The sequence below is a fragment of the Furipterus horrens genome, unplaced genomic scaffold (assembly GCF_987537825.1).
Source record: "Furipterus horrens unplaced genomic scaffold, mFurHor1.1.pri manual_scaffold_8, whole genome shotgun sequence".
NCBI lineage: Eukaryota > Metazoa > Chordata > Mammalia > Chiroptera > Furipteridae > Furipterus > Furipterus horrens.
Window position 1 is genome coordinate 108,362,472 of NW_028327178.1, and position 69,743 is coordinate 108,432,214.

Here is a 69,743-nt window from a genome sequence, read left to right on the forward strand (position 1 = left end):
CGTGTACGGTTCCTCCGTGTGTCCCATGTGATGTGAGGTCCCCTGCCCTGGTGACGTGTGCAGGTGGCCTTGTCTTTGAAACCTTCCTCAGACTGATCTGCTGAGATAGGATCTTCTAGAGAAAGTGTCTGTGCGACTCCCTCCCCACCCTGTGCGTTTCCCGTACATTCGCTCGTGACCTTCATCCTCACGATGACGGTGGCCAAGGGGACAGGCCTCGGTCTGTTTGCAAAGTAGGAAAAGACACCTCCAGGAGATTAAGTTCGGCATCTTTTTCGAACCCCTGGTTTGGAATGAGACCTGTCTCTGGGAAGCCTGCTGCGGGCCCTGAGTCCCTGACGAAGACACTGTTTCGACCTCAGGACCACTCGGGGGGGCCGGGGGAAAGGCCGGGGTGGCTCCTTGGTGCGTGTGCCCCCCTCACCCCTGCCATGGGTATTATAAAGTGGCTTGAATCAGGACTCTCCTTCCGATGCTTTCTGTTCTTGGCCCTGAACACACTTCAGACCGTGAAAAAATGTGCTTCCCATTTTCCCACCGCCTGTAGTCTCTGCCCTGTGCTCCTGGGCAATGACTTTGGGGGCTTTGGATTCAAACCCACAGTCTGTCTGAGGAGGTGGTGAAGGGTGCTGGCCACGGGGGAGCGAGGGCAGCTCGTTGGAACGGGGGTCACAGAGTGGCCTGCCAGGGTTGGGAAATGGGGGGCAGGGTGCTGGTCTCAGGCCCCTCCCGAATCAGGTTGCATTGCTCCACGAAACCATCGAAATGAGCCAACAATAGCAGACCCCGATCGGGAGCGTGGTCAGAGAACCGGACTTGGGAGGGTGGGAAAGGGACTCTCCAGCCTGATTCCCGAACCCGCCTCCTCATCGGCGTCCCATGGGCCAGGGCCCCGGGCTCAGCCTCCAGGCCCATTAGTTCGGGCACGTGAGGCCACACCCCCACTCCCCCACCCGGTGTCGAGGGACCCAGACCTCCCCCGGAGAGGCGTCTTTATCTCCACCACTAACAAATTAGCTTTTGTTTCATTTATGTTCATTACAGAGTTATTTTGAAAAATTTAGAAGACGTGCGCACACGTACAAGGCTGTGCATGATAGCTAATAGGGAACCCGGTGCAGGTGGAAAAGAGTTTGTCCTGATTAATACAATTACTTCGGATATTTTTCTTAATGGAATTAATTCATTAGAAAATGTCAGCCTCCGATCTTTAGGAAAGGAAGAAAAAGCTCACCACAAAAATACAGCTATTATCTAACTTGCGATAAATATTTGCAATTATGATACCTTGGAATCCTGCCACGATATGGATTGCTTTGATTAAAAGATGTCAGTTGAATAAAGCAGTACCGGGTGTAATAGTTCCTGCTGCTGGATAAATGCTGATGTTTATTTTGAAACCCGGAAACATTGATCCTGTGACAATGCCCTGTTCCAATTACTTTATTATCCCACAGGGCTGATGTATATTTAATCATTGGGCTAATGGAAGTGGGTGCAGTCCCCAGGCTGGCTCCCTGTCCCCCGCGCCTGCTCGCATTTTGATGAGCGGCAGGACCGCCCCGGGCGGCTGCAGGTGCGGCTGCTGCCCAGAGCTTCCTGTCACGGGTACCCAAAGCCGGGTCTGGTGGAAACCAAACAGGGCCCCCTTTAGTTTTGGTTTCACGTCAGTAAACACCAACCAGGAGAGAGAAGTCAGTTACCCTAACGCAAGGTCATGAAGGCGTCGCGCTAACGAGGACGCGTGTCTTTTTCCGATGGAAGCCGATGATGAATGAGCCTGTGTGTCCCTCCCCTTGACTCGGAGGCATTCCGCGCGGTGCCCAGAGCTCTGGCTCTTGTCACGAAGCGCGTGCCTTCATTTCCCGTCTGTCTTTCGGATTTTAGACGTAAGCTAAATTCAGCGGTTACCCTCTGGCCCAGCATTTGTTTAGAACTTGGTGTTTTTTCCCGTTGACCCTCTTCCTGGGAACCAAAGAGCAGAACGCATTGTCTGATCCCGAGACCACGTGCTTTTCCTCATTCCCTCACTCACTTGGCAAACATGTATCACGTTACCTTTTCTGTTAGTGACGGAGAAATTCATCAGCTCGAGGGATTGTTTCTGTGGTTCTCATTCATCAGCAGTAAGGGGGTTCAGCTGAGCTTCTACGTGGAGAGGAAAATACAAAATACATGTGACGCTCATTCCTGTTCCCCGAGTTTCCCTTTTAAAGACAATTGACAAACAGCTGCCATTTGGAACTTCCTATAAGAAACTCAGAACAATCTCTTTCAACGTCCCTTTCACCTCCGCTCTCCTCTTTTTGAGCGAACAAGTATTTCCGTGCGTCTTGCTGCTCTTTCCTCCCCTGTTTTACGTCTTTCTGGCCGTCTGGAAAAAGACCTGCCCGGCCTGTTTCTGTCGCCACTTCAGTGCGCATGAACCTTTGGAAACGGAGGGTTTTAAGAGCTGTCTCAGAGTGCTTTCGTTTGCATAATTTTTCTTTGATGTATTTTAAGTGTATTTCCTGTTTGGACGCGGAATTCATTTGAAAAGGTGGTGCAGGAAAGGACTCCCCCGTTGTACGTTGTGATGATCTGGTATACAATCACTTCGTGGTGCTCTGGCCGGGTTTCCGTTTGCCGGGCGGAAGGAGATGAACTCCCGCGGCGTCCAGGTGGAGAGAGCCCTTCTTAGAATGTGCTCGCGTGTTTCGCGGCGGCCTGATGAAACCCCGCCCGCCGAGGCAGGAACTGCTGTCCTGGCCGACTCCACATTATGTTCAATACACCGGGCTCCGACTCTATTTAAAGGATGCTTCGGGATAAAATTATTGGGGATGGATGGCGTAAGAGCCTTGAGATGTGCTTTACAGAACATTCTAGAGCACATCACTACCCTTTCACTGCGGCTTCGGAACAGAAAATTGGTTTAAATGAAAAATTATAGATATTTTACACCAGAAAACAGACACTTAGGTCAGTGTCCTCGTTTTTCTGATGAGAAAATTTCTGCCCAGAGAGCGTCAGCCAGGGCCGGGCCTGCCCCACGTTTTCCTGTTGGGCAACCATGTGGCATTGATTGACCGGTGCTCACTGGTGTCACTTGCTTCTGAGTCTGCGATGTGCGTGGTTCCTGTCCCAGGCAACGGGTGACAGTTCTCCATGCCACACTGTTGTCTTGTTAACAGGTTAATCAAGAAAATTTTAGCTGCTTTTAGGAACGTACTACATGCACACACATTAAGATGTCATGGGAGACCAAGAAGCACACAGGACAGACAGATTTCGAAGCTCAAAATCCCTTCCCTTCCCCAGAAGCTCCTGGTTTTCCTGTTTCTTGACTCCAGAGACCTGCTGTGCACGTGTGTGTGAGTGTGTGTGCACGTGTGTGTGAGTGTGTGTGCACGTGTGTGTGAGTGTGTGCGCATGTGCCTAGCCTGTGTTTTCTTACCAGCGGCGGCTTGCCCTTCCCGCCCCGCTGTGTGTGCTGCGTTTTGACTTTGTGATGGATGTTGGGGATCATTTCACATCCACGTATTTTCTTAATGGCGCTGTAGTTTCCCTCTGTGCGATGGGCCCAGAGGTCACTGAATCAGAGGTGCACGTGTGTAGTTGCTGGTCTTGCTGCTACAGACACAGCTGCCGCAAACACCCCCGTGGATGAGCAGAAGTGTCAGGACAGCTCCTAGAAATGGTAGTGTTAGGTGGGAGGCAGGGGCTGGGGGTGGGGGTGGGGGTGGGGCGCTGCCGTTAGTGTGTCTCCCAGGGAGGGTGTCCCCACTCCAGGCCCCAGCTCCGGCTGCGTCCCACTCCCTCGCGCAGGCCTGAGGGTCTGACCCCGGCCCCTCTGCCCCTCTGGGGGTGCTTCGCTTTGGTTCGCCTTTCTTTGCATGAGGTCCAGCGGCTCTTCCAATGAGTCAAGGCCGCTTGAACACCCAGGAAGTCTGGGAGGGAATTAGGTCAAAGGAACCGGGCTCACCACACCCAGGGCTGATGGCGGAACAGCAGGAAGGAAGAATCGAAGGCCACATCGTTAAGGTGTGGACGCGGGGGTCTGTATTATTTCACTAATAGGAACTCACAGCAAAGGAGATAGAAATGGACTGAGCGGGGTGGTGGGGGGAGGGGTGGATAAATAACTCCCCGTGGCCATGCCCTGGAGCTCGGTCCCCGCCCTGTCCTGGCCACCTCCTCCTCTAGGTGCCTGCGTCACACTCAAATGCTCAGGGGTTCTCTGTTCACAGAGGACATACGAGCCGGCACCCCAGGTCGGGGGAGCGTCTCTAAGGGGGCTGGAAACGGTGGTGGTCTTGAAAGGGTTAGGGTTGGACCTGGGAGATACCGGTGTTTTCTGAACAGGAAAAGAAGGAGTTGTTTCAAAGAAGTAACTGCCCTCATTGGCCATGTCTTTGGTTAGTGCGTTTGTTCGAGGACAGATCTGCCCCCGAGAGGTCGCCGGGGTCTGTGATCGGTGCCACGTGCCCCACTAGAGACCGAAGATGCCCTCAGAGGCAACACTCAGAGCCTGGATTTCCTTTTTTTTTTTTTTTTTCTGTTTCAGCTTCCTTAGCAATGTTTGCTCAGATCACTTCAGGAAAGAAAAGGAAGAGTAAAAATTTGGAGGAACACGAAATTAGTGTTCGGGACTTTGGGAAAAATGTGCCTCTGATGCTACTTCGAAGACGTTAGTTAGGGAAGTGGGGGGACGGCCAAGCTGAGGCCGGCTCTTTCCGTGTGTCCCTTCCTCGGGGCCACGTTGCTTGTCCTCTGTGTGGCTCCAGAGATGTTGAGCCATCACGGAGTGTCCAGCTGGTGAGGAAGGGCTGCGGCCCACAGCGGTGGCCCCGTCATTGTCGCTCTCGGGGTATTCATTCCCCCCGCGCTTTCCTCGGTCTCAGACGCTGACAGTGAGCCCAGTTTGCCCAGACCCTCGGGTGCAGCCTTGTCCCCTTAGCTGGCACCACCCGCTCCCTGGCACGGGCCCCGCCCCGCACTCTCGGCCCTGCTCCCCAAAGCATTTGAACCCTCCCACCACGGTTTGGCGGTGGTTGGATTTGGTTTTATATTTTTAATTTAATTTTTACCAAAGCATTTCATGTGCGTAGTATAAAAAGCCAAACGCAGCTGACCCTTGAACAACATGGTTAGAGGCAGCAACCACCCCATGGAGCGAAAAATCTGCACAAAACTTAACTACTGCAGCCATAGTCTTACTGGTAACGCAGTCAGTTGACACGTACTTTGTATGTCGTATGTGTTATAGACTGTATTCTTACAATGGAGTAAGCTAGCGGAAAGGAAGTTAAGAGAATCACGACGTAGAGAAAATAAAAAATTCACGTACACGTGGACGCAAGCATGTTCCGGGGGCGACTGTCGTTCTAACGGCTCCTGATGGAAACCAGCATCCGGTCGTCCCCTTGCGGGGGGGCAGCCATTTAGCGCCATGTCTCCTGGTGTTAGAATCTCTCTGTTTCTGAATAATGTCGCTCTGTTACTTTTCCTTGGTTTTTCACTTCTAGGTGTGTATCTGTTGGCTTCCTTCTGAGGAAGACAAGGATTCAGCTCTAAGAACCTTTCTTTCCACCCACCCGGAAGCACATTCTGCCTCTCCCTCTCATGGTGTAATTTTTGGCTACATCAGTGGTGAAGGCTCCTTACGGTATTGTTCCCGGATGCGTTCTGGCCTGGGATCGTACGTTTCCCTCCCCGACACAACCGTTTCCCCTCGTGGGCTGGCAGATCTCAGTCGTAAATTCAGCTCCACACCCAGGCTGTAAGTCTCCTCAGTGCATTCACACACAGGGCATCTGTGATTTTGATGTTTGTGTTTTTCCTAGAAAGGTCACTCCCAGGGCTCTTCATTCTCTTGTCAACTGGTTGCTCTCTAGACCCTTCATTCACTGTCATCGGTGGGGGGGGGACCTTCTGTTCCCTTCTGGGTTGGATCCCCCGTTTTCTGGACCTCTGGCTTCCTCTTGTTTTACTGCCTCATGCGGGTGGAGCACAACCTTTAAACAGGTTTCTGAGAAAGGGTGACGTGGGGGTAATTTTTCTGAGAACTTTACATGCCTGAAAGCGTTTCGTTCTGGCTCTCCCACGGGGTGGATAGTTATACTGGGTATGAAAATCAAGACTGGAAGTTATTCTGAGACCTTTGGGAGTGTTATTCACTGACTGCCAGCTGCCCTTGGGAACTCTGATGACATTTTTAATTCCTAATCCTTTTAAAAAATTATTTCTAGGGGAAATTCTTCAACTTTAATTTTTCTCATTTTATTTATAATGTTTGAGGATTGTTGCCAGTTACTATTATTTATTTACAGCTACCTGCTCTTGGTAGAGGTATAGTATTTTCTTTTCATTGCAGAAGGTGCAGTTCTTTGTTGTTCTGTAAGAGGGACTGGGAAACGGTGGTGGCCTTTAAAAGGCTAACGTTCATTGTCGATCTGTTGCCTGCATTGTCTTCCACTTGCTAGTCCCTTTGGACGAGGTTGGTGTCTCTGTCATTTTGGAGGCTTCCCTCCAATGCCTGGTGGTCCTTGAATATCCTTATGTATTTACGAGGGACACGCTGACACGCAGATGGGCCGCCACATGTATGCAGGCGGGGTACGAACAGTGGGTGTCTGTGAGTGCCAGCTGGGTCAGGACCCAGTACGCCTCGCAGGGGCCTTCTGTCCCTCAGGGTCTGTAGTTTTTACTCGGGCTCACTTCTCGGCAGAGGAGGCTTGGCCACCCTCTCTCAAGGCAGAAGAGACCACGCAGCTTTCCAGGTTCCAGAATTTTACTGACATCTCTTGTTGGCTGTGTTCTCTGCTCCTTCTGTGTTTAGCCGCGTGATTTGTGCCTTTTTAGTCTCAGCCCATAGCTTATTGAGGTTTCAGAAGGAAGCAGAGGTGCACGCTCCACCGGCCATTTCGGCCAGCAGTCGGAGGCCTGCCTCCCAAGGTACCCAGTCAGTGCTTTCTGTATGTGAGGGTCTCACATGTGGCTCAGTACATATATGTGGGCCTTGTTAACCCGACGTGGTGGATTTTAACAGAAGTAACGACCACCCAAGGGGTTTTCTTTGTTAATTTTTTTGTTTTTGAGGGATTGAAAATTACCCAGTGTAGGAATGGGAGTAGTGGGTTACTAATTAACCCCCGGGAAACAAACACAGCATCGTTGGCAGAGACCTGTGCTGTCGGAGAGTTTCTTTGTTTCAAGTTTAAAGCCCCCGCTCTTAGAATACACCATTGATTCCTCTCGGGTCGGTCACCAGTGACGGTCTTTCCAGGGGTTGGGGCTGATGGTCCCAGGAGTCACCAGGTCCCAGAAGCCAGAGGCCCCATGGGCAGGCTGGGAAGTCCTAGATGTCTGCCTCAGGCCGAGGGTCTCCCCGTCCTCGCCCACCCCCCAGGTCCGAGAAATCTGAGACAGACTCTCGGGGGACCTCACATCAGGCCCTGTGGCCCTCTGTTCTAGGACAGCGGTTGTCCCCAGTGCCCTCCCTAAGGAGCCTGGCTAGCGGCACACAGGTATGCTCAGGTTCATGGTTGCAGGTTCTGCTCTGTCCATCTTATTTAAAAAAAAAAAGGAACACCTACATTCGAGCCACTGCTTAGAGTATGTGGTTGTCCTGTTGATGCCTGAGTTCCGAACCTCCAGCCAGTCCATACTCAGCATCTATTCATTCAGGGCTTACTGAGCTCCTACTGTGTGCCTTCCACACACTGGGGGCGCAGTGGGAAAAGGAGCTCATTCTAGGGGGGAGAGACCGAGGAGAAATAAGGACCTTCAGATGCTGATGAGGGCGCCGGGGCTGGGGCTGCAGAGGGCACTGCCCTGCAAAGATCCCAGGAGGCTCCAGGCTCCAGGGGATTTTCGAATAGTGGGGAGGCCCCTTGGCTGGGGTGGAGGGTCGGGGTGGACCCAGACTCTCCAGTCCCGGGAGGTCACCCAGAGGGGGTGCAGGTCGAGATTGCTGCCCACCTTCAGCCCGGAAGTGGGAGCAGCCCCGCCCCCCGGGGCTGCGCCAATGGCCCTGAGGTGGCCCTCAGGAGCCCCCTCCCCTGTGCTGGCCGGAAGCTGCCACCCCCCCCACCCCCAGCCTCTGTCCTGTCTGAGTCACCAGCCCCCCGGGGGCCAGGGCCAGGCGGCAGAGCCGCGTCACCAGGCCCTGCGCTCTGCTCCTGGGGCCAGCGGCGCTGCTGGGAGATTAAACACGTTCGCTTAGAGAAAGCAAAGAAATAACTTCTTTTGATAACCAGCATCTGTTAGTTAATGGGCCTCTGAGAGCTGTCTACAATTTAAACTTTTTATTAAAAAAGAAAAAAAGCTCGTTTACTCTCCTGGAAGCTTACGCTGTGAAATTATCAACCGCTCCGGTTTTCCCTTTAAACGTGACTGAACCTACAATGGAGAACATTAATTTTGTTGTGTTTTGTTTGAATGAGAACTGTGGGTTTTACTTTCCCCGCTTTTGATTAAAGCCACCTCGGTTTGTACGTGTGGGGGGACCAGACGCAAGGTGGGGAGCCAAGAAAGGCCCCCCGGGGCCCCCAAAGCCACCCCCCTGTTTCAGCCCCGAGCCTGGAGCCGCCCCCTGGCCTTTCTCCAACCGAGATGGGATGTTTTCCTGCCCGCGGCAAGGGCTCCGGAACCAAGACGCCCAGGAGGGGGGCGGCAAGGGGGCCTCGGCGCAGGCTGCTAATCAGAGGAGGTTCACGCTGCTCCCCCGCCCCACAAAGCAGCCCCAAATTGCTTCCCCCCAAACAGTTAAGGAATCCCACCCCTGTTAGGGATGGCCACCCTAGAGGAGGCTCTGAGGCCCGGCTGCCGGTGTCCTCGGGTGCTGGTGACCTCAGGCACTGCCGAACCCACTGGAAAAGGTCACGAGGACTGACCTGGCCCTTCCCTTTTACGTTTGCTGTGGAGGAAGCAGCGTCCACGGGGGGTCATCGCTTCCGACAGTGATCAGGCAGGTTCATACAAAGCATAAAACGGGTGGGATGGCTAGAAGATAAGGGAGAAAAGGAGGCTGCTTTTTGGGGGTGCTGATGGTGGGTGTCCCCTGAGGAGGTAACATGGGGTCTAAGACGTGAATGACAAGAGACAGGCTTCTAAGGATCTGGGGGAAGAGGTGTTGAGCGGGAACAAAAGGACATGTGCAAAGGCCCTGGGGCAGGAAGCAGCTCGCTGAGATCAAGAGAAAGGAGGACTGGGGGTGCGGCCTGGGCCAGGGCGGTGCAGGGGGACAATGCAGACATCGGGGGGCTGGAGGCTGGGGCTTCACGCACAGCGTCCTGGAAGCCCCCGCTGCACTCCGCGCAAGGCCTGGTCGCAGCTCAACTCAAGGCGAGTCACAGAGAGCGCGTCGGTCTCACTGGCTTTATTTTCTAGGGAAGACACTTCCCTTCCTTTCCTTTGAGTCATAATCCCCTCGGTTGACTCTAATAACTGGCAAGAACATTTTTCAGGCTGTTTAATTTTATTAAAAGATTCAAATTTGATGATAAATAGTGGCATGATTGCCTCAAGCCGCAGACACAAGCCGTGTTCCGCCATGGACACAGTACTGCCGCCCCCCCTTCTCCCCACAAGGGCCCCCCTCCCGCCCCCCGCGGAGCTGCCGCCCTGATGTAGGCTGGGGCCGCAGGTAATCATTCCTTGTGCTTTGGTAAATATGCCGGGAACGCTCTCGCTCTCTCAGACCCACAGACAACATTAACTTGGTGTTTTTCTTTTTTTAAGAAGAATGGGTAGATAAGTTAGAGCAATTCCAGCAGGCTGATTGAACCCTACACAATCTAACAGAAGCACAGGGCTTCCTTCTGAAAGCGTCATTAGCCTCACAGACAATTGTTGTTTGAGATCCGTGACAAGAGCCAGAGATGGGGATCCGGCGGAGGAAGGAGGGGCCCTCCGTCTGCCTGAGTCCCGGAAATCCTTGTGCCCACCGGGATGCCAGTTAATTTCACAAAGCAGGGCCGGTCCCAGCGCTGGGCACACAGGCCCAGCCCGTCCCCACCAGGCAGAGGAGGCCACCGGTGTCACGGGAGCAGGCTGCCTGTCCTCCGATGCCTCCGTGCGCCCCCGTGCCCCTGACCTCTCCCTGGAGTGGTCCCCAAGACACATCTGGCTCGTTTTTCTCCCTCCTTGTCAGTCAAGCACAGGGAGTCTTGAAAACAGAGGACACCTGTGCAGGGCTCATTACCGAGCGCATTGGTTAGACCAGGATCGTTAGCGTTAATTACCTGCCAAAGGCTGAAAACCCCACTCTCCTCTAAAGACCTGCCCCAGCAGCCGGCCCAGCCCGGCGGCATTTGGGGGGGGCGGCGGCGGCCACGCTCCTAGGCTTGGACGGGAACATAGTCAGTCACACGTGGTGGGGGCAGCTCAAGGCCTGCCTCGCGGACGCGCCCGTGGGTGCACGCAGGTGCTGGCGGGCAGAACTCGAGGAAGCGGTTTTCTCCGAAGCGACGAGCCCGCTGCCAGAGAGCGCGCGCCGGAAGCCCTGAGCGGCACCTTTAATTCGTGGCTCTGGTCTGAGTGTGTGTTGCTAAATTTGAATTAACGATCTTTAAACACCCACCTGCGCCAGGCAGGCCAGCGGCAGCACCCACCCCCCCGCCTGCCCTCCCCCTGCAGGGCCTCACCCCCCACCGCACAAATCCCAGGGGTGCAGGCGGGAAGGGACTGTGGTCCAGTCCCTGCCCACGAAAATTGGGAGTGAACATTCAAAACCCAAAGCGGCTGACGGACATCACCGGGACGCCGAGACTCGTGGGGACGGCTCGGGGATCGGCCGCCGTGTAGACGCCGCAGGTGCCGTTGAGGTCCGGGGCTGAGCCACCCCAGGACACGGGCTGAGCTGACAGTGGCAGGGCCACTAACTGTCCGTGACCCAGCACGGGGACCAGGGGGGCCTCCTCACGGATAGGTGGCGGGGTCTGGGCCCGGTGGGAGTCCCCGGGGCCGGACGGCGCACCCTGGTCTCACAGTCCCCAGAGGAAGGCCAGGCCGAGAACTAGGAGCAGAAGCAGAGGGGCGCCCCGGGGACAGCGCCCCCCACGGCTGAGGGCCGTCTGCAGCAGAGGCCTGTGCTGCGGGGGGACGTCCTGGGCCGCCCCACCGCAGAGCACCAGGGGCGCTTGGTAGGACGTGGGGCGCTTCTCGGGGCTGTCGGGACTGGACCCGTCGGTGGGCCTCTGCCCAATGAAGAGCAGGCTTTGCCCGAGGGGGTCTCGCTCCATCCGGAAAAGCTCGTACTCCACGTGGGGGAGCCTGATGCCCAGAGGCAGGCAGCCATTGGTGACCGTGACATCCCGCTCGGTCCCCAGGGACCAGGCCCCTGGGCCCCCGCAGCTGCCGGGCTCGGAGAAGTTGAGCAGGGCCGTGGTGACCTGGTCCATGGGGGTCACGCGAGCCTCTGTGACCTGGAACACCAGCTCTGTGCCCCCGAGGACCTTGGTGGACGGCGTGCCCCCGGAGTAGCGGCCGGCTGCGTAGACGGTGAAGGTGGGCTGCCGGCAGGCGGGGTCCGAGAAGTGGCGGTAGTACCCTTCCCAGGAGCGGTTGTGCCCGTGGAAGGTGAAGAGCCTGGTGAGGAAGAGGACGGCGGGGCGCGCCTCGCACCCGGGGCTGACCCACCGGCCGCCGAGGCGCAGCCCCAGGGCCGCCTGCGCGGGCAGCACGGGCGGGTGGTGCTCGTCGGAGCGCGCGATGAGGCCGCAGGCCGGGCAGGGCCGCGCGTGGTGCTGGGGAGACAAACAGACGGCAGTGACTGTCCCAGGGGGAGAGGGATGGGGCGTTGTGGGGGCCTGCCCAGTGGTCCCCGCCACCGACCTCACTCCCTGCCTCCGCCCGACGGCTGCTTTGCTTTCCTTGGGCCTCAGTGAGCTCCTCTCTCCTCTGGGCCTGCGCCCTGGGGTGCCCCCGGAAGGTCGCCTGCTGGGCTCCTGCTTGTCCTCCAGCACTCGGCTCCAAGAGGGGCCTCTGGGAGACATTCCCTGGCTGCCCCCCGCGCCCGGCCATCCTCGGGTCCTCTCTGGCACTCAGACCTGTCACTTGCCCTTCTCTCCACGCTCCACTTCATGGGATCGTAAGCTCCAGGAAGCCAGGACTCTCTCTCTCTGGGGCTACTCTGTCCCCAAGGCCTGGTGTGGTGCCTGGCTCAAAGCAGGAACAAAGCTGCTGAACGATGAAGGAATGAGAAACGGCGTGGAGGTGCCTTATGTCCTGGGCTTTGACAGACGTCACCCTCTGCCATAGCCTGTGTGCTTGGTCCTGAAGTCTAGCCGTCCAGGTTTGTTGTCTCCCTGCCCGCGGAGACTCCTGCTGCCCTCCATACTGTTAAGTGCTCCCTAAGGGCTGGGAACCCTCTAGCACATCTCCTGCCACTGTGTCATGCTGGAGCAGCAGAAGCTACACCCAGTGGGCCAGCGGCCGGCCAAGGACGAGGCAGAGACAGGCTGCCCCCTGCCCATCGGACCTCATCGCCTTTCCAGGAAGAAAGCCTCATGCGCCTCCCAGGAGTCCGTGTCTCCACTGCCGGGTGGAGAAGCGACACTTTGTGACTTCAGAAGTCTCACCTCGGAAGGTGAGCATCCCCCCTACCGCTGCCTCGGATGGTGACCACGGCACCGAGGATGAAGGTGCTCACGCCCGTGGAGCCCCGTCGCTTGGAGCCTGTGCTGAGGCGGCGGCTATGACTTTGCAAAGAGATGGGACCCAAAGATGGCCATCGCGGTGTCATTCACGGTGGGGACAGCCAGCCGCCCCCGCGGGTCGGGCACAGCCACCGTGCTCTGTGGCCCGGGCCGCGACCTCGTCCCCTCCCGAGTTGGCCTTATCTGCAGTCGGCCCTGCCTTACAGGGTCTCACGGGCTGGGCTTACAGTAAACCGCGTCAAGAGGCAGATGCTCCCCCAAATCACGTGGGAGCAGTCAGCCTGCGTGCTGGAGTGAAAAAGCTCCTCAGAGGCCAGAACGGAACCAGATACAGACATCTCGGTGTTTGTTTGTTTGTTTGTTTGCTTTTTAAAGGAGAGCTGGTGCCCAGGGCTTCCTCCAGAGCATCGCTCTGGAAGGTGCATCTCCTTGGAACAGGCACCTGTCAGAGCGAGGCTGGCATGGGGACCAGCAAACATCTGTGTTCGCTTGGCAGGCCAGGGAGAGGGCTTTTCGGGGACCCAGCTGGGAAATCAGCTTCTATTTTGTTTTTTCTTGCAAAAACAAAAGATTTCCACAGATTGCTCCTGGGTGACTTTCATGCCAAACAAGGGCACTGGGGAGTTCTGGTTTGGGAAGAAAATACTGGATGATAAGAGAACTCCCCCCCCCCCCTTTCAGATGGCCACATTATACAAGTCAGCTTCTCATTTATTTCTGCAATGAAGCTCAACTTGCCTTGATTTCCATACTGTAGGGAAGTCTACTGCTTTTGATTTAGGGGATTTTGACCCAAAGTACTTGAAGGCTCTTTGAAATACAAATAACCGGTGGCAGAGATGTTTGTGATGGAAATAAGCGGCAAGTGGGTGGTTAGCGTGAGGGAGGGGATCGGAGCATGGGCTGGGAAGAGCGTCGGACACAGGCATCCTAACCCACATCCCGACCGTGGTCACAATGCCATGCGCTACACCAGATCCATCCCGGGCCGCCCTTCTCCCGAGAACAGTACTGTCTTCTGTAGACAGGACATGGGCGGACGCTGGTGGGTGAGTTGGGGCAGGTGTTTTTTCTGGAGCGCAGAAAACAACTGAGAACCTATACAGCTTGTAGGGCGAGAGAAGGGGGAGAAAAGGCGTGTCCTTCTCAGAGGCTTTCGAAGGGGGCGAAGGAAGGGGACCTCTGTCACCCGTCTCCAGGCGCCCTTCCGCAGAGGCCCGGCATTGCAGGTGTTAATAAGCGAGGCCCCAGCCAGAGGAATGCATGTCTGTGTGGGAGCCAGACTCGTCCTGGTGTGAGCCTGTTACATAAAGTTCCTTCCGCAGCAGCACATACACTTTCTAATTAACCCCCGGAGGTGACACCAGGCTTAAATGATTTTGGTTGAGTGCTGGCTGATTGATTAGGATGCTCTATCCAGGCAATGAATTTGGGGATCGAATTGGTTTTAAATTAACTTCTAGAAACGTTCGTGTTTACCATGTGGTCGGGGCCGCGGGCACGGCTTGGGCCCCGCAGAGCGTACGGTACCGGCTGATTCGTCCCTCGGGGGTTTATGGGCAGCATTTCCTTTGAAATTATCTTCCTCCCCTTTTTTATTTTTTTTCCAGAGAGAGGACATTGAAGTTAATGTCCATACATCTGGCACTCCCGTCTGTGCAAACGACCCTGTGTATTCCGCTTCTAAGTCACGTGGCAGGTGGCATTGGCCACCCAGCTGGTCAGGCGGCCACAGGGCAGGCGGCCACTGCCCAGAGCCCAGCCCGAGGAGATGTGAAAGTGTCTCTTCCTCTGTGCCAGGGGGGGTCCATCCTAAAGAGGTGGTGGGCCCCAGTTATCCCCACCCTCCCCCTACACCCCCGCCAGCACCTTCTCCTAAACAAGAGTGACGTCACACCAGACTAGAACACTGGCTGCCGAAGAGGGAATACTTTTGAGGTCAGGAAAAGAACGCAGGCTGGTTTCCTGATTAGGAGAGTGTGTGGTGCTTCTTCTCTGCTCCCCAGATCCTGCCTCGGGAGGAGAGGGGTGGCCTCTCCCCAGCCCTCACCTTGGGGTGCTTTGACAAGTGGTTACTCCCAGGGGTGAGAAGTTGCCCCATCTGGTTTAGTTCCTAGAGCGCCCAGTACATAGTAGGCCCTCAATATATGCTGAACGCTGAGGTGACAGTTGCCTATGGGCTCAAGGAGCGCTTAGTAGGGATACCTGACCTCATCAGTCCCTCCCTCCATCCATTTGTTTTCCCTTTCAAAGAATATTCCTTGGGTGCCAAGTTCTGATGTTCTTAACCTGGAGCCCTAACCTCGACTTCCTATTTACTAACCTCTAATAATAAAGTTACAGTTTCTTACACAACACAGATGAAGTTCAGTTTCTTCCTGCCTCAAATCGGGGCAGAAAGTTTGTGACGACTTCATTTAAAGTCCAGGTTAATCGGCTCCTGTGATACTCACTTTGGAGTCCACGGGGTGCTTCTCAAAGAGAGGGCAGCTCCCTTTACATTGTAGCCCCCTGCCCAGCGGGTGGTCCACGGACCACCTGGGAGCCTGTGAGAAGTGCATGGTCTCAGGCCCTGCCCCTGACCTGCGGAGCCCGGCTCCGCGTTCTGCCAAGACCCCCAAGTGAGGCGTGCGGAGAAGGGCCGGGGTGACGTCAGTATGAGGGGACAGTCAGTGCCTCTGGCTGCAGGTCACCTGGAGCTTTGGAGGGGGCCTTCCGAGGGTGGTGTGGCTGCCCTGCAGGGCCCTGGAGGAAGCTGCCCTCTCCTTGGCTCAGTCACCAACATCCATTGGCCCTGGGCTGGGTGTGGGGACTCAGAGGGGCAGGGCTTCACCACGGTGGAGGGTCTAGTCCCGGGGGGCAAAAAAGGCAATAAACGAGGACACAGAAAATGTAGCCTAGGGCTGCCGAGTGGGGAGGACCTGCCCAGGTCCACATGCCCAGCAGGGGCAGAACGGGCCCTAGAGGCCCACAAGGAGGCGCCAGGAGGGTCAGATGTGTGAAGGTGGAAGAGCGGCCCCTGGCAAGAGCCAGCCCTGTGAAGACCCGAGAAAGGATGGCTTGAGCAGCGGGAACAGTGTGTGCAAATGTCCTGCGGTCAGCAGACCAGGGTGGGGAGGCAGGGAAGGCCGAGCAGGGAGCAGGGCAGGTGGGGCCCGTCGGCCACGGCTCAGGGCGGCCCTCCCAGGGCCCCACACTCACCAGGGCGCTCTGCAGCGGGCGCTGGTAGCCGGTGGGCCGGTAGTGCCGCCTCTCCGCCTGGTCCGTGTGGATGTCCCCCAGGTACAGCTCCTCCACCAGCCGGGGCCCGGCCGGGGGCTGCAGCTGCAGGCGGCGCTGCACGCGGACCAGGCTGAGCTCGTGCATGGTGAAGCCCAGGGCGGCTGTGCAGTCCCGCGCCGTCCGCGCGCTCAGCAGCTCATACAGCGCGCCAGGCGCCCAGGCCCGGGCTGGGGGCAGCCGCTGGGCACAGTCCCGGCCGGCCGGGCTCCGGCGGAGGCGTCCCGTGATGTCCAGCAGGGCACGGCGGCTGTGGAAGACGATGCCCACCTTGTGCAGGTGATAGTCTGCCTCGGTGGCGCCCCGTGTGACCCAGGAGGCCCGGCGCAGGCGGACCTTGCCCTTGATGACCAGCGAGTGGGCGGGCTCCCGGCAGAGGGGGTCCCTGTAGTAGAACTGGTAGGCTCGGAAGAGGCGGCCGGGGAAGAAGGTGTAGGACCGGGTGAGGAACTCGGGCCCCGGACGCACCTCGCAGCTGTCGGGGGGAAGAGACGGGGCGGGCAGAGCAGTGAGGACCTGCAGGTGAGCCCCGCTCCCTCTGGGTGGGCTCCCGCCCCACAGCCCCATCGCAGACCTCAGCGCAGGGCTGGGCCCCACTCTGGGAGCCGGGGGTCTTCCACCCCATGCCTTGTGGCCTCAACGCAAGTCCTTAAGTCCCCCCTCCACTTAATCCCCTGCCTCGTGGCCCCCGTGGGTCCCCGTGGGTCCTATGGGTGCCCCGGAAGTGCACAGGCTGTGCAGCTGGAGGACCTGGGTCCATTCCTTCTTCTGACCCTGTGGGACATGGAGGTGTCAGAGCCACAGTCACGGCCTCCGGACTTTCCCACACAGTGGCGGCCCCTGGGAGGTACTGAGGCGGGCTCCTGGCACCATCTGGGACCGCTGTGCTGAGAGCTCTGCAGGCACCTGGCCCAGAGCCCGGGACACGGGGCCCTGCCGGCGTCCTGGCTGATGACGCGGGGGCGGGCACAGACGACAGGCACTCGTGTCCTGTCTCCCTCCTGCAAGGCAGGCTTCCCTGACCCCGTCTGTGCCGGGCTTGTGGATCGGACCCAGAGGGCAGCCGCCCTTGGACAGGGTCAGAGCATAGCGGCTGGGCTTCTGCGGGCCAGGTGGCACCTGCGGCAGGTCCTCACGGGTGTGGTCGGAGCGCTAAAGTAGCCCGAGGCCTGCGCACCTGTGGGCGCGGCGTGGGCCGGACCGGACCCCAGCCCTAGTCTGCGCGTGGGGAGCATGAGCACGGCGTGGGCTTGGGCGCTCAGAAATGCTGAGTGACTCCGAGACCCACAAAGTCACACCTGGGCTGGGGCAGGGGCACCTCCGGGACTCCCCGACCCAGGGCCCAGGTGGGTGCATGGGGAGGCGTCCGGGGGAGAAGAGCGGGCAGGTGCCCCTCTCAACAACGTTCTCTTCTCCCCGCGTTCACGCCCGGGCTGCGCCTCTGCGGCTGTCCCTCCGCAGCCCCGGGCGTGCTCAGAACGAAGTCTCTGTCGGAGCGCATGTGTCTTTCACGCCACCATCCCTCCCTCCCAAGGAGCGCAGACTCGGGGCCTCAGGCAGGCAGCGAATCTAGTGAGCATTTAATTATGTTGTTTTGTTTCCGCTGACTTTCTTTTTCCATTACCTCCCGTTTATGGCAAGTGGCTGTGCGCGCCATATCCAGGGAGATATTATGCTTCCTTTAGAAATAATTAGAGGACACTGTAAATGTGCTGTTTACTGTATACCAATTATACCTCAATGAAGCTGTAAGAATAAATGAATATATTTAAGTGAACAAAAGCAAGTTGGCTTAGAGGAAAACCGTAAGGAAACACCAGCACAGGTGGCACTGAGACCCGGAGAGGGCGGCCTGCTTCCCGCGGGTGGCCTCAGCCCTCTCCTCCCGGGCCCCAGACCAGGCCGGGAGGGGACGGTTTGCCTGAGGGGTCGCAGCAGGTCACCCTGGACATCTCAGTGGTCCCCAGACTCTGGATCCTTCCCTGCACTACTCTGGGAAGCAGGAAAGCCTGTCTGGAAAGCACGAAGGGGAACTTTCTAGGAAGAAGGTTCTAGAAGTTTCTAGAAGCACTGTTCTGGAAGGCTGTTGTCCTGGGGCAGGAGCAGCCTGCAGCTGGACCCCACCCTTCCCGAGCCCCAGTTCTGTCTGAGAGTGACCCCGGCCAGCGGGGCCGTTGGGTGAGAGCCTGGGACTGCATCCAAAGAGGCTTTGGGAGCCCACCCTCTCCCCAGAGCGATAGCAGATGTTTGGCAGCTGCCTTCTGCCTGACCTCAGAAGGTACGTGGGGGAGATGGTGAGTCCGTCCACTTCCTGATCTCAGAGTGGGGCTGGCTGGGAGCGGTTGGCGGGGAAGGAGACGATGGGCTAGCTGTGCAGGAGGCCACGGCCTCCCTTCTCCCCATCCCTGCCCCAGGAGGGGGCGCTCAGCGGGCTGCTGCAGAGACTGCGCCCCACCAAGGAGGGCAGCGCACAAAGCCCAGTGCCCCGGAGCAGCTGCAGTGCCTGAGCAGCCAGGCAAGCCTGTCAGGTTGGAAGGAGGCGCAGACAGGCAAGCAGGACACCTGGGCCCTCTCCGGAGCACCACTTCCTGCCGCAGGACCTGTGCACCCACTGTTCCTGCTGCCTGACTCTTCCTCTGGCTCTTGGAATGGCTGACTCCTCTTCATTCTCCCCCTCAACCGAACGTCTCCACCTCCGAGAAGCCCTCCCTGACCATGCTCACAAAAACCCTCCCCAGTCACTCACTCTCACGTCCTCAGTTTTATTTCCCTCATCGCAGAGCTTCGCCCCACCTCGAGCTTCTGTTACTTATTTCTGTGCTCATGCATTTAGAACTTGTCCCCGCAGTCCTAGTTCCTACTAGGCACTTGGTAAGCATTGGGATGGTAGGTGCTTGATGTATTGCATGGGTGGATTTTAACCAGGTGCTGCTTGTGGCGGGGGCATGACCCCCAGCGCAGTGCCTGCCTTCCAGCCCGGCTTTGTGCCTGTTTGACAGATGTGGGGCCTTACCCAGTGGAGATCCAGGGTCCCTCGAGGCGCGGGGGCAGCGGCGCAGTCACAGGCGCTCTGTCGGTCAGAGGCTGCTGGCAAGGAGGTGCCCAGCGCAGGCGGCTACCACCTGCTGTCCCAGCCGCCTCCGCAGCGCAGGCTGCAAAGCAGACAGATCCGGGTTAGCGGTCCCAGCGTTTCCCAGGTGCTCGCCTGCCGCAGCCTCCACCTCTGCCCCTCCTGGGCACCCACCTTCCCTTCAGGCCACCCCGGTCCCCAGACAATGGTGGGGTGCAAACTTGGGGTGCCTAGAATCAGCCTCGGGACTCGTCTCCTGGATTCCCAGATGTGACCACCATGGAATCCAAGCCTCCTGGAGGGGACCGTCCCAGATTTCAGAAGTGACTTGCTGAGCCAGACCACTGGCAGCCCCAGCACTGCTCAGGCTCCCCTGCTGTGGCCAAGCGCCAGGCACTCCGGACTGGAGGTGCCCTAGCCCCGGGGGCAGCGGGCCTGCCTCCCCTCTGCCGAGGAGCCCGGCTTATGGCCCTTCCTTGGAGCCAGGCCCATGTGTGTCCCTCTCTTCCTCCTGGGACCCAGGCCTGCGCCCGGCACATAGGTGCCCAGCAGGTGTGTGGTGGGCGCTGGGGCTGATGCATGAGGCCCACAGTGGGGCCAGGGAAGAGCGCGGGCCTCAGGGAGGATGGGCGTGAACGGTGGGCCCCAGGCCACAGTGCGTGAGCCCCAGATGTGCTCATATGTGGAGACAAGCCAGGCCTGGCGTGGGACTGCTCGGTCCCTGCTGGAGCCGCTCAGAGGCGAGAGCACAGGGGCCTTCAGCTGCTAAGGAGCAGTGATCCTGCCAGAAGCCGCCGTCCCGCTCCAAGGCCCGGCGTTGACGCGGCCCAGATGGCGGCTTTGGTGGGAAGCCGGGGGGCGAACAGTGTCCAAATGTGACAGCAGCGGGCCTGGAGCCCGGCCCGGCTCCCCCGCCAGGGCCTCCAGGCCCTCTTCCCACCGAGCCTACGGCCAGCGTGGGTCAGGGGCTCCGGGCCTGGTGGAGGGGTCAGCCAGCCCAGGGAGGCAGGCCCTGGTGGCCCACGGGCCACGGGAAGGTTGGGGGGCTGAGCGAAGAAGCGAATGCATGATGTGTTCTGGCCCCTTCCCATTGCACGTTCACACCTTCCTGGGGGGCTCAGGAAAGGCAGCGGGGCCAGGGGCAGGCCTGGGATACGGGGTGGCCAGCGGCCTCTCAGGCAAAGGAGGCAGAGTGGATTCCTCACTTCCCTGGCGCCCGGGGGTCTCTTCCGGAGACTGTTGGGGTCCCCGGCGATCAGCTGAGAAAGCTAGAGCTCTGCGGGCGGTGGGGACGATGACAGGCGGGTTCCTGTGAACCGAGTGCTGACCCCGCACGTTTTTATACATCATGTGACCTTCGCAACCACCCTCGGACAGGGGGGTCCGTGTTAGCGTTGTCCTCGGCGACATGGGCTCAGCTTGCACCGGGGCGCTGGCCGCCCAGATGGGACAAACCCAGGCCGTCAGACTCTGGCCTGATGTCTTAGCCATTGCTCGTCTTGAAGGGGGGCAAGGAGAAGGGTCTGTTTTCAAGACTCGGTGGGGTGGGGGGTGCTCCTCAGGCAGTTGTGGAAGGAGGGAGAGAGGAAGGAGGGGAGGGGGAGGGAGGGAAGGAGGAACGACCAAGGGGAGTCTGGAATGAGAGGCACCTGTGCTGGTTGCGTATGAACCAGGCCCAGTGAATTTTGCGGGGACTGGAGGAGCCAGGGCCTTGTGGTGGGTGGGCACCGACAATGTGACCGTGCCGGGGGCCCCAAGCCAGCCACACACACCTCGGCGTCAACTGCCGCGCCTGGCTGTCTGGGAACTGGGTCCCCTGCGTTCGATTCTGCAGGTGGGCTGGAGCGTCCGCTGTGTCGATGACACCTGCCCCCGGCGCTGACCTGGAGAAGGGGTGTGAGCGGAGGGAAGCGAGGGGGCCACAGCAGCCGGCCCTGTCTGCTCCAGGCTTGTGCGGGGACCCTGAAGTGGCATTGGCATGGTGCCCACAGAGTGCGGCGCCTTGTGGAAATGTTTCCTGTTCCAAAGAAGACACGCCTTTCCGCCGGTCCCCTCCCGGAAGGCGCTGCCCTGAATCCTCAGACAGGGTGCTGCCGGAGCTCAGAGATTGTCGTGCTCTGCTGTGAGAAGTTAGGGTTTCCTTAAGTTGGGAGATGACGGGACACGGTGGAACCCCCCCTGCGTTCAGAACACGCACGCACGGAATGAAACACGCAGCCGGGGACTTTGCCCCGCGGCCACTCGGGGCCCGTCCGCGCCCAGGCTGCAAACCTTAGATTCGCCAGCTCTAGATGAACACGTGGCCTTTCCTCAGCAGCAGCTTTTGAGGGAGTCTCTTGATTTTCTTGCCGTCTGTTTCTCTCCCTTTTCTCTCCTCCCCGGGAAAAGCCTCAAGGAAACAAACAGCCGCGGGAAGCAGATGGCGCGGGCGGGGGGCCGGGTTGCGCAACTTTTCGCGGGGACCTGGTAGACTGAGTCAGATGTGTGGCCAGATTGATTTTTATCAACCACGGATTTTTAATTAACCGCGGTGTCCACTTACAGCCGTCCATTATTGGCTGTTTACCCGCTAATTAAAAATTATGCTGCTTTTGCACTCGTCCGAGCAGGGGCATCGGAAATTAGATCACGTCTTTCAAATTCCCTGCAGAATTAAATCCAGAGCACCCAGTTGCGCTCAGACCAGGCAGCTGGGGTTTCAGATCTGATCCGCTCCAGCCTGGCGTGTTACTGTGAGTCAGGGTTCCCGGAACCTGCGGGGGGCCGGAAGGGGGTCGGACTCGCTAAGCCTCTCCCACGTGTGGGTGCTCCGCTGAGACTATGTCAGGTCAGCTGCTCGGCCTGCGTGGTGGGGGGGCATCGCCCGCCATCCGGGGGGAAGTGGCCTGTCAGCGGCAGGGATGGCACGCGGCCCTGCGCCCACCATTCCTAGGGACCCACAGCTATCGTGTGCACAACCACCCATGGTGGAGATTCAGGTGATGCCTCCACTTTGCAGGTGAGGAAACTGAGGCCCAGAGGGTGGAGGGCCTGGGCCGGTGTCCCTCTGCCCCAACTGGCAAAATATGCGTAACATACCATCCACCCTTTTAAGCATTTTAAAGGGTGCAAGGAAAAGCCGGCGCCATTTAGGACATTCACCAGGCTGCTCGACCATCCGCCCTGTCCCGTTCCAGGGCGCTGTCATCGCCCCCAGAAGAAACCCCCGACTCATGAGGAGTCACTCTCCAGCCCCCTCCTCTCCAACCCTGGCGACCGCAGATCTGCGTTCTGTCTCTGGGTGGGCCTCTTCCGGACATCTCGCGAGCCGGATAAACACACAGGTGCCCTCCCCTCGGCTGCTCTCCCCGGCACTCCTCTCAGGTGGGTGTGCTCCGCCTCCTGGCCCCGAGGCGACACGGGCGCTCAGAGGGGTTTCACACGCGGCCAGCAGTCTGTGAGAAAGGGAGCCCGACTCCAGGGGGCGGGGGCTGGTGCAGCGGCGCGGGCTTTGGGGCCAGAGCAGATGGGGAAATAGCGGGTCGTCTCGGACGGCGTAAAAGCAGAATCCAGCGCCCTCTTCCTGCGCTAACGGCGTGTCTGCGGCCCCGGGTGGTGTGCGGTGCGAGCGTGTTTATTCCCGTGCTAATGCACGGGGGTGGCGGGGGGGCGGGGGCGTGGAAAGGCAGCCCCTCACTGGGGCACACGCGTGCTTTCCCTGCCCAGGGGCCCAGGACAGACTGGGTTTTAAAAGGGGGTTGCTCTGAACTTGATTTTGAAATGTTAAGAAACACTTTAAGGAAATAGTATTTAGTAAGTAGCTGGAGGTGTGACTCGGGGGCGTGGTAAATGGCCTGAGGCGGGGGTGCTCGAGGGCGAAGGGAGGGATGCAGGAGGCTCACTCACTGCTCGCCTGGAGGCTGCCTGCCCTGGGGTCCTTCTAAGGAAGCACCCAAACCGGACGACTTAAAACAGCAGAGCTGTGTTCTCTCACACTCTGGAGACCAGACATCTGAAACCAAGGCGTGGGCCAGCCACGTGGGAGGGTCCTGCCTGCCTCTGGGGGCCCCTGGCTTCCCTTGGCTTGTGGCCACATCGCCCCAGGCTCTGCCTGCTCCCTCACACGGCCCTCTTTCCCCTCTGTGTGTCCGCATCTCATCCAAGATGCCGTCTCTTTTTTCTGTTAGAGACACCTGTCACCCAAATCCAACATGACCTCCTTTTAGTTTGATGACATCTCTAAAGACCCTATTCCAAATAAGGTCACATGCATAGGGACCAGGCACTGGGATTTAAACATCTGTTTTCCGGGACAGTTCCGCCCACGGCCATCCAAGGCCCAGGTGCCCCCCAGCGATCTTTGTCCTTTCATTCTTTCACCCACAGACAGAGTGGCTGTTGGACGCTTTCATAAGGCGTCACCTCGGGAAGCCTGCGGTGGCTTTTTGTCCCAAGACTGGGGACGTTAATTTTGACCACTTGCTTAAAGAGGTGTCTGCTAGGTCTCTCCACTGTTTAATGACCACTTTTTTGTCGATAAGTAATCGTCGTCTTACGGGGGTTACCCTGGGAGGTAATGTAGATACCTTGTTTTTCCTTATACTGCCCCTGCAGTTTCAGCATCTGCTGATGACCGTTGATGCTTCCTGCCTACGGAAATTATGACAGTGGTGTCTTCCAAATGGCCGTCCTCTGGCCCCGTTGCTCCTTCTGAACTCGTTAGCTGGAATTGTGCCGTCAGGAAGCTCGGCCCCATGTCCCGTCCACCTCTGCGGTTGATTAGTGTTTGTACTGGTGGAAGCTCCCAGATGCTTATTTTACCTTCTAGGTTATGACCTGCTGCCATCATTATTTATTTTGTGGCTCAGATGGTCTCCAGCTCGGCCCATGTGTTCTTTACACGTGGTCTTGTCCTTTTTTTCCCGCATTTTCTGGTGCCAGACCATCTTCCAGGCTCCTTTTGAGACTTCCCCTGCCCCAACTCGGGAATCGGGCGTTTCTCCGCAGAGTCCAGGTGTTTTTAAAAAATTGGAAAATGGTGTTTAGAAGCCAAGATCTGAATGCTGGGTGTGCTCATTGCTACTGAGGTGCCACTCTGGGCTCTTCGACTTTCCTTCCTCCCTCCCTTCCTTCCTTCCTTCTCTCTTCCTTCCTCCCTTCCTTCCTTCCTTCCTTCCTTCCTCATTTCCTTCTCCCTCCCTTACTTCCTCCCTTTCTTCTTCTTTCCTCTCTCTCACTATCCCCACCCCACCAGCTCTCCAGCTCTGAGAGGAAGGTCCTTAGGATCCCCAGCACCTAGCGTGCGCCCGAGGGATGGTCAGTAAGTGTGTGTTCTGTGAAGGCACGAGCAGCAGGACAACTCGTCACATAGCGCTGTGCCAATTTTCGTTCTGACGTGTAGCTGAATGACTGAACGAGCGGACAACTGACCTGTGCTTTAGGAGACCAATGCCCAGGGCCCCCTGTCGGCCCTCCTCCCGCCCCTCGGGAGGTCCCCTTGTAAAACCGGCTGCTGATGTCCATCGTGAGTGTGGCTTGGCTTGGAATGGACGGGGAGAAGAGAGGGCTAGCAGTGGTCTGGCTGAGGGCGAAAGGGAGGTTGGCAGGGCGTTTCTCAGAGGCTGGGACACCGACTGGCTGCTCCAGGCAAATAGAGGAAAGAGAAGCAGATGAAGGCACATTGAGGTGTGAGCCTCTAATTCTGCCGTGAGCTTCGAGTACGGGCTGTGTCTGCAACAGGGGCCTGATGCAGGGCTCCCCTTTAAAGCTTCTGTTGACGCTCGGGACCTGCTGCAGCCGAGCCAGGGCGCCGTGTGACACCCTCAGGAAGGGCCCCACCTGCATGCACAGAACCCAGGTCAGGTCAGGAGGGACAACGCAGGCCACACCTGTAAGCCTCTTGTGTGGTGTTAGGTTTCCTAGTAGCTAAAAAGGAACGGGTGAAATTAATTTCAATGATATTTGAACCAGCCCGGAACAGGATAGTTCAACACGTAATACATGAGAAAGCTGTTGACGAAATACTTTACATGTTTTTTTCCATACAAGCCTTCGAAGTTGGGTGTGCACATGTACACACAGCCCGACTCCATGTAGAGCTGGCCGTGTTTCTGGGCGCAGGGGCCGCATGGGGCTGGGGGCTGCCTGCGGAGCGAGCAGCTCCGGCTCTGGTTCCGGCTCCGGAGAGGACCGTGGGGGTCGCATTGCACCGTGTCCGAGGTTTTCCAGCTGCTCCTGAAGACGGCTGGCAGTTTTTTCGGGAGACAAAGGGAGAGCCAGTGAGTGGGGCTCCGGTCTCTCTCCCCCAACCTGAGGCCAAGCAGCCCTTACCCTTCGCTCTGGTTTATGTACCAAGATCCTAATTAAGATCTACTTTGAAAAAAAAGAAAAGCGTTCTCTTGCTTAAAGAAACCCTCTGGTTTGTTTCAAAATCCTCAGCTTGAGGTCATTCACCTGGAATGTTTGCACTGGGAACCCTGTGCACATTTTAAATAAAAATCCCCACCCCAAAAACCACCTCTGCGGATTAGAAGCGGCGGCCGCTCCCCCGTCGGGGCATGAGGCGTGTGCTGGTGCCACGTCCGCCCGCGCGCCGGGGCCAGCGAGCCTCATGAGGCGGCGGCGGCGACACAGAAGTCACGCAGACGGCGCGGAAACTCCCCGAGAAGGCACCAGAGCGGCCCCAGCGAAGCACAGGACTCCGACGGCCCGAGCTTCCCGTTCCCCGCGCCCCTCCCTTGGCCGCGCCCGCGAAGCATCTTCCATCAACTCCGAGGTTCTTTGCCTTCAAGGTCCAGGGTGGGGAGCCCGCTTCGCATTCCTGCGGGACTCTCTCATGTGCGCTCTCGGAAAAGTACGGTCCGCACCCCAGTCCCAGCGGCGCCCCAGGACTTTGGAACGTTGCCCTCCCGTGCCTGGTGGGCGGGGGTGTCCGGGGGGCCTGGCTGCCTGGGAAAGCAGGCTTCCAGCTGGGGGAAGGGGCAGGACAGCAGGTCCATCAGCAGCCAGGACCAGCGAAGGGACTCAGTTTGTGCCCTGACCGGGAATCGAACCTGTGACTGTCCCGTCTGCAGGCCGGCGCTCAATCCACTGAGCCACACCAGCCAGGGGACGCAGTTCGGTCTGTCACAGCTCCTCCCGTTCTCTGTGCCCCGTCCCAGGCCAGGCTGGACCACAGGGTCGGCGGCAAAGGTGGGCCTTGCTGGGCACCTTGTGGAAGCGGCGATTCTTTTACGTTTGTGTTTCTGAAATGCAAAAACTTTGGTCGAGGGGAGCAGCTGGCCACACAGACATCTCCCCACGGCCATGGTGAGCGTTTCCAGCTGAGGAAGGAGGGCCGAGCAGCTCACGGAGTGGGAAAGGAATGGGGGGCTTGGGGAGCCTGCCTGGCCCACCAGGCCTGGCTCATCAGCCAGGTTTCTGTTGTTTGTTTGTTTGTTTAGGAATGTTCCAGTACAAATCCGTTCAATCAGAACTCTCCCTGGGCCCCCTGATAATGCTAATTACGCCTCGCTCTGGCTGGGGCTTGCACCCAGATGAAAACTGGAAAATTCCAGCCAGAGCCCAGCTGTTTTCAAACCGCTGAGGCATCGGAATGATTGATGGTTGATTTTCCCTTTCCACCCAGATGTTCTGGTGTATTGGACACGAGGCCTCCTTAGTGCGACTCCGACGCCAGCGTCCCAGATCTGCACGCAGGCCCTTCCATCATTAAAATTTTTGCCGAATTCGGTCAACGCCCTCCACTGATAGCGATGTCCCATCCAGCGCTTTGAGGAGGGGGGCGAGGGGCGCGGGCCTGGGTGGAGACGTGCTTGGGTCTCCCAGGGGTGCCATTCCGAGTCAGTATTTGCTAAACAGCACATGTGTCTAGAATTCTCCCATTGGACTGAGTCCCCCTCACTCTTGGCAGAAGACAGACGCTTCCATTGTTCTATAGAACAGGAACTTGGCAAGATAACCCCAAGGATTTGACACGTTCAACAAGAAAGAAGACGCCTGCGTGCGGGCGGTGATGCTCCGGGAACAGGGAGCCTGGGGAGGCCCGTTGGAGAGCTTAACTCTTCCTGGGGCCTCCGGGCCTCGTTTCCCACCCCGTCTTCCTTGGAAGGCCCGAGAACCTTCTCGCCTCAAAGAGATATTTAGGTTTTGAGGCGAGAAGGTTGGAGGCTGGTGGGTGCCGTTGAGCGCCTTTGGGTCTGAGGGGTGTCGGGAGATCTTGGGGCTCACAGGCAAGAGCGTGGGGACGTGTGCCACTTACGGGGGTGTTCTTGGGAGTCTCCACAAGGGGGCCGTCTTGAGCTTTGGTTGGGGCGGTTGGGCGCTCGGGTGAAACCCGGCACCACCTCCTCCAGCCTCAGCCTGCAGCCCAGGGCCAGCGGGCTCCTCCCCTCCGTCCACCCCGACTTCGGTGAAGACGGCGCCCATGGCCGGCGAGCGTTGGGGCCCACGCTGCCCTCCACGTGGGAGCGCTTCGTTTTCCACTCGCGCAGAGAACGTCTTTGGAGACCCCAGGGCGAGGGGCACCCGGTCACCTAGCCTCGTCTCCTTTCAAAGACATTCGCAACACAAAACAAGAACTCCAACTGGAACCACAAGAAGCTTCATAAACAATGAAGCAAGACATCTTGGCTCCTCCGGCCTTTCCCCAAATGCGCGTTTGGGGGTTGGGGGATGGGGCGGTCAGCCACTACAGGAAACATGAAGACTTTAAATGCAAAAAAATTATTGTAACTTAACAAATCAATTTTTCCTACATTGTGTTGAGATTAAGTTCCGGGTCTTTCTCATACGTACGAAATAAGGAATGTCCCCGGAGTGCAATTTTGTGGGAAAACCGATATCATGTTTCGAAAAAAACCCGTTTTGTTAGGAGTCACCAGATTTTATTTTAAGAGAAATGGTAATATTTAATTATGGCATTATTTTACCGTCTAGAAAATTAACGCGTTTCCAGAGTTTCGGGAGAAAGACCTGCTGAGAGTCCGAACCCTATTTTTAAATTTTCATACAAATAGAATCCCAAAGACGCAAATATTGGCTTACGTGTTGCAGGCAAGGTACAGGGAACTGTTTAGCTTCCTACACGTTAAATAAACAGGGCTGTAATTCTTGCCTCCCTGGACCTGGCCCTCGTATCCTGGGAGAGCGAACCCAGCTCAGGGGCAGCGCAGTGCAGACTGGGTGACCGGAGCGGATTAGCCATTGATTAGCGGGCACTCTCCCGGGCACCGCCCAATAACGAACTGCCGTTTCTGCAAGGCTCTGGTGGCTGCGAAGCCCACGCTGACCTGTCTGCGGGACCCTCCTGTCCCGCCTTCACGGTGGGTGCTGTGATTGTCCCCATCTTGCAGGTGCGGAAACAGAGGCTCCAAGAAGCAGAGTCTGAGCGTGTCCAGCTCCAGTCCCATGAGTCGGCAGGTGGACAGGCCCACACTCCAGAGCAGGTCTGTGACCTAGAAACTCTTTGCTTGACAGTCACTGAGCACCTACTGTGTGCCTGCCCACAAGGTGGCAGAGATGCTTCCCCAAGGGCACAGGACCTGGTGTCCCAGCCAGCCCGCTAGAACCCGGAGATGAGCTGCTGATGCCCGTGCATTTGCTGAAGGGACAGTCTAGGAGGGGGCCGCCAATGAGGGGCCTGCTGCCTGTGGCCTCTCTAGTCTTGTAGGTGAGGAGCTGCTTGACAGGTGGAGGAGCCCTAATGGGTCCTTGCGCAGAGGCTGCGAAGCCAGCAGGGAGGTGTGAAATAGCAACCAGAGAGGGAGGCATAATGAGCCCCGTGCAGGGCGCAGGCACTGGAGGGTTGTCATGGGGAGAGATGGAGAGGCCCAGCCACCTGGGGGTGGAGGGGACCTGGAGTGTCCTTCAAACGGGGAGCCATGCAGGGGAGTGGGGGCGACAGCCGGTAGGCACTCTGAAAGGCAGTGCTTTCCACGGGGCCTGTGCCTACCTGCTGGCATCTCCATAGTCCCAGGGGCGCAGGGGGCAGTCCACGTGGGGCCGCCAGCACGTCTCTCCGGACTCAGGCTGATAGTGGGCACAAGGCCAGTGCGCACAGGGAGAGGGTATCTTTAAAATAAGGGGAGATGAGTTCATGGATTTGGAGAGAAATGTTGACCCAAGGACAGTGGCAATCAGATGTGACAGGTGGTTGGGCACCGAGGCTCTAAGGCCCGGCTGGCGCGCGTTCAGGACAGTCCAGTGTGAGAGGGAGGGGCTCAAGGCCACCGTGGGAGGTGACCTCAAACCTCCAGGCGAAGGCGAGGAGGGACCTGGAGATGTGGGGTGAAGGGAGGCGCCGTGGCTGGTGGGTGAGCTGTCTGAGGGCCTCCCAGGGCACCCCGGAGGGGCCGCAAGGGGTGCTGGCCTGGGGCCCCACATCTGTCCCTATGCACACAAGAGGCAAGGACAGAGGGTGGAAGTCAGCCAGAGGCAGAATCCCAAGGAAAACAGCCTCCAGGGAAAGGCTGGGCCCGGGGAACTTTCAGGGGGGGCACAGCGCTGTTTGCAGTGGGGTCGCGGGCACAGTGTGGGCCGCCCACTTCCATTCGGGATCCAGATGCGCAGCACAGGTGCTGGGATCAGTGTGTCCGGATGTTGCCTGGGTGAGACCGGGGTCGGAGAAGGGAGATGGAGCCAGGGGGCAGAGAGGCCACAGTTCACGACTTCTTATGTTTATGTAAGTTCTTTTATGCCGTAGAGACACAGGCCCCCACAGCAAATCGCAAAGACAGGAGAGCGAGGAGGTGACGGGAAGCTCAGTCACAGGCACCCCCGTCTGAGTGGGCTGCCACGAGCCTGCTGGTACACGTTACCCTTTAGATCCCAGAGTCTGGGATGCCGCAGGCCCGGGCTCTGCCCCCTCTGAGCATCGTCCACAGCACCCGCGGCCCGCGGCAGACACACGTGACGTTTTTGTTGAGTGAGTGAGTAAATCCTTCCCGGCCTTTTTTTTGTTTTTACTCACACGTCCATGCGTGTACCCAATTATTTTTTACAAACATGAGATCGTCCGCTGCATATTTGAAATCTATGTTTTTAAACTTAAATCATTTTTAGAAATCTTTGAGGGAAGTTGGCTGTTGGGGAGCTTCAAGGGGAGGGACCACGGGACACTCGGAAGGGGCTCCAGCCGGTGCCTCCTCAAGAAGAGACCAGGGGATAAAACAGGCTGAGCTCGCCAAACCACAGCGACCCATGGCTTGCAGGGGAATTCTCAAAATGTATTAAAAAGGTGTAAAATGGAAAGTGAAAGTAGCTTTCTACCCCGAAGCCCTGGGTGCTCCCTCCGAAGTGAATTATTTTAGCAGTTTCTTGTGCGCCCTCCCAGAACATAGTTGCGTGCCAATCTCTGCATATAAATGTAGATTTTTTTTTATTCAGCTATTAAAATTTTTTTTTACGAATGCTGTCTTTCTATACACATTGTTCTGCATTTTCCTCTTTTCCACTTAAATTATCAGAGCTCTCTTTCCACCTTAGACTAATCTCTTTGTGGAAAAGACAAAATAGTATTCCACAATCCAGACGAATCTTGATTCATTAGCCAATCCTCTTTAGATTATGGTCTTTTTTTTTTTTTTGCTGTTGTTACAGACAACAGTATGTTGGGCATCCTTTCAATGTACCTTAGTGTACATTTTGTGTGTGTCCTTGGAGATGTTCCTAATAAAGACGTGTCTGCATGGAACACGCTGATAGACATGACCAGACTGTGCCCTGGCCCTGGTGCTTGGTCTCCCTCCCAAGAGGGTCAGCGGTCCTGCACTTGGTCCACACTGTCGGGTCTGTGAGTCTGACATGGCCAGTGGGAGAGAAATGACAAATTAATGACAGTTTGTGGCTAGTCACACGTTTTTGTGCCTATAAATGAACAGCTTATTCAGCAGATTCTTGGCTCACTTGGAGCTCTGCCCTTCTCTGTGTGGTCACTGCCACCGGTCTGGACCAAGCCACCACCCTTCCTCACCCGCAGGACGGCAGGCGGCACCGACCCCGCCCCGGAGCCCATTCTTCACAGAACAGCTACCATGACCTTTGGAAAATGCGAGTCAGCATCCTGCTTCTGCACAGTGGCTCTCTGAGCATGTTCAGGGACACCCTCATTGCGTGCAAAGAGATGTGATGTAAAGGTAATTTGTCAGAAAGTGGGGAAGCCTCTGAGTTCCCTGGCCCCAGAGTAAGCTGCAGTGGGACCCCTGGGGGGCAAGTGCCACCGTCAGCACTGCCTGCGGTAAGAGGCTGGCGGGGACCAGGGTGAGGTGCTGGCACCCCCTGACTCCGGGAGAAGCAGATATGAATGCTCTCTTGAGGAATACACAGTCCGTTTTTGACTCCAAGATTTTTCATGGATTAAAATTGATCAGCATGAGTTCTCAATTAAAGATCACCAAATATGCAAGTAAGCAACCCACTATGGAAGGAGAGTTTTTAGAAGAAAAAAAAGAATCTAAAGAGCATCAGATATTGGAATTATTTTTAAGTATATATGAAATATTTAATGAAATATGGAATTTTTAAAAATGAGCAACAAACACAAGCCAATATAAATGACCAAGCAGATCTGAAAAACAATCAAATAGAACTTTAAAAATGAAAAATAAAGTTGTTGATATAAAAACTTAGTAGTTGGATCACAGAACACATTAGATACAGTTGAAAAGGGAATCAGCAAACTGGAAAATCGATGCAAAAAAAATCACCCTGAATTCAGGAAAGAGAAGTAAGGGGCTGAAAACTAAGAAAAAGGAGTGAAGAGGCATTGGAGCTATAACGCAGAAGTCTAACTAATGTCTCTCAAACGGCGAGAGCAAAAAAGGTAGTGGATAAGCAATGGGTGAAGGAAAAAGGCCTGATCCTTTTCCAGACGTGACAGAAGACACCAAACCACCGGTGTCACAAGGACAGTCAGTGTCGGGCAGGGCAAAGAAAAGGAGATGGCCGCTGGGACCCGGAGAACAGAGCCATCGGCATGCATTTGTGTGCTCAGCCACGTAAGCTTTCGAGAACGAGGACAAAACATTGCCAGGTAAACAAACGCCGAGCGGTTGCCACGCCGCTCAGTGACCTTCTGCGCACGGGACCTCACGAAGAAGGAATGTCTCATTTGAAGAGCTATAATGAGCGAAGAATGGGAAATGTTGCCAATCTAGGGGGAAAAAAGAATAAATGGACAATCTCTAAAGGTCCCCGAAAGGCAAAAATAAATACCGGACACAGTAGCATGTAGTTTGGGAGAGAATGGTTAGGTTACTGTTCCAAATTCCTTGCATTATCAGGAAAAGGGTTAAGATATTCAGATATAATTTTAGAGGTAGCCACTAAAAAATAGAGATATTGTATAACTTCCTATTTTTATGTTTATTTTTTAACTCTCACCAATGGATATGTTTATTAATTTCGGGGGAGGGGAGAAACATTGAAGTGAGAAAGAAACATCGATTGGTTGCCTCCCATATGCATCCTGACCAGGGATCGAACCTGCAACCTTCTGGTATGTGGATGGCAGTCCAACCAACTGAGCTACCCAGCCAGGGCGATAACTTCTAAATTAGAAGGAAAAAAAGTAATAGGAATAAACACAACTCAACTAATTCCTTAAATATATTTTTTAGCTATTAATGCATGTTATCAGATTGGATTCTTTCAACTCCTGATATACGTTATCCACATCATTAAATCATGAGGACACGAAGTAAAAGGATTGAAAAACACGTGCTTGCCAAATACTACATAAAAGGAAATCGGATAAAACAGGGTACACTTTTGAAAGCATTATTAGGGCAGAGGTCACGCCCTAAAAGGTCCATCCAATTTGCCTGGAATATCTGATCACCAAATAGCACCAAAATGGGTGAAGGAAAAAGTTGCTATGGGCCAAGGGAGACAGTGACACATCCATCATCATTGAGCGAGACCTTTCGCCGCAGCCCTTTCAGGTCCTTATAGGTCGCGGGGACAGAAGGTCTGTAATGAGGCAGAAGACTTGAAAGCACAATGAACAAACTGAGTTCATTTTATATGTGTGTGCGCACACACGCACGTGCACCTGACGTATGTTGTAATGCGTGTTGTGTACACACACCTACGCAGATACACGCGTACGTCTACAAAACGCTGTGCCCAGCAGTGGGAAAATGCATGCAGCACTCAGACACTGAGCCCGCTGGGCCGGAGAGTGAATCCTGACGAATTCAGAGCTCTGGTACCACACAGGCCGCGTTTCTGACCACAGTGCAACTAAACTACAAGTCAGAAAGAAAAACGTTTTTGAAAGTCCATGTGTTTGGAAATTTAAACAATCTCCTAAAACACTCAGGCCTCTAGGGAGAAATCAGAATAAAGTTAAAAATACGGAATGTAGAGCTAAGCAGAGAACATAGCGCTCCCCAAAACCTGTGGGGTGCAGAGAGGGCAAGGCTTGGAAGGACGTTTACAGGCTTATAAGCTTATGTTTTAAAAAAGAAAGTCTGAAAATTAAAGATAGTTATTCAACTTTAAAAGTTAAAACAAGAAAAATAGAGTATGCCCCAATAAAGCAAACAGAAGGGTAAAATAAGGAGAAAAAAGCAGACATCAGGCCCAGACTGGTTCTCTGAAATCCTTAGCAAATTAGATAAACCTTGGGCAAGACTGAAGGAAGGAAGGAAAGAGAGAGGGAGGGAAGGCAGAAGGGAGGGAGGGAGGAAGGAAGTTACAGAAGTCCCTTTTATTTTTCCTTTTGCTCCCCTCTGCCCAGCACCCCCCTTCCCTCCAGCACTCCCACCCCCACACCTATGATTCTGTTCCTATCCTGGTTTGCTTAGTTGGATTCGGTTTTTATTTTTTAGATTCAGTTGTTGATAGTTGTGACTTTGTCGTCATTTTAGTGTTCATAGTTTTGATCTTCTTTCTCTTAAGTAAATCCCTTTAACATTTCCTATAATAATGGCTTGGTGATGATGAACTCCTTTAGCTTCACCTTGTCTGGGAAGCACTTCATCTGCCCTTCCATTCTAAATGCTAGCTTTGCTGGATAGAGTGATCCTGGTTGTAGGTTCTTGCTTTTCATCACATTGAATACTTCTTGCCAGTCCCTTGTTTCCTGCAAAGTTTCTTTTGAGAAATCAACTGGTAGTCTAATAGGCACCCCTTTGTAGGTAATTCTGCTTTTCTCTTGCTGCTTTTAAGATTCTCTCTTTATCTTGAAACTTTGGCATTTTAATGATGATGTGTCTTGGTGTGGTCCTCTTGGGCTCTAGCTTATTTAGGATTCTCTGTGCTTTCTGGACTTGTATGTCTATTTGCTTTGCCAAATTTGGGAAGTTTTCCTCCATTATTTTTTCATGTAAGTTTTCAATTTCTTGCTCTTCCTTTTCTCCTTCTGGCACCCCTATGATTCAGATGTTGGCACGTTTAAAGTTGTTCCAGAGGTTCCTAAGTCTCTCCTCATTTTTTTCAATTCTTGTTTCCTCATTCTGCACTGGTTGACTGTTGTTTTCCTCCTTATGTTCCAAGTCATCGATTTTAACCCCGGTTTCCTTCCCTTCACCATTGGTTTTGTGTGGATTTTCCTTCGTTTCACTTAGCATAGCCTTCACTTCTTCCCTTATGCGTTTGCCATACTCAAGCATATCTGTCAAGCCTGTGAGCATCTTTATCACCAGTGTTTTGAACTCTGCACCTGTTAGGTTGGCTGTCTCCTCGTCTGTGAGGTTGGCTATCTCCTCGTCTCTTAGTTCTCCCACTGGGACCTTGATCCGTTCCCCCTTTTGGGCCATACTTCTTTGTCTTCTCAACTTGACAGGCTCCTGTGTTTGCCTCCATGTCCCAGGTAGAGCTGTCACACCTGGTACATTGTAAGGGGCGGAGCCTTAGGGACTCGTCAGTGCAAGGCAACCTGTTTCACCACGTTGTGGCGATGTGTGTGGGGGAGGGGTCCGAGAGGGAACAATGCCACTTGCTAAGCACTCGCCCCTTTTCCAGGCACCTCTCCCACTTCCGTATGGGACTGGCGCCCCTCTAGCTGCTGCCCTGGCCGTTGTTCCCAGAATGGGTGGGTCTGAGGACGTCCTAGGACCGTGGGGACCCTTTAAACAAGCAGACGCTGCTGAGAGACCAGCAGTTTCTGCCTCCACCCCAACCCCCACTGGTCTGCACAGTCAGAAGCAATGAGGCTTGATTTTCCCCGGCGCTGGTACTGTGAGCTGCGAGGTCCGGTGGGGAGCTGAGAGCGCTGCCCAGGTGTCCCTCCTGACTTTTTAAAATGTGTGACTGCGCTTTCTGTTGACCTGTTGCTGCCGCCGAGGCTGCAACCACCACACCGCGTCCTCTCCACCCTCCTGCCTGTCCGGGTGAGTGTTTCTTCTTTATATCTTTGTTTGCTGGACTTCCAGGCGGCTCAGTTTTCTGGAACTTCTGGTGGTCTCTAGTTCTGAGGTAGTTGTGTTCCTTCTTATTGTGGAGGGAGACGCGGCGTGTCTGTCTACGCTGCCACCTTGGCCGGAGTCCTTACGATGGTTTCTTCCCGCGCGTTTCGGGTGGGAGTGTCGGCTGCCTCCCTGGGACAGACTGCATTTTCATGCTCCACGTCAAGTGCAGAAGGTCCGGCCAGACTTCCTCTGGCCTGCGTCGACTGGAAACATTTGTGGTCACTGACAACGAGGAAGGTGTGTCTTCAGCTCCCACCTTATGGTTATGATGCCGTACGTCTTGGGGTCGTTACCACGTTTTGGGAAGCGGCCACCGAGCCTCTCTCCCGTGGACTGGGTAGCGGGAAGCAGCTCCCCACCGGCCAGCCCCGACCCCCGGCCGCCCTCCGCGCCCGCAGTTTTGGGGACGGTGCCAGAGGACCACCTCAAGGGCAGCCTCATGGCACGGCATGAAGGTGCGCGGGGAGAGGCCCCGGTGTCCCAGAAGCCAGCCTGCCCCTGCTCAGGTGGGCGTGACTTGGCCCACGCAGGCGGCTGCAAAACACGCGCACCTACCCCACGGAGTCGGGTCATTCCCAGCCCATCTTCCCATGCGCTGGGTCCCCCAAATGCTTTGGTCACCCCAAACACATGACAGCAAGAAGCACAGCGATAAAAGGAAAGAGCTGGCGGAAGGGTGGAGGGCACAATCCCCCGACAACCTAGAACACCTCACGTTTTCAGCATCCATGAAACTGATGTCCATGCGTGCACCCGGCTGGGGCCCCTGCCCGGCTCCCCGGTTCTGACAGGACCCTCAAAAGAGAGTGGCCTTCCGAAGCCTTTTGAGGGCGGTCCGAGGAAGGAAAGTTACAGGACAGTCTCGTTTATGGATGTGGTCGCAAAAATCCTGAATAAAATATCGACCAGTAGAATACAGCAGTATTTTTAAAAGGTCATGCAGGGGGTCCATGTTGGGTCTGCGCCAATAATGCAGGAGTGTCGAACATCAGAAAACTCTGCAGATGTCATTCACATTCACAGATGAAAAGAGAAAACTGTCTCCCACTCACAGGGACAGGGCCAGCGTCGGCTAAAATCCCACAGACACCATGGTAAGTAAATCTTATCAAAGGAGAAATAGTTTGAAACGTCCTCCTGATGAGGAAGGGCAGTACCCAAAGCCCTACATCAAACGATAATTCTTCGTGGTGAAATCCTGGACGTTTGCGGTCAGAAATAAGAAGGGACGCCACAGCCCCCGGAACGACAATGCTCCCCGATGGTGCCAGGAGTGAGATGAGATGCAGAAAATTATGAGGGTTCCCAAAGAAGTAATATTACCCCTGTTTGTAGGGGACGTGGGTGTCTATTTCGCAGCTCGGAATCTCCAGAAACATTGTTAGGAACGATCAGAGGATTCAGCAAAATGTCTGGATAACAGAAATCACTAAAAAAATCAATTACCTTCTGTGACAGCAACAAATGGAGGTGGCAGGGAGAGACCATTTACAACAGCAGTAAAAAGTATAATGTATCTAGGAATAAATCTAATAAAAATGAGCAAGACGTATGTGGAGAAAATTATAAAAATGTATTGAAAGACATTAAAGAAGACATAAAGGAATGAACTGATATATTCGTGGATGGGAAATGTCAAGAGATGTCTGTTCTGTACGGCACTGACCCATAGACAATGGATTCCAGTCGAAATCCCAGCGGATTATTATTTTTTTAGGGTCTTGAGAAGATGGTTATAAAACTTATATAAAAGAGCAAAGGTGTCAGAAATGGAAGAAAATAAGCTACAGAGGCCTGCTGTGTCAGAGATCAAGATTTATTGGGAACTGGAGTCACCGTAACGCTGTATATTCCTCAAAAAGATAAATGACTTGACCAACAGGACAGACTAGGGGCTCAGACACGGACTCGTGGAATTTATCAGCGTGACGTGTGTCGGGGCTGCTGACCAGGGGCAAGAGCCAGCTGCTCAGCAAACAGGGCCATACACTTAGCTGTCCACATGCAAGTTTTTTTTTAAATGAACCCCTTCCTCACACCATACCCCCAAATCAATTTCCAACTGATAAAAAACTTCAATGTAAATGGCAAAAATGCTAAAGCTTTTAGAGGGAAATGTCGAAGAATATCTTTATGATCTCGAGCTAGCAAAAAATAAATAATAATAATAACTAAGCATACAAAAGGCAAAGAGTGTTAATACCACATTCAACGCAGGAGCTTCTGTTGCTCAGAGCGCCCCAGAAAGGGTGGAAAAGGAAAGCCCGCGTCAGGAAAGACCCCGCAGCCCACACGACCAGCACGGGGCTCACACACACAGGGTGCGAAGAGGTCCCTCAGACCCTGCGGAAAAGACCAACAGGACGGTGGAAACTGGGCATGAGACGCTCCCTGAAGAGTGCACGGGAGGGGAAGTGGGGAGCTTTGCAGCCCCGTGCGCAGGGCTGTGCCAGGGGGGACCCGGCGAGGCGCCGTTCTCGCGCTCACCCGACAGCAAACATCATGAACCCCAAAGGGGCGAGTGCGGGGAAGGTGGACGGGCAGCCTGTGGTCTGGCACATGAACTGCAGTGACTATTTTGTAGAACAACCCGTGGAAATTAACTTTCTAGAAGTTTACTCAAGAGCAGTGGCTGACAAACACCTTCTCTGCCCCGCGGGTAGGAACGCACGTTAACACCGACACCCGATGCGTACACCTGCACACACGCACGCTGGCGTGTGGATGCACTGCACGCCGGCATGCACACGCATCTGAAGGAGGATTCAGGGGCTAATACGGGCTCTTACTATGAGCCATCCCCTCTGCAGCGTTTCTTCTGGTTCGTTTAAGAAAACACTCTGTTTGAGCCTCGCTAATGGGGCTTCCTGACCTGTTGATAGATCCTGGCTCAGATTTAAAAGATCTTATTTATTTATTTTTACAGAGAGGGGAAGGGAGGGAGAAAGAAAGGGAGAGAAACATCAGTGTATTTCCTTTAGTGCATCCCCAGCTGGGGACCTCACCTGCAACCCAGGCATGAGCCCTGACTGGGAATTGAACTGGCAACCCCTTGGTTTGCAGGCCAGCGCTCATTCCACCGAGCCACACCAGCCAGGGCTCTGGCTCAGATTTTATAACTCTTGCTCATGTGTTCCAGGTGACAGGTATTAGAATGTTGTAACAGCCTTGCTTGTAATAGCCCCAAACTGGGCACAAATGGAATGTTCACAGACCCAAGGGAAGGGAAGGAACGTGCGCTCACTGTTATACAGCTCAAGAACAGGCCCGGCTAACAAACATACGCAGGGCCCACCTGCTCTGGACTAAATCAAGGAAGGAGGTATGGAAACTTTAGGAAGGGAAGTTGAACCGGTGGCCAAAGACTGGTGGGGTTTGGTTCTTGGTGTGAGAGATGGTTCAGAGCTGTCCGTTTTATAGTTCAGAGTACAGATATTTTTGTAGGCATCAAATATGATGGAGCCATGAAATACGATGGGCTTTGATCAAGTCTGACAAAACCCAGTCTTCACCCACGATTCCTCTCTTATGTTCTCTAGCACGTGGCAGACTACACCCTGACCTACTGCCAAGTTCTTTTCATCATACCCAGTATTATGGACCGAACGTGTGTTCCCCCCAAATTCATCTGTTGAGTCCTTACTCCTCAGGGCAATGACACTTGGAGGTGGCACCTTTGAAAGGTGATTATGTAGAGATGAGGTCATGAGGGTGGAGCGCCCGTGTTGGGATTCGTGCCCTTCCAAGCAGTGGAAGAGACTGGAGCGCCCCCCTGCCCCCCGCTTCGGCAATGAGAGGACGCAGCGAGAAGGAACACTGAGGAGTGGGCCCTCACCAGATATAGAATTTGTTGGCACCTTGATCTTGGGCCTCCCAGGCTCCACAACTGTTTGCTGTTGAAGCCTCCCAGCCTGTGGCATTTTGTTGGAGCTGAAATGGCTGACATCCTGCTTATACTCACCCCAGGGCCTTTGCACATGCAGTTTCCTGCCCCCCCCCCCGCCCCCCCAGGATGCTCTTTCTCAGGCTTTGGCCCAGGTGTCATGCCCTCAGTGAGAACTTGCCCACGACCCCTGTGCCAAGGCGGGCCCTCCAGTGCCCCCTGGAGTCTGCCGCCTCCTCCACTGTCTCCATCGGGGAAAGTGGGGGCTCTGGTCCCTCTCTGCCCATCCCTGGCCGCAGTCAGTGCAGATCAGGGAGGCGGGCGCCCTTGCTGATAAATGTGTGAAAGAGCTGACGTCCTATCAAGCTGTCACAGGGCCTCGGAGCCACATTCTGCGCCCTGACCGTGGCATGCGTTAACTTCCGTGCGGAAGGCTCCTTCTCCCCTGCACACAGCTGGTCTTCGTCCTCCCTGTGCCCGGGGCTCCTTGAAGGTGTGGCGCTCTGTGGCTGGAGCCGGGCTGGACCAGACCCATCTAGGATGGAATCCGGGCTGTGTGACTTTGAGTGAAAGGCTGGGGAGCCTCAGTGTCCCCCGTCCGTGCCAGGGGGCCAGAGGCCTGCTGTGGGGAAAGGAGGGACGGGCGAGGGCTTCTCTGCATGGTGCCCGATGGCAGGGAAACAGCCAGCGTGTCATTCCTGGTGCACGCGGCCGAGAGTGGGGTGCTGGCCAACGGCCCCAGCTCACTCCAACGTCCTCAACCCCGACAGGGCCATCGGCTGGCCTGGAGTGCCACCTCCCAGCTGAGGTCACTGCTCAGTGACCCTGGGAAGCGGCCCCGCCCCGCGCCCCTGCTTCCTCAGCCTCAGCCCGGGGCCGCCACGTGCCTGGTCCCCGTGGGTGCGCCGAGGGCGGAACAATGGCCGCTCCCGAGGCCTCTTCGTATGAGCGGACAGGCAAGGGGCGTTTCTGATCAGGCCCGGCTCCCCCAAAGTTAATGAGTTCAGGTTGGTCTTCTGAATTCTGAAAAGAAAGGCCAGTGTGTGACCTCAGCGTCTTCACCTAGCGATGCCCACGCAGAGCCCGGGCAGGGCGTGGGCGGGCCTTGGCGGGAGCGAACGGAGCTGTGGCTGCGGACGGACGGGGTCCGGCCCGGAGCGGGGGGTGGGGCGCAGTTAGGTCGACCCTGAGTGGTGATTGGGGGGGTGCCATGTGGCTGGGTGGCGTCCCCCGTTCAGCGCCATGCGACAGGGCGCCCCTGTGCAGCCTCCAGGTTCATTAGGGCCTCCTAAGGTCGGGACAGGCCACGTGGGGGCTCCGTGGTGCCGCCCCGCGGGGCCCAGCGGGGGTCGTCGGCTCTTGGGGGTCGGGGTGGGGCATGGGAGACCTACCCAGCGGTGCCACGGACCCAGGGCGTCTTTTCAAGGGTTGCGCGGGGGACGTGGGAAACGCGCTGGGTGCTCTGGAAGAGGCCAGTGGCGGGGTGGTGGCGGCGTGATCATCCTTCCGACAGCGCTTTGCACCCTGCGCAGCGGCGGGACTGGCCCGGGGCTGTGGGAGGGGCAAGTGGCCGTGGGACTGGAGTGGGGGGGCGTGGGAGGGCAGAGGGGAGCCGGAGGGGGGCCGTGGGGTCCACCTGGACAGCCCCCTTCACAGAGAAGGAAACCCTCCCACCCGCCCGTGGCTTCCCCTGTTCGATTCCATAGCAAAGCCCCACAGGCTGGGCGCGCACAGCGGCTGGTTCTCTCACGTTTGTTGGGGGCAGAAGTCCCAGATCAAGGGGTGGTTCCTTCTGCGGCCCCGCCCCTCGGCCTGCACGTGGCTGCTGCCTCTTCCAGGCTTCACACCGTCCCCCTCTGCGGCCACCTTCCCCTTCTTAGGAGGGGCCCCGGTCCCAACTAATGACGTCATTTCAACTCGGTCACCGCACTGAGGGCCCTGCCTGCCAATGAGGTCACATTCCAGGGTCCTGGGGTTAGGGCTTCAACCTGGGGATTTGGGGGGAAGCCACAATTCAACCCAAGCTCACACCGCTGGTGGGAGGCACCCCCTCCAGCCTCGACTAATACATTCTGATTATTCTCATCGTTATAAAGGAACGCGGTGCAGGCGCGCAGAGTTCCGCTCAGCGCCTGCCCGGCCTCCTGCTCTGTTCCCAGCAGCAGCTCATATTATTCGTGTGTGTCTCTCTCCAGATGGTTTCCTCCCGTGCAGGAGTGTACGTGAATATGTGTTGTGGAGGGCGGGGGGCCGTTTTTAAAATAAAATTTAAATCCCCGTTACGGTGAGAAACCTGCCTAATGAAAATTGTTTCAAAACAGACTGAGGCGGTCTCGGTGCTAAGTACGGTGCTCCTTGTCTCATTTGCAATGGAAAAGTCCCTCGTTTCACACACACACACACACACACACACACACACACACACAAAACATTATTAAGAGTCCTTACAATACAAACCGCCTTTTCCAATTCAATACACACAAGGTCGACCAAGCAAAGACAATGTAAACTAGCTTCAGAAGGGTCTTGCTCAATAATAATAATGAAATTTGTTCCGAGGGGCGGCATTATCATCAGAGCCTGGTGGAAGCTCGTTCTAGGGCTGCTGAAATTTCAGCTCCAAAGTGAACCCCTTCAGTCATTGGGAGCCTATGAAAGGACACTTACGTGCAATTTCAAGTATTGCATTTCCTGATTAACAGGGATATAATTTCTTCAAGGGAAAAAAAAAAAGAATTCTGTTAATATCCTTGGTTTCCTGAATTGGCCCCTGTGCAAAGAAAGGCCGCACGTTGCTGGTCTAAGGGGAGGCTGATCAGGACTCACTGGACCAGGAAGAGGGGCTGGAGGGGGGATTTCAGGAGAATCATCTTGACCGGCCACCCGGGTTCTGTCGGGACCTGCAGACAGACATCTGCAGCCCCACCCACTGTTCTCGCCCGTGGCCACCAAGACCCTCTTCCTTGGAGTCTCATCCCAGCCACATGTCCATTTGGGTGGCCAGAGCCCTCTCATTCCTCAGGTGTTTCCTCTGCTCCACTAATTAGGACCCAGTTTGGGGGGCGGCCCACCCTCTCAGAGGGTCCTCCACCCGCATGAAAAGTCTGTGGCTGCTGTTGACACATCTCTCTGCAGCCACCACTGGGCTGTGCACAGGGGCGGCGCGGCTGCCTTCGGGGGCCGTGCCCTCTGTGAGTAATAACGTAGCTCAGCACAGCTCTGTTCTCGGACAGCTTAAGCCCCACCCAGGCAAACAGCACTCCTGCCTCCCTGGCCTCCAACCCAGCCGCTTCTCATGGGCTACCGCTGGCCCAGAAGCTAGTTAGAGTTCAAGAGCGAGTCAGAAAAAGCGACCCTCTGGGTAGGCACAGCCCCCAGCAGGGCCCCGGCCGGAGCACAGACAGCAGCTCACTCTGGGGGAATGAATGACCACCACGACCTCCACCCCTCCCCCGGGGCCGCCATCCCCCCGGGAGCAGCTATCTGGGAGTCATCTCCTTGTTTCTGTTGTGGGATGAATCGGGTCCCCCACGGAGATGCTTTCCGGTCTTCACTCCTGGAGCCCATGCAGCTGGTCTTGGAATTAGGCCGAGGTGGCCCACCCGCCTCCTGACTCCATCTCTCTCTCCTGCGCCAGCCATTGGAGGTCCTGAGCTTTCTTTGGCGGGCTCAGGGACACCTGTCTGAGGGCCTTCCCACCTGTCGAGCCCCATCAGGTGCCTTTCGTCCCAGGAGCGTGGCTGGCTCTGTCCAGGGACACCCCATCCGGCAGCAGCACCCTCCCCGGCCACAATCACCCCACTCCCATTCTCTTCTGCATTCATAGCGCTGTCGCCATTGGTCATGTTCTCATTTAGTTATTAGTTTCTAATTGGCTGCCTGTGCTCCCCCCGCCCCCCACCCAACTGGAGAGCCCCGGCAGGCCCGTCCTATTCACTGTCACGTCCCCAGGATGTAGGACAGCGCCTGGCACATAGTAGGCGCTGACTGAATGCCTGTTTAAGTACCGAACACCGGCCCTGGCTGGTGTGGCTCAGTGGATTGAGCGCTGGCCTGCAAACCAAAAGGTCGCCGGTTCGATTCCCAGTCAGGGCACATGCCTGGGTTGTGGGCCGGGTCCCCTGTTAGGGGAGTGCAAGAGGCAACTACACATTGATGTTTCTCTCCCTCTCTTCCTCCCTCCCTTCCCCTCTTTCTAAGAATAAATAAGTAAAATCTCTTAAAAAAAAGAACTGAACACTGGACTGAAGAAATGTTTCCACCACTGAGCTGAAGGTAAATGAAGTTATCTAAAAACATGGGGAGGGCCTGCTCCTTCGCTGAAGCTCTCCTAAGTGAGAAGAGGGAGCGGATAGTGAAAGGGGCTTGTCTTTGTGCTTCGGCAGGGTGAGAAAAGAAAAGGCCTTTCGGAGCAAATTACCTGTGTCAGCAGGGACTATGTTTCACCCTCTTCATAATGAACTCCAGCAGCTCCGGCCTCCGACAGCCCCAGAGGCTCCCTGGCCGTGAATATGTACATTCCCGGGGTGCCGAGGCTTCTGGAGACCCGGGCTCCTTGCCTGTCCCCCCACCCCGATCAGCAGCCGTACCGAACGCCCCGGGCTTGGCGGTTCACGTGTAACCTGGAACCCCGACTTCTCAGGAAGCCAGGCTGCCCCTGGCCCCCACCTGCGGCACAAATGCACACACGCGGGCATCTGTACCCCCCCGAGAGCGCCGGGTGGGGTTTACTGGGAAAGCGCAGCCAGTCACTCAGTCACGGGGTGGTCGTTACCCTCTCTGAGAATCCAGCGGGTACTTTCAACCCACCCTCTGCAAAAGGCAGATGAAAATGCAAAGGTACTGTACAAACACAGGAGAAAAGACGGGTCCAAACACCGATCATTTTAAAAGCTGGGTACTCCCGCTCACGGACAGGTTGGTTTTCATTTCAGTAACTGGGTCGCTGGGAAGGAAATTGCAGCCCATCAGAGTTTGGCTGAAACCCGTGGGCCAAACAGGAGACTTAAGTTTCAAACTATCTAGAATCCGCACCCAACCACCCAAAACACATGTTAAAACAAGTCTAATTGTACATTTCAAAGAACAAGTAATTTCGTTTTACTGTGGTCACTGGTCATTCCAAGCTAAATACATTCACGTCCTGCTCTGTTTTTACGCATATTTGGGGGGCAAAGAGCAGGGTTGGGTGAGAGCTATTGCTTTTCCGCCCCTTCTCTGTACTGAGTTATCCCAAGGCTTGAGGGGCAGCTCGGGCTTGGTGAGGCACGCTGAGCCCCGGGGGTAGCTCACAGCGGGGACTTAGTGAGTCCCGTGCACTGTTTAGCTCGCTGTTCAGAGAGCGTGGTCTCAAAACGCACACGGGAGCCGTAGCGGTCGGGAGCTCTGGTGGCAAGCAATGGAAGCCACGTCTGACTCATGTACACTAAAGGGGCTCCTTGGAAGGGCACAGGGGCTCGCTGAGCTGAGGGCTGCTCCAGGGGAGCTGTTTCCCCAGGACTCCCCTGTGGGCATGGTGCATTTTAGCTTCTGGTCATGCATGTAAGGCCGCAGGTCCCAGGGCAAGCCCCATGTTTGCTCCGTCTGCAACGCCTCCTCTGGGCAGGAGGGAGGCACCTTGGTGGGCACTCCTCCAGGATTAGAGTCAGAGAGGGAACTTTTGCTGCCAGCAGAAGTGGGTATGGAGCCTAGGCAGGCAGACCTAGCACTTGTCCACTGCAGATTTGCTGTCTCTCTCTGGATGCTCGGGACCCTGCTGTTCCCAGATCAACACCAGGAGCAAAGTAAACCCAAGAGCATCGCTCCTGCCCAGGACCCTTGGTGCCATTTTGAGTGATCCCACTTCTGACATCAGGACCCCACCCCACAGCCAGGCCAGGCTTCACAAATCCCAGGCTCCATCACTTCTCTAACTGGCCTGGACTGCTGAGGTCCTAGCCGGCCTTGGGGACTGCAGGTCTGGGAGATATAATCTGGCTGACAGCAGACACCCAGGGACTTCCCCTGGAATCCCCAATAGAACTGATCCTATAGGAGATACAGAAAAGGCGTAAAAGGGCAAAGAGAGGAATCACCCATAATCCCATGTCTCAGAGATAACCGCTCATTCCTTGTGTTTTCTTCCAGCTTTTTGAAAGATGCTGCCCCCCCCAACAGGAAACACAGTTAAAATCCACTGTATTCACACCGTGTTGCTCTTCTAACATTATGTGAAAAATATCTCATCATATCGGTCAATATTGTTTTGATATACAATTTTTTGTGGGCGCATAATTCCCTCAAAATTTGTCGACGTCGTCGCCTACCGTTGGGTATTTCGGTTTTGGTTGCCCAGCCTCCGTCCCCGCCCTGGGTCCCTGGGGGTGGCTGATCGGGTCCCATCACCACTCAGCTGCAGGCCGACCACGTCAGTTCTTGAATCTCCATTTCCCAGGAAGACCAGGTGCCTCCCACCCAGCACGGTGGGCCTCTCGGGGGTTCTGGGCTGAGTTGTGTCTCCCCCCCAAAATAGGTTCAAATCCTAACTCAGAATGTGACCTCCCTTAGAAACAGGGTCGTTACAAATGGACGCAGTTAAGGTGGCGTCACACGGGAGGAGGGCGGGCCCTACTCCAAGGTGACACCCAGGAAGAAGACAGCCATGTGGCGACAGAGGCAGTGACAGGAGTGACTGATCTGAAGACAATACAGCATCAAGTGTCACCTGTGGTTGAAAGCAGTGACAAAGACAAGGAAGGCCAAGGGCTGCTGGCAGGAGCTATGCGGGGCGAGGAAGGCTCTGCGTCCGCGTTTCAGGGGGAGCGCGGGCCCCCCGACACCGGGTCCCATAGTTCCAGAACGGGGCAGATGGCACGTTTTTGTTGCTCTGAGGCATCCCGTCTGCGGCGCTTTGTACAGCAGTCCCAGGAAACACACAGAGCACCCTGGACACGTGGCGCGGTCCCGCCCATGTCAGCGGGCCGTGGGAGACACCTCCAGGCAAGGGCGCCCTGAGCCCCCGTGTGCCTCCGGGAGCAGAAACCCGGGCTTTGGACCCCTCTTCCCTCCTTGCTCTGCGCCCCCACCCAGCCCCCACCACCGCGCTTGCCCCCACCGCACTGCTGGCGGCCCAGCATGCTTTGCAGCCATCCCTGAGAAGGCGGGTACTTTGGTCCCCAGTTCAGTGTTCTGTCACCTTAGTAACGACGTGAGTGACAGCTGCCAAGTGCCTGCCCTGTGCCTGGCACCGCACTAAGCCTCTCACGTGGACGGTCTCACTGAGTCCTCACGGCAGCCCCACTGGGCAAAGGAGGACACTGAGGCACAGAGGGAGGAAGTAATGAGCCAGGCCATGGGGAGCTGAAGCCCAGGCCCAGCCTACGCAGCCGTCTCCGCAGAGCGACAGTTAAGATCCTTCCCTCTTCGGCCCCTCTCAGACTCACACGTAACCGGGGACTCAAACGGCTGCCCTCGTCAGCAGGCCATAGACCCCGAGGGCCCCCACAGGGTGGACTTTCTTATATTCTGCTTCTTGACAGCAGCGTCTTAAGTCTCAAAACTGCCCCTGAGCGTGGCTGCCATCCTCGATTAGAAGTGACGGGAAGGAGCCCGAGCTGGAGCCGCGCTGGTGGCTGGCTGAGGGTGGGAACTGCCTCCTCCTCCTCCAGGTCTGGAACCTTCAGGGCGGCGCCTGGTTCTTCGTGGGGACGGCACGGAGGGGCCACTAGGTTCTGGGTGTCAAGTCCTGACCCCTGCTAGCACCCCGCGAGGCCAGAGATATCGCCATTCCCAACTCACTGATGGGGACCCAGACTGAATCTGTCCAGGTGACAGATAACAGAGTGGGAAGGTGACAAAGCTAGGGTGGTACCCAGTTCCCTCCAGTTCCTGGGTGCGCTCCCGGCTCTGCACAGCACACAAGCGCTCAGGTCCAGCCACACCCAGCTGACCACTGGCCGGCCTGATGCCCCTCCAACTGGGAGATGACATTCTCAGGGACGTCCCTCCCCCTCCTGCTGTGTGCCTCACTTCCCAGGCCCCAGTTTCCTGTATCGGGTCATTTGGGGACAGGAAGCTGGCTTTGCACAAAAGGCCCCTGAAAGCCATTCTGGGATAAGGAGCAACCACACCAAGCTCCCGGCCACAACTCACGACCCCCTACTGTGCGGAGGGCAGACCCGATCTCTTCCCTGGAGCCTCCTGACCAGGCTCCCCAAGCTGCTGGCTGCGGCCCCCCGTCTTTCACATTAGACTTTCGCTCTCCCTTTTCCCGGCGGACGTGGGTGGTGAAGCACCGTATCTTGGAAGTTTCATCAGGGGCTCATTCTGGCTTAAAAGCTTTCATTAACATGGTCAACGTCCAATGCACCCCACAGATATTTCTTCATGAGCAGCTTCTGACTGCCTCGCCACACAGATGGTTTTGAAATCAAGGAGGCCGCTCTCTCCGCCTTGAGCTGGTGGCTCTGAACTTGGAGATCACAGCCTCGGTCAGAACGCTGAGCGACACAGCTGGCCGGGGTGACCCCGCCTCACGGAGCCGCAGACGTTTCTGCTGATCATGTTCTTTGTCTTAAACAATTAATACGATTACTGAGCTCTATTCACATTTGGGTTTTGGGCGAGGGTCCTGCAGTTAATTTTCTTCCCAGTTTTTATTCTCGGATTCAAAGCGGAGCCCCACACTGACAACGAATTTACTGTGAACTAGCCTGTGATTTGGTTCTGGTTAATCTGTCTCTAAATGATAACTTGCCATTGCAAAGTATATGGTTAGATAAAAGCAGGACTGAAATTAGACCCCCCCAAGAATAATGAGCAAGGAAAGGAGCTGTGGTTTCTCATTTCCCCCCTTAGGCATAAGTTGTTGAGTAAGGAGATTTTTTAAAGCCAGAAATTGCTGCAGAGGGAACCAAAGCTGGGGGCCGGGGCCTTGGCACAGGGCAGAGCTGGCATCTCAGGGTTTCGAGGAAGGTTTGCTGCCGCCGTGGGCACCTGACCGCCCGTCCCCACAGCCCCACTCCCGACATCCGCCAAGAGTACATTCTTGGGGACGAGGGGGGGCGAGAACAAATGGGAAAAACCCACGTCCAAATTAGAAACTACCTAGCGGCGGCGTTTTTCTTGGGGCCCCCCTGGACCTCTGATTTCCTGATTGCTCAGAGCAAGAATAACAAAATCCATCCAACTGGGTAATTTTGACAGATTCATCGGAAAAGCTCCCAGTTGAGTTTGATGTTGCCATTCCTGTGGTTCTCAGCCAGGGGCAACTGTGCCCCTCAGGCGACATTGGGTGGTGTCTGGAGACCTTTATGGTTGTCACAACTGGGGAGGGGTTGACATTGGCAGGTAGGGGGTAGAGGCCAGGGGTCCTGCTAAACGTCAGGCAAAGATCTGGACTGCAGAAGTCAACAGTGCTGAGGTCAAGAAGCCCTGGGGTGCATGTGCGTGTGTGCGCGTGTGCGTGTGCTCGGTGTTAAGTCACTTCGGTGTGCCCTTCTCCACAGCGTTTCTGGCACCTGGGGAGGCGACGTGAGGTCCAGGCGTGCCTCGGCTCAGGTACTGAAATTACGTAAGCATCTGAGGATTAACCGGGTTCTGTTTCCTTTCACTAGAGCAGAAGAAGGATCTCGTTGCCTGGCCATGCAGCTCGTGGCGGAAAGGACTTCTGCAAAAAGGGTCCAGTGGGCAACGGTGCCCGGCGCAGGGAGGGCCGCGGCGAAGGCTGCCCGCGGGGCCCGTCGCCCTTCCCAGCATCTGGGTCTGAGTGCGGGGCCAGCAGGTCGCTCCCTCCGTGTACCTGGGGCCGCGTGGCCCTCCCGGCCCCTCCCCTGTGGAATCTGTGTGACTTGCCCTGGCGAAAGGGCGCCGCGGAGCGAAGCAGCGGGACTCCCCGAGAGCGCGCCCCGATGCTCCCCTTGCGGTGATTTTATGGGCCTGACGAGGGCGCGGGGCCTGCCAAGGACAACAGGCCTGCACGGAGGCCCAGACTGCAGGTTTCTAGGGTAGTGGGTCCCACTGCTCTGGGCTGTCCCATCCCCATGGGACAGAACAGACCGAGGGCGGGGGGGAGCTGGAGGGTCCAGAAGATGACCATTCCAGGCTTCCTCCCTCTCCCTGCCCCCCCCCCCCGCGCCCAGCTGTGCCCCTGCCCCAGTCAGGCTTTCCTTGGCCCCCCAACCAATGCACAGGGCTGCCTGGAGGCTCCACGGTGCCGGAGCGCGCCTCCAAGATGGACAGCTGCGTCCCTCTCCCATACAGCCCTGCGATAAGTGCACCCTGACGGTGGGTGTATCTGCGACTCTTCAAACTGCTAACCCAGCCTGCCCTTGACCTTCCTGCAGACCCCTTTCATCTCTCCTCCAAAGATCATGCTTAGAAATCGGGGGTCGGGAAGAAGACAGAGGGAGGGGTTCCTGCAGGCAGACTTGACTTTGCTCCTCGAGGAAGATGCAGCAGAGAGCACCCGGGGAGACCTGGGCATCTTCCTGCGGACCCGCCCGGCTGTGGCCCCTGGTCGCCTGGGCTGAATGCTTCCCTGGCGCCAGGCAGCCTGCTCAGTGTTCCCGGGGAAGCCCGGACAGAGGCGAGGTCTCCGTGAGCCCATCTGACAGATGAGAACGTGGGTGAGACCCGCCGCTGAGGCCGGGCAGGCTGGCGGGAGCGGGTCTGGGCCCCTGACTCCGGGCCCGGCATTCTGAACCCGTCCCAATGTGCGGGCACTCGGGCTGGACACCCCTCCGTGACTGGGGTTGTTATTGTCATTTTGGCCACTGGTGGCACACCATGGGCCGTTGGCATCGGCAGACTTTTGTCCGTCCCCCACCCCCTGAGAAGAGCAGTGAGTGCTGGAGAAGGCACCTCTCCTCTACCAGGGGTCCTGGGTCTGTTTGCCACCCCTCTGCCCCATCCCCCTACCCTACCGGCAGGACTGGGCCCAGGGCCACTGCATGCTGCCTGAACTCCCCCCCCCAGCTCTGCGTCAGAACACAAGTCGTGGGCACCCACGGCTCCAGGGTTCTGAGGTCAGGACCAGACCCTGGTACGAACATCTGGGGTTTGTACCTTGCCCCGAGGGTCTCAGTGGGCCGGGGATCCTCCAGATATCCTTGGAGGGCCCAGCCCCCCTGGAGCCCCGCTTGCCCAGAGGCTCCTACCAGTGCCTGGAGGTCAAGCGGCACGGGGCGCCCAGAGCGGAGGGTTAGTGATGACACCGATCCCTCCGCGCGCGGCCCAGGAGGAGCCTGAAGGTGCGGCAGGTGCCATCCAGGTGAGCCCGGGGAAGGGCGCGCAGGACGCAGCATCACCCACCGGCCCCTAGACGCCTACAGCAGCCCCCAGGGACCCTCAGGGACTGTCAGACGGCGAGTTCCCTCCCTTCCGACCTCAGGCGGCCAGCCAGTGGTGGGGGAGGGGGAGGTGAGGCTTACCTCCCAAAAGCACCAGGACGCAGGCGTATGGCAGCATGGCTGCGGGCATCCCGTCGGGGCCGGCAGGACGGCCGCGGGGGCGCCTCCGCGGCGCGCGGAGCGAGGCTCAGGCGCGGGACCCTCAAGCGGCAGCCGACGCCGGCAGCCCAGCTGGGGTCCTGCGAAGAAGTGGCGAAGGCCCTGCGCCCCCTTTGGCGCTTGCCCTCCCGGCTCTCGATAGTTGTAAGTGGAGCTGCGCACTCATAGGTCCGACTTGCCAGAAGAGGTGGAGACAGCCCCCGGCGTTGCGCGCACACCAGCGCAGCCCGCCCAGCCTTCTGGTGCAGCTCCTCCTGCCATCCAGACCCCCAGCCGACCCCCTTGCGTCTCCTGTCCCTCGCCTCCCGCAAAGCCTTCGCAGTGAGCAAGGAGGCCTCCCTCAATTCTTGTTCTGGCCAAACCGGAGCGGTGCGCTCCTCCCGCCAAAGCGCACCCCTAGCCAGTCTGGTCCCTGGCAAGACAAGGGGATGGTGAGGGGAAGTTCTTCTGTCCCCCGCTGGGTTTCCGGACCCCTGAAGTTTCTATTTAGATACTCTTGGAAAAGTCGCGTCAACTTGGAGCCGGGCTAGGGGCTCCGTGGAAGTGGCCAACTTGGGGCACTCCCCAGCCAGCAGGCGCTCTCTGTAATTAGCTCCTCCAGGCTCCAAAGAGCATCCAGCCGACCAGGGCGGGCTCCCCCCACCCTCCTGCCCCAGCTCCTCCTCCTGACACCACCCCGCAATTTCCATCTGAGTGAGTCAGTTGGGGGTGACAGCTCCCAGGCCTCTGGGGGAGGAGGAGCACAGGCAGCATGTCCCTAAGCCAGTCACCTCCAGCCCCCCCTCGGGCACCCCAGAGCCTGGGCCTCCCCGGGCAGCTCCCCACTGGCAGGCCAGGCTGGAAGAAAGGTGTGCAGGAGGAAGTCCACAAGGTGCCGGGTTTGTGAATGAAGATGAGAAGCGTTGGTTAGGTTAGAGAAAGTTTAACCGGATTGTTCCTACCTGCGTGGGCCTTTAGGGTAACTGAGGGGGGCTGGAGGTGCATGGATCTTGGTGTCTATTTTCTGCCATTAACAGAGAGAGGTGGGGGGAGGGGGGAGATGGAAAGAAAGAGGAAGTAAAAGTGAGGGAAGAGAGAGAGAGAAAACGAGGGAGACGGGAGAGAACAGAAGAGAGAGAATCAGAGGAGAGGGATGGAGCTTGTCCCCTTGTTGGGGCCTGGAGACCTGGGGACAGGTGTGTGCCCAGGGTGCCCATCCAAGCCTGTCCTCTGAAGGGTTTATAGATCATCTGTCCGTGTTTGTGGGCTGCTCGCCCCTGGGGGTTGGGAGACAGCACCCCACCTTTTGAATCCTTATGAGACACTTGGGGACCCCAGTCTGGGTCCACTCTGGCTGTTCTTAGTGCTCTTCTCCTCCCGACGGAACAAATCTCAGACAGTGTGGAATGAGGCGCCAGCGTGGACTTGCACAAGGTCAAGTGTGAGGGAGAGGACTGTTCCCCTCTGGGAAGGGGCATTTTCCTCCCGTCTCCATGGACTGCCGAGGACAGCATGCGACGCGGGGTGGCCTCGCTGAGGCAGATCCGACCAGCTGCCCCCGGCACATAGTGGCCCTGCGCCACCTGGGAGGTTCTCAGGAAAGGGGTAGCTTCTTGGGGTGAGGGGAGGGCCGCGCAGGGTGAATATTTACAGTCGCACAATTGTGATTATTCGTGGCAATTACGTGTCCTTAAATTTGTAAATTTTACAGTTACGGGTAGTTTTAAACTCTGCGTGCGACTCTGTCCACGACTGGGACAGCTCTCGGGGCTGCGGAATGCGGGCGTCTGGAAGCCCCGGGTGCTGGGCGGGTGGGGGTCTGAGTGTTAATGGTGTGGTAGGGGTGGGGGGGCTGCCCCTTCAGAAGTGGGACCGTCCCTACGAAGTGTAGCGACTGGCACGTAAAAGGGACCGCTGATGGTGACAGAACCGGCGAGGTCCAGACGCTTAGATTCATGTACTTCGTGACCAAACCAACCGAGGGGAAGTAGGAGGGACCCTGAGCCCCGTTTTGCAGAATTGGGAAAATGAACTCAGAGAGGTTGGACCCGTGGCCTCAGGCCACACCACTGGAAGGTGGCAGAACTCCCAGGCCTTGCTTGTGACCCTCTGCGTCCCCAGGGGGTGGCCCGTCTCACTGTGCTGTTGCCGCATTTCAGATCTGAAGATTCTAATGGCAAAGCCCACTCTGTGATAACAGCCTTTCTTCAGAGGCTTAGGAGCCGCGGGGAAGCCCCCCTGCGAGGCGCTCCTGAGTCAGCAAAACTGGCAGCTGAGATTGGGGGGCGGCTGCCCCGCCCCTCATCACACTAATGGTGGGGTGACCCTGGGGACAGCGGGCTAAGCTGGCTGGGGCAGTGGGGGCACCTGGCTCAGCTCTTCCCTGTGCAGGTGAGGGGACACAGAAGGGCGGGGGCGGGGAAGCCCCCTGCTCCAAGGCAGTGCTAAGTGTACTTCAAAACACCTGAAAGCAAAGGAAATGAACGAGTTGTTTTTGAGCAGGAAGGACCCTCTTCTAATCACAAGGAGAGCAAACGCAGGACGCAGGAGGAACCTAAGCTGACACGTGGGTAGTGGCTTCCAACATGTATTCATTCTTAACCAGAAGAAAACAAAGTTCTGTCGGCCAGACCTCGTGTCTTGCCGGGGGAAGGGTGGGTGGGGTACGCGTGGTCCCCGACCCCTTGCTCACGTTCAGAACGCTCACTGAGAACATTGAAGGTGGGGGTCCTTATGAGGTTGTTTGGAGGGGAAGCAAATTCTTTCTCGAGCGCCGACCTGCCGGCCGTGACCGCATCCATGGGCGGCATGATGGCCTCCAGGCCTCCAGAGCTGCGCCCTCTGGGTCTGGTCAGAGTGGCAGGGGTGGGGGGTGCACGGGGCGGGGGGCTTTTCTGGGGCGGGGCACCGCCTGCCTGAAGGAGGGAGGTGACCAGGAGCCAGATGTCTCTGACGGCAGAGGGGAGGCGGGGGTGGGGGTCTGCAGGAGAGCGCCGCAGAGCTGACCCTTCCCCCTCCTCAGTGACACCCACCTCCTCGCTCCTCCGCCAAGATAAGATCGCCCTGCGAAATGTTGCCATAAAATGGTCTGTTTCCTCTGCTCCTTCTCAGGGGTGTCTGATCAAAGAAATGGTGCCCAGTCCTGGTTATCTAGTAACCAGATAAACATGCAGGCAGGCTGCCCAGTGGGGAGGGTGGGCAGGGCCATTCTGGGTGAAGGTAGGGCCCGGCCAGCGTGGGATGGACCCCTCATTGTGACCCTTGCTGCCAGGGTAGCGTCAACCGGATCCTCTTTCCCAACCCCGTGTCACCGATGGGGAAGCCGAGGCAGACAGACCCTGCCCCTGCCTTCCAGAGAGCGTGCAGGCCTGGGGTGCGGACGCTCGCCCGTCCCCAGTGGTGATCGCCACGGTGTCGGTCTTGCTGTAAGTCACGCTGGGGCACGCCATGCCCGGCACCCGCCTTGTGTGGACAGGGCTCACCGCCCAGTTGGGGAACGACTGGATGAATGAAGGAGCAAAGAGACCGCACGGCATGGGCTTCACGCAGGGGCTTCACGCAGGGGCTTGGTCTCCGATCTGAGCGCCACCTCGCAGCAGCCCGCCAGGGCCAGGGCTCACCTGGAAGGGGCTGCCACTCGCAGGCTCACGCTGGCGCAGGGTGGGCATCTGAACGTGAGCCCCGGGTGCCCCGCTGCTGCACCCTAGTCCCGGCCCTGTGACTCCCTCAGAGCCTCAGTTTCTTTCTCTGTAAGATGGCGGCGGTGCCGTGCTACCGCGTCGAGTTAAGAGGACAGTGTCCGCAGAAAGGGCCCTGGGGGCAGGACCCAGTCTTCTGAGGCCCTGGGACCCTCTGGGGAGAAGTCGAAGGTCACACAGCAGGCGTGAGTTGGAGCCTGAGTGAGAATCAGATCTGGGCCTTGAAAGTCTGGCTCCTTGGTCTGACCCTAAACTGCCCAGGTCCTGAACGGCTTCTTGTCCACCAGCTTCGGGAGAGGCAGGTTGTGAAAATGCCCCAGGCTGCCCAGAAACTGCCCCCACCGGTCCTCACACCTCACTCAGTCCTCTTGCTCCATCAGGCTGTTGTGTGTGGGGAGGGCTTCACCCAGCACCTGGCACACAGGTGTTCAGTGAACATGTTCTGGGTGGAGGGATGGATGGATGGGTGAGTGGGTAGGTGGATGGATGGAAGGATGGATGGATGGATGGATAGATGTGTAGATAGGTGGGTGCATGGAGGGAGGGATGGATGGAGGTATGGAGAGATGGAGGGATGGATGATGGATGGAAGGATGGATGGAGGGAGGGATGAAGGGATGGATGGATGGATAGAGGGATGGATGATGGATGGAAGGTTGGGTGGAGGGATGGATAGGTGGATGATGGGTGGAGGGATGGGTGGATGGGTGGATGGATGATGGATGGAAGGATGGATGGATGGTGGATAGATGGATAGAGGGATGGATGATGGATGGAAGGATGGATGGAGGGGTGGATGGAGGGGTGGATGGATGATGGATGGATGGAGGGATGGCGGGATGAATAGTTGGAATGACCAACATCTTAGTTGTCATGCTTGTTGTTCTGGGTGGTGCCCAAGCTGAGTGGATTGTTGATTTTATCCTCATACTTATTACTTTATTAGTAAGACTTCATTAATGTATTAACTCGCCCTTGAATTGCCAGTCCCCAACTGCGGAAGTACATCATTGTTCCTTTACTCAAGGACGCTCACAAGGGCGGGGCCACGTGTCCCCGTGGGAACAGCCACAGAGCACCACATGGGGGCTGGGTGTTTAAGCTCGTCCCTGAGTGATGACGACAAACACCTGTCCTTGTCACCAGGCTCACTTGCTCGGGACGTTTGGGGTGGGTTTTCTTTTTAACCCTCTGGGTCCCCAGCCCCACCACATCTCTCTAACTGATGCGGGGGCAGCTCACAGTTGGTTGCGCCCCCCCAGGCCAGGCAGACTGTAGAAGGGACAGGTTGGATCCGTCTGTCTGACCTGAGAAGTGAGGAAGTTCAATGCTGCTGGGGAGAAGGAGGCTCCGGGCGTCTCTCCTGAGGTGTGTGACTACTGAGTTTTTTTAACCAGTAAAGGTTCTCGTTACCCCCGTTATAAAAACCAGTATGTGCCCCTAACATGGCCTTTTTAGAGTTTTCTTTCTATCCCGTGATAAAATGAACCGGGCTCCTGATATCCTATTTGGAAAACACGAGGGAGGAAGAATAAAAACGCGTCACCCGTGGTCTTGTCTGCTTAGAACGAGCCCCGGGGGCGTGTATGAGCCTCCCCCCCCACCCCCCAGGCCCCTTGTTGCAGGGCGTGGTCACACTTAGTAACGTCAGTGTCTAAATAAACCCCGATCCCCAACGTGGTCTTTTGGGTGAATCTTCCAGCCTTTAAGGAACCGCCAGGTGCAAGGCCAAGGGTGGGCGGGGGGCGGGGGGAGAACAGAAAGCAAAGTTCTGACTTTTGGGGGCCCCAAGCCCCGCACATTGGATTTGCCTCCGTGGTGTTTGGTTTGAGCCCTTTGCCGCATTAGGCAGCTGTTTGTAAACTTTCCTCTGCTTGCGATTTCAGTCTGGAAGCAGCAAACTGATCTTAAATGGAAAGACCTTAAAGGTGGTGTTGTTTGGGGGTTTAAAAACCCATCCAAAGGGGCCCCCGCCATCGACTGCCGAGTGGGTGTGTACGGCTGGTTCATTTCGTCCATCAAGGAGCAGGTAAGCCACATTCAAGGTGAACAGACAGCCTTTTGGGGGTGGGGGCAGAAGACCTTAACTCATTTTTTTTCTTTCCTTCTTCTTTTTTTTCCAGTTTATAATTAACATTCAGGGTTTAGTCTCCACCCTCCCTCTTGAAATGGAATTTTTATCTCTTGATTCACACTACGAGATAAAATCCCTGTTTATCCAGGCGCATGAATAATTGATAAGCTCCTTCCAACTAGCCAGAAGGAACTAGCAGTCTTGCCTGGCGACCTGGAACCCCTGGCAATTTCCAGAGCGCCCACGGGAGACCTTTACACAGTTTCTGCCTGGAGTGCACCCGCTTTCTGTCTCAGGGGTGGCGGTATCTCTTGATCCAGATTCGGGAATTCCAGAGGGGGCCCCCAGTGTCCCAGCGTCGGGGGTGCGGGACGGGCGAGGGGTCACGGCTCCGTCCACGTGGATTTTCTGAAGCCGCGTCCGTGCCAGGTGTGGACGGTGCTGGGCGCCTTTCCACGGGCGGTTTCAGCGTTCACAGCAATGATCAACTCTCATCTGCCCCCTGAGAGTTTAAACCAGACCCAGGACGGGGAGGCTGTTCCTTTCCTCCTGCCTTCATGGGCTCAGTAGGCTAAGCTGGGGAACCTGGGTTGAGGCCCCCTCCCGCGTTTCGCTCCCGGCCTTGTTTACGTGGTAAAAGCAGCGCTCAGGTGGGCTTCATCCTTCCGGAACCGGTGGACAGCTCGCTGGCTCCTGCTAGGCTGCACGAAAAGGGACTTACAGACGGTGCGCAGAAGGCCCCGGTTCCTCCAGGCTGAGGTCCGCCGGACCTGGGTTTGTGCTGCGGGTGCGCAGCTCCGCTAAGAGAGAAGGTTAATGAGGACCCAACGGGAGCGCTGGGCTTTGGTGAGGCCCGGGCGGCGTGATGGCCCCTCCGGCCGCCAGACCCCGCCCTGCGCCCTGCTGAGAGCAGCGGGCTTCCCCAGCCCACTGGCTGCGGGGACCTGTGCGGTCAGTTGTGCCCCATGTGAGGGGACCGGGGCTGGGATTTGTTGCCCACATTCGTCCACCCCAGACATTCATTCAGGTTTCTCTTTCATGTGGGGCATCGGAGAGAAAATGAACTGGAGGCCGATTTTGCTTCTCTGGCCCGCATCCCCGGCGCCCCAGGAAATGAAGGAGCCTGCCGTCGGGCCCAGCACGAGGTGGCCGGGCCGGCCACCGAAGGCCTGCACCGCAGCGGGACCCTGTCCTCAGCGAGCCGGCCCTTCTCCTGGACGCGGCCGGAGGTGGAGGACGACCAGCCAAGAGTGCAAAGGAGCCCCAGGGGACCCAGGCAGGGTGAGTGACCCGCTCCTCCTGTGCCTTTCCTCCCGTCACGCGTCATGGCGGGGACGTTGGTGGTCTGCTGCTACAGCAAGAGGGGAGCAGAAAAGGGTTTGGGGGCAACATGGCCCAGACCTCAGGCCTGGTCGTGGAGGGCAAGCTGGTGGGAGTGTGTGGGCGTGACGGGCCCCCTGCAGAGCCCCAGCACCGTGGGCCTCTCTGTGCAAGCTGGTCCCCAAGGTGGTGTGGCGCAGGCCGCTCCGCGCCCCCCCTAAATCCGCAGGTCCCTGCTGTGTCTGGGGTGATGTAGTCCGTCGGGAAGGGAGGTGGGGCTGGACTCTGTCCTCTGCAAAAACGCCACAGGGGCAGGCGCCGGGACCAAGCGAACAGTGTCCCCTGCAGTGAGCTCCCCTCTGTGGGGGCCCGGGGCAGGCGCGCTTATCGGGGCCACGCTGCCGGCTCTCCAGGGGCTGTTCGGAGTAAATGGGGTGACGCGTGTGAAGCCACAGGCCTGGAGCGTGGCACAAAGCCCATCTGGAGAATTGTGGTTTCCAGTGACAGTGACAAAGGGCGATGACAGTGATGATGATGATGGTGAGGAAGAGGCAGGGTGTCAGGAGCCAGCGGTCCTGGCTCCCGCCCAGCCGAGCCAACGACTGCGAGTGTGACCGCGGCCAGTCTCCCTCTGGACTCAGACTGTTTGCCATACACCGTCCCAAGTGCACTGGAGGGAGAGGTGCAAAGGGCCATTCGTGAGCTTGAGAAAGGGACCCCCCACCAACCTCCGGTCTCCTGGGGTGCAGGCCCCCCCTCACTTTTTCTCTAGTTTCAACATAAAATGCGTGCCTAGTACAGAAAACGGCAAGAATCAGACAAACAGAGGAGGACAGCGGGCGGGCGGGCCCAGCAGTGATAGGTCCTTCGACAGATGCTGGGTGCGGGGACGGGGGCGGGGGTGGGAAGAGTCAGTGTGGAAATGGGGTGAAGGCGTGGGCTTTTCTCTGAGCGCCCCAGTGATATGAAAGGCTGTTCTGGGCCTCTGAGACTCCAAAGCCCCAGAGAGAGCGGCAGTTCCCTGATGAGGACTGAAGGGTTGCATCTTGCAGGGCAGGCGGGGGGTGCTGTCTGCTCTGTGGGCAGTGGACGGACAGACAGGCGGCCCAGGGGAGGGGCTGCAGCATCCCCTCCACGTGGGGGCAGGGAGGCCCGGCCAGGAGGCTGCCTCTGCTCCTTCCCGTTCCGTTGGCAGGTAATCGCCTCCACGGGGCAGGTGCCTTTCTGGACTTGCTCCATTGTCCCCTGGACCTGCTCGTCTGCCCGCCCTCTGGCACCCACTGTCTTGACCCCATTCACGCCCAGGGAGTCCGGAAATCAGGCAGTGAGGTTCCATCCTTCAGCATTTCTTCTCACGCTAACTTTATTCTTTTGCAAATCGTCTTGGGTTTCCGTCCCTTGCCTTTTCATATAAACCGTAGAAGCCACTGGCTGGCCCTGCACAAAATCCTGCCCCAGTTTTGCCTGGAGCTGTGTGGCCCGCGCAGACCGGTGTTATAAGATGTAGCATCTTGCTCTTGCCCAGTCCGTCCACATGGCGTGGCTCTCCACTGATTAAGGCTTGGATAGCCCTCGTCGCTGGATTTTGACTCCGCAGATGGAGTTTGCGTGTGTTTTGAAAGATTCGTTACCTCAATAGTCAAGGGTTTGGGGCTATTGTAAATGATCCCTTAAAATATTCCAATTTCCAGTTGTTCATTGCTAGTATATAGAAGCACAAGTAATTTTTGTAGGGAGGGCCTTCTGTTCTGTGACCCCATTCAACTCACTTTTTTTTTTCAGTTCTAGTAGCTTTTTAATAGATACTTCTGGAATTTTCACGTAGATAATCATGTAATCTATGAACACAGACAGTTTGGGTGAGGATAACTTTTCCTTCCCCCTTGACCTATTGTACCGTTCAGTACTGACTGGTAGTGACCAGCCAGTGTCCTTGTCCTGTTTGTATTGTCATCGAGTCGCCATTATGTATGAGGTCATTTGTAGATGCGCTTCATCAGTAGGCCGGGTACCTGTCTATTCCTTTTCTGAGAGTTTTTGTTTTTTTCTTTTAAATCATGGGTCTATGTTTATAAAATGCTTTTCCTACATCTCTTGTGATGATCATTTGATTTTTCTTTAGCCCGCTGGCACGGCAAATAACATTGATTGATTTTTGAATATTGAACCAGCCTTGCATTCCAGGGATAAACTCCACTTGGCTGCGATGAACTATTCTTTCTGTACACTGCTGAATTTAAGTTCTTGTATTGTTTTAAGGGTTTTATCTGTATTCATGAAGGTCTATAGTCGTTGTTTTTTTAGTGGTCATATCTTTGGCATCAGGGTAATGCTAGCCTCATAAAATGGGTCGGGAAGTATTCCTTCCTCGTTTGTGTTCCAGGAGAATATGTGTAAAATTGGTATTGTTTCTTTGTTACATATTTGGTAGAATTCATCTTCGAAGCCATCTGGACCTGGTGTTTTCTCTTTGGGAAGGTTTTAACTGTGCATTTAATTTCATTAATAAGTAAAGGATTATTCAGGTCATTTTTTCTTGATTCAGCTCTGACAGCTTGTGTCTACCAAGAAATTTCTCTGCTTCACCTAAGTTGTCAAATTTGGGGGCATAGAGTTGATTGTAATATTCCCCTATTATCTTTTAATATTTGCAATCCTGCTATCAATAGTTTCTGCTACTTTTATTAGTAGAGGTTTATCAGCTTTATTATGTTTTTTCAAAGAAGCAGCTTTGGGTTTCATTTATTTTTTTCTATTATTTTTCTGTTCTCAGTTTCAGCAGTTTCTGCTCTTTTCTTCAGTTTCCCCATTTATACATGTCAATGGTGCCTCGGTCGGGGTCCTGCCAGAGAAACAGAACCAGTAGGAGACATTGGAGAGCTGCATTTTAAGGAATCAGTGTATGGGATTGGGAGCCCGGGCTAGCAAAGCTGAAATCAGCAGGGCAGGCCAGCCGGGGACCTTCAGACAGGAGCTGAGGCTGCTGTCACAGGTGGAATTTCTTCTTCTTTGGGGAAACTTCAGTTTCCTTTCAGCTGATTGCATGGGGGCCCCAAATGATCGAGGTTCATCTTTACTTCAAGTCACCTGTGGATGCTGACCCACCTACAAAATACCTGTCCAGCAACACCTGGGTCAGTGTGGCTACTTCAGTCCAGTAGCCCAGCCGGTTGGCTCCAGCTGCTAGCTGTGCAGGACCGATGTGAAGCCTGGAGGAGGTGTGACAGGCACATAGCGAGGTCAGGATGGGGCCTGGCACGGAGTATGTCCTTCATAAATGTGACAGGGTTCCCTGAGGGAAGACTCATGAGGGCCTGGCACATAGTCAGGACTCCCTAAACGTTAGCTATTCTGACATCTTCAAAATGTCACTGACTGTGTGTGTACTGAGCTTTTGCCACGTGTCAGGCATTATTAGGCTGGGATGAGATAGTGGCCTGGGCAGCAGGGAACTGCACACATGTGCACACACACATACACATAGCTGAGGACAAACGGTCACTCTGCAGGGTGACCTGAGAACCTATAGGGTCTGGGGGCTTGGGGGAGGCTTCCCTGGAAATGGAAGTTTGGACTGAGGTTTGTAGGGTGAGTGGGGGTCCGAGGCCATGGGTGGTGGGGTGCAGGGGGTGGAGCCATGGCAGCATGTCTCGGGGAAAGGACAGGCGCAGGGCCCCGGTGCCACCCCCTGGGTCCCCGCCACCACATGCCAGTCAGGTCCCCTCGGTGTGCACCTGATTGCTTTGATCTTGTCCTTGCAGGTCTTTTTTTCTCATAGGCTGAAAACAATTAAGATAATTGCTTATTGGCTCTACCTACCTATTTCAAAGTATCGACATTATTACTAACAATATTATCATTCCTAAACACCGTGTAAGGTTTCTTTGTGGTTCTTTTTATTCACCAGGAAAGGATATCCACTCAGTGAATTTTAAAAGCATTTGATAAGGCAAACCAGGAGTAGAAAAACCTCTCTTAAAGGCCCACAGCTCAGGTACAAATGGACAACCCCCACCCCCAAAAGAAACGAGGAGGACAAAGTTGTTTGGCACACGTAACCTGGGGTGTGCGGCATGGCCCCTCCTTGGGCACCCCTATAGCAGGGCCCACCCGGTCCTGTTTCCCACAGCGGCCAAAGTGATGTTCTCCTCTCCATGGGAGTGCCATGTCGCCCAGAATGGGGCTTCAGGGAATCACCAGACACCGCTGGGGGACCTCAGCTGGGTCGGGCGGTCACCTCCCTGCGGGTCTCAGCATCAGCTCCCTCCTGGCTCCCCCAGAGAACCATCACCTTGACGTCCTACACCGTCGCGTCCTTGTGCCCACTCGTGAGGTTTCCTTAAGTGGAGTCATCTAGTCCGTACTCGTGTGCACTTGGTGCCTTTCTGTGATGCTTCAGAAAGGAGACCCCAGCAAGCTGCCGTGTGGGGGCCTGTTTCTTCTAGTGCGTTGGGCATAGTCTTGTTTGTGAGTACGCTCTAATTTATTTATCCATTTTGCTTGGACGCTTGCGTCGTTTCCATCTGGGGCTCCTGCATGCAGACGTTCTCCTAAGGACCCGTCTCTGCTGGGTGGGAGTGGGTTTCCCGAGTTACGGTGCAGGCTTAGTTTTTACACAGATCGCTAACCAGTTTTCTGCACCCAGCGGGAGAGCCCCACGCGCGCCCCCGGGAAACACTCGCTGCTGGTCGGTGGTTTCTGTTTGTTCCAGTGGCCATTCTCTGGGCGGGTAAGGAGGATCTCACTGTGTGTTTAATTTGCCTTTCCCTGACGGCTAATTAGGTTGAGTCTCTTTTCCTGAGCTTTGAACGGGTCCCGCGTGCTTTCTACAAACTGGTAGTTAGCGCCCAGCTCTAGAAGTTGGATAAGACTCACGTCAGGCTCTCTGACAAGGATGTTTCGGAGGCAGCCTCGTGCCCTGGCCGGGCACCGTGTCAGAAGGCGGCGACCCCTGCTCTCCGGTGATGTGAAGACGGGTCACAGACTTCAGGTGAGCTCAGCCTGACGCACCCGTTGGCAGGTGCCCCATCAGCCCCTCAGGCAACGGTTTTATCAGCCAACGGTGATCGTTACCTGGATCCATTATATCACGAGGGTTGCAGGACGGTGCCATTCAAACTGTAGTATTACTTCTGCGTTTATTAGCTGGAGTTCTTCTGTTAAAAAAAAAAGAGAACATTTCCTCGTTATTTGGCTACCGTGAAGCAGAGTTGGTGTAGGGAGGGCAGGATAAGTGCTGAAGCCTTTCTACTTATTTACCAGTTTTCAGAAAAATGAGGTAGGTCCCTAGCAACCTCCCACAGTGACCAGTGAGTTGGTTGTTTTGTTTTTCTTTTTAATTTAGAAAGTATTAGAAACTCATGGATTTTAACTCATAGTCTTTGATGAATTTTTATTAAGTGCAGTGATCATTCTGTTGATGTTTAAATTGCCCCGTTCTTGTCCAATGGGAGCCTCTCCAGGTAGCTTTCTCTGTCCTTTGGACACACTGTCCCCATCTTCCAAGACTCTTCAGTGGCCAAGGGAGACTCGCTTTCTAGGATGACAAGATGTCCTAGACCCATGGCGGGCATTTCTTATTCCAGACTTGGAAGGAGATGTTCCTCCAAGAAGCCCTGGTTCATTTCAGCGGGCACCGTTTCTAGGCTGTTTCCATGGACAGAGCTGGGAGGCAGACCTGGGAAAGAGAGGCTGTGTCACATGGTTTCCTTTCACACTTAGATGGCTGGGTTTTTGCTTGATAACTTTGGTTTTGTATTTGTATCTTTCTCTTAGGGTGACAGTCATTAGAATAAGTGCCTATTGGCTTTATATGCGTGCGTGTGTTGTCTTTCAACATGACAATACCAGTAACACTACGAACGATATTCCTATTCCTAAAAACAGCGCAAAAGTTCTTTGTAGTTCTTTCCATCCCACTAGGGCATATATCCAGAGAGGAAACGTTGTCAGCTTTGCTGGCCACGTGGTTTCCAGTCTTTGTTGCCATATTAACTGTGCCGTGGCAGCACCCAGGCCGCTACGCAGACAGGACGCAAACGCACGGGCCTCGCTGGGCTGCGGTAAAACCGTTTCCGAAAGCCGGCAGCGGCCGACCCCTGGCGTACACCACCAGCCTGATGAACGGGCCCCCAGAGCTCCTCTCTGTCCGCATTGTTTTCATTGAACTCGTTTGCCTTTTCATTTAAGTTTTTCTTTGTTTTCTGTTTATGGAAACAATTTTGTCGTTTTACCACCAAAACGATGAGACAAGGTCCACCTGGAAAACCTGAGCTGCTCTCCGTCGCTTTGGGCGGCATCCCTGGGCTTTGCCGAGCGAGAGACCCCCGCTGGTCTGGCCGGTCTCCTCAGGGTACAGCCCCTCTGGAGACGAGCTCCTTCCTCTTTTTATCTTGGAAGGTGGTCCTGGCCCTTGTTACTGGCCCTGTGTCCCCTCTTCTGACATGTGGGATAGGTACCGAGCTCCAAGCGGCTCCAGCAGTCGGTCAACAGCACATGGGCTTATTGAACTGGGGAACTCAGGCTTAGAAGGGGCCTCAGCTAGGAGGCGCGGTGCGCAGCCGGCCTGGTGGCCAGTGGCCTCGGCGGGTGATCGGGCCCTGGATCCCTCCCTCCAGAGAGGCTGCATTCTCAGAAGGCACTGCCTTCAGGTGTCAGCGATGGTTTTCCTCCCACCAGCTCCCCAACCCCTCAAAGAAAGAGCACCTCCTTCCCAGTAATGGAGCAGGAACGGATTGGAGGGGGAGGGGCCCGGCTGGGTCGGGGGCCCTTCCTCGGAGGCAGGGAGGGTGGACGGGGTTGCTGCGGTCACCTCACATGAACCTCTTGGACAGAGAACCTTCCAAGTAAAATTGAGGGGCTGTTACTGAACTCAACCAGTGGGGGGGTCAGGGAGGTCCTACTGCTCACCTCCTACCAGGCAAATCTCCGAAGACAGAGTTTGGTGGAAAAGAAAGGAATCTTTAATGGCGAGTTTCTGCCTAGACCACCTGGGTGAAAAAGTCCGCATATGACATCATAAATAGTCTCATGACCACTCCTACCCAGGCTCAAGACCTGAAAATAACACAGGAACTAAAATTGCTCCCAGGGCCGACTAGTGTCACCACCGTCTTTGGAAATGATGGCCAGTTTCTGCGTCAAAGCCCAGTCCCTCTAAGACACCCAAAGAGAAGTCACCCTGCCGCCCTCTGCCAGCTCAGGTCAAGGTTGTGCCAGGCACCTCTTCTCTCCCCAAAGTTGCCCAGTCATGGTCCAGGTATCTTTTAGGGTCTGTGCCCCCAGGACTCCACTCGCAGGCCCCCCACCCGAGGGAGAGGAAAGAACCAACTGCCTTCCCACTTCCCTGCATGCTCTGTTTCAAAAGTCCTCTCCCGGAGTCCCACGCCGCCACAAGCCAGTGGGGGTGTCCAGCCTTCCAGCCACTGAGGGCCAGTGATGGCCGGATTGGCCTTTGCCCCTCTTCTGGCCGCCGTCCTTAGCAAGGGGGCCAAGTCTCAGTCACACATGTGTAGCTCAGACCCCGCCCCCATCTCTAATCAAGAAGGAATGACCCGGTGGCAAGGCATGATGGTTTTCTTGTATAACCAGCTCATTTAAACAAAAATTAATTTCAGTTCAACTTTTACACGAGGGAAGAGAGAGGGTGATTGCGCAGCGTTTCCTGAAAAGTTATGAGCGCGAGCAAGGGGTTATTTTTCAGAACCCAGCTCCTGCCCACCAGTGCTCAGTCTTCAGTCTTCCTCCGCGGGCACCTCCCGGCTGAGGGGGGTGGTTCCCGCTCTGAGCAGGCCAGGCAGGGCTCCAGGAAGGCACCGCTCCGACTCCCCTGGGATGGGGCAGAGCTGGCGTGTGGGGCGGGGGCGCTGCCACTGCCGTGGCTGCTTCTCCCACTCTGGGAAGGAGCCCCCTCCCCCCGGAGCAGCCCCCGCGCCCCCTTCTCCATCCTTATTTTCATTCGAATCAGGAGCGGTGTTGGGTCTCGCGCCTGAACACTGATGCAGGGGGTTTTCACACTGTAATTTATCATGGATGAAGGCTTTATCTCGGGCTGGATGCTCACCGCGCTGGGGCTCTGATTTCCACCCCAGGACCAACTCCCTGTGGAGCAGGGCCAGCCTCGCCTAACCTTTCTCTGGGAGTCTCATCTCCTGGAAAATAGACTTAATACCTACCCTGCTCACAGTGACGCAGGGATTAGTCACCGTTTCTCAATGTGCTGACCTCATACCTTCGCCGGCAGACAATCCCACTGACAGCCCCCACATTAGCGCTGATAGAATAGTGGCTGATGAGCCGTATTTATTATCAGGCCTTCCATTGTGAGGCTGCAAACTAATACTTATGAGGTCGCCCTGAATCCATAAATCCAAGGCCTGTCACAGGCACGGCGGCGAGCGGGGCGCCGAGCGGAGGGCCACTTGGAAAAATGTCCCCACCCACCCCACCCCTGCCTTCCCCGGAGGCTGGCCATGCGGTCACAATGGAAATTAGAAGGTCACAGTGGGATGCGGCTTTCTCCCTTTCAATTTCAGGCTGTGATTAATCTCTTCTGATGTTATTTTATTTGAAAGAATGATCTGAAACCAGCCCCAGACAAAATCAACTCTCTGGGAAGGGGGGCGGTGAGAGGAGCAAGCTGCTCGCTCACGGTGAAGCAGTAGCATCAGCACGCGGTTGGGGGGTGGGGGGCAAGGCGACCGAGGACGCAGAGAGGCCTGCTCCTTAATTTATGGCTTAGAAGCGGGGAGCCCTTTCTTCCTGAGAGCTGGTGATTCACGGCCTCATACGGGGTCTGACTCCATCAAAAACAGTTCCAGTGGCAAGAGCTGCCAAAAAGGTAGCTTTTCTACTGCCTGTGGACCCCACGCGGTCTCTCTGGCAGGACACCCGCGGAGACGGGCGGCAGGGAGTGTGAGGGGTTTCTCTGCCCATCTGAGCTGTATCTGGGCCACAAGGAAGGCCCTGCAGTAGGCAGGGGGCTTGGGTCGGGGTGGCTCGTTCTCCGGGCCGGGGTGCATGAAGGTGGTGCTGCCGGCACTTGGGGCAGGATTAGTCAGTGCTGTGCGGTCACCCTCGTCATTTTAAGACCTTTGTCAGCATCCCTGGACCCGTGAGGCACCGTGAGCAGCCCCTTCTCTTCTCCCCCAGCTGTGACAACCCCAGATGTCTCCAGACATTGCCAGATGGCTCCAGGCCGGGGTGGGTAGGCAGGGGGCACAATTGCAGTCCCAGGAACTTTCCTAAGGCTGCCCCTTGGTGTCCCTTCCTGTGACTGGGGCAGCTGACAGTGTCAAGCCTGGGTGGCAGAGGGGAGTGGACGCGTTCTGACCCAGGAAGCCTCTGTGTTTGCCTGTGCGCACACCCGCTCGGCTGTGGGTCTGCCCCCCCAGGGACTTGGCATCAAGGCTGCAGCGCAGGTGGCTCATCGCTCACTGGCACTACCTGGAAGTGTCACCGCCTCAACGAGCAGGTCCTTACCAGCTCGCACCCCCAGCTGTGCGTCCTCACTTCGGGACAAGCGGGATAAACGGTCCTGCGGAGCTTGACAAGAATGTCAAAGAGGATGGAGACTAGATGTGTGTCGCTGGCCTTCTGGGTCCCTGCAGGTGGCCAGTGCCCCCCGAGTTCTCCAGGTGTGAGGGGGCAGGACACGCCCCAGCCCTAAGCCCTTCGTGAGCAGCTCCAGGCAGTCTTTCCTCGGGAAGCGTCAGGCCCGTCGTCGCCAGCAAATTAAAACACACCCACACTTTACTTTAACTATCATTTATTTGCAGTAAAAAACCTTTGAAAGGAGTTTAATGATTTTTGCTTCTTAAATTACCTGGCAGAGGGGTAATTCATCACACTCACAGTTACCTGTGACTCCCCCCCAGCCAGTCGTGTCCTTAGGAATTCTCACCACTGTTTCCTCGAAGGTAATGAAGTTTTCACGGCTCCTCAGGAAGGCTGCATCCCGCCAGCGGCCGGGAGGCCTCGGTGCAGCATTTGGCAGGCGCTTAATGAAGCATTTATTAATTTGGAATTTGCTGCTTTCCCGTTGAATTGCGAGGCCCATAATTTTCCTGTGTGTTGCACGTTCTCACGTGGATCCCCCGAAAGGGCCTTGCTTGGTGCTCCGAGGAGCAGCCTGCCCCCCCCCCCCCCCGAAAGGAGGCAGCAGGCTGTTGGAGTCCCTCCCAGTTTTCTCTCCCTTCGTTTTCACGGCGGTAAAATTAAGTTGAAACATCTGGCGATCCGCACGTGCGAATCACAGGCATCACACGTGGGCCTTCATTCCTTATTTCTTGATGAATTTTTTGGAGGGGCCGCTTTCTGATCAGCCCGATGCTTTAATCACGGGAAACTGCTGACCAGCTGGCTGGTTGACGCTCCTCTGTTAAGGCAAATGAAACCTAATTGCGGGGACGCGAACCAGTCGGAAAGACAACGAGAAATTAGGCGTAACTGGGCAGCACTCCTTGAAGAGCCATAACCCTGAGCCCCTAACGGGGTTTGCTGACATTTTGTTTCCTTTTTCCCTAAAAGGGACCTCACGATGCTATAACAGTGCGAGAGTCACCCACCCCACCTCGCTTGGCCAGGGGACCATTTCCTCCCTCCTAAGGCGAGGGCGCGTGTCTGCTTGGAGCTGGTGGGGATATTTAAAGATATCGAAAGGGACAGGGCAATTAACACGGGCGTGGGTAGCTTTGGGGCTGACGTGAGTGATGCCTGGGGATCAGTGGCGCTGTCTGCACTTGGACGGCCTGGCGGGAGCCTCAGGGAGCTCTGGCCACAGCCTGGCCTGAGACTTAGGGACGCAAAGCCGCTCTAAGTCCAGCCCCGCCGGGCTCAGGGCTGACGGGGAGCTTTGGGTAACGGAGTGCGTGGGGTTTCGTCAGCTCCCGCCCAGGACAGGGGATTACACCTGCCGCGTCCAGCCCCCAAGACAAAACGTGGCTGCTGAGGAGTCTACATCGCGGGATCCACTGGCAGCTTTACTGGCGAGCTCCAGAAGCCACCGTTTGTTTCCAGTGGCTTTAACCCAGAGACTAAAGAAATCCCACCCCCCCGTTGCTCTGTTCAAGGTTGTTTGTGTTGAAGGGATTTGAAGGAGGAAATTTCATAAATCGGAGGCACGGAGTGTAGCCCTTCTTTCCGGGTGAACCGTTTGAAGGCTGGTTTTCCCAGAAAAATCACAGCTCATGTTTCCTGGGGGCTCAGGACACGCAGGGACACCGCTAAGTGCTCCTCAGGTCTTGTTTATGTTAAAATGTGCCACAGCCCTGGCCCCGGGGTGGCTCAGTGGGTTGAGCGTCATCCCCTAAACCAAAAGGTTGCTGGTTCGATTCCTGGACAGGGCTCCTGCCCAGGTTGCGGGTTTGGTCCCTGGTCAGGGCACGTGCAAGAGGCTACCTTTGATGTCTCTCTCCCTTTCTCCCTCCCTTCCCCTCTCTAAAAATAAATAAATAGAATCTTAAAAAAAAAACAAAACAACTCACAACAAGTTAGAGGCCATTCTTAGACCTGTCTTGTGGACCTGCGCCCTCCGGGAAGGTCACCCTCCACCCCCACCAAGGTCGCCCCTGGCCACGGGTGGCTCAGGGCGGCGGGTCCATGCTGACAGGAACTGCGTGTGTGAGGAGCGCACCAGATTTCAGACACGGGGCCAACAAAAGAAAAGCGAATTATTCAATCCGTAACCTCTGTAGGGATTACATGCCAGGATGATACCATTTGGACATGTTGGGTCCCGTGAAATTATTATTAAATGGCATCTTTTCACCTGGTACTTGTTTTTACTGTTTAAGATCTCGGCGGCTAGGAAATAAAAAATACTACCGATGCAGCTGGTATTATGTTTCTGCGGCATGATGTCGGTCTAAAGGCCGAAAGGGGTCACAGAGAAGTTCAGGAACTGGCCCAAGGTCACACAGCGTG

At 56.2% G+C, this 69,743-nt stretch overlaps 1 protein-coding gene across 1 annotated transcript; it reads right to left on the reverse strand.

Annotated features, from left to right (window-relative positions):
* Positions 1–10,967: 10,967 nt before the first annotated feature.
* APCDD1L (APC down-regulated 1 like) lies at positions 10,968–50,736 on the reverse strand. The gene is made up of 4 exons (XM_090285340.1): positions 50,673–50,736; positions 18,934–19,072; positions 15,843–16,395; positions 10,968–11,729 (listed from the first exon to the last, which is right to left on the reverse strand). The coding sequence occupies exons 1-4, from the start codon at positions 50,719–50,721 to the stop codon at positions 10,968–10,970; spliced, it is 1,503 nt and encodes a 500-aa protein (XP_090141466.1). The 5' UTR covers positions 50,722–50,736.
* Positions 50,737–69,743: the final 19,007 nt, after the last annotated feature.

Coding starts and splice junctions, on each gene's coding strand:
- APCDD1L (XM_090285340.1), bottom strand. CDS start 50,721: ATGCCCGCAGCCATGCTGCCATACGCCTGCGTCCTGGTGCTTTTGGGA. Junction 19,073..50,672: donor CGTCCTGGTGCTTTTGGGAG/GTAAGCCTCACC, acceptor TCTGCTTTGCAG/CCTGCGCTGCGGAGGCGGCT. Junction 11,730..15,842: donor GCCCGCTGCAGAGCGCCCTG/GTGAGTGTGGGG, acceptor TTGTCTCCCCAG/CACCACGCGCGGCCCTGCCC.